The sequence below is a fragment of the Carya illinoinensis genome, chromosome 7 (genome assembly GCF_018687715.1).
Source record: "Carya illinoinensis cultivar Pawnee chromosome 7, C.illinoinensisPawnee_v1, whole genome shotgun sequence".
NCBI lineage: Eukaryota > Viridiplantae > Streptophyta > Magnoliopsida > Fagales > Juglandaceae > Carya > Carya illinoinensis.
In genome coordinates this window covers 1,458,393-1,530,481 of record NC_056758.1, presented here as the reverse complement: position 1 = coordinate 1,530,481, position 72,089 = coordinate 1,458,393, and the positions used below count along the sequence as shown (strand labels likewise).

Genomic DNA, 72,089 nt, shown 5'->3' with positions numbered 1-72,089 from the left:
TGAGAATTATTGTTGCTCTGTTTGGGTTATTCGGATGGTGTTTGATATCCTTGTTGCTCTGATAATCACTGGACAGATTTTTGAGACTTTGGGAGTGTTGTTTCGATTACCATGCCAGAATTTGGGAAGTGCTGATTTCATTTGTGGCTTTCTATGTGGAACATATTTGGTTATGTAGTTGTATAAACTGAAAATTATGTTTGGCAAGCTGAGAAATCTTCCAAAATTTGAGTTAAATTCTACTGAATTTTGTGGTTCTCTGCATCCTATATTGATAGGTGTGGTGTTTGTTATGCCAATAACATGTGCAATATTACCATTAAGTTTCCTTGGTATCTCATTTAGGTGTGAAGTCTGTAGGGATTGATTTTTGGACTTATATATCTGATGGGTTGGGGCCGTGGTTTTCTGGTATTTATTTTTGCACTTATACCTTTCCAATCGGGCTATATCATTAGCAGTTGGAGACCTTAGATATTCTTCTGAGAAAACAGTTACTACTGTCTCAGAAAATTTTTTTAGACTCTCCATTGCGGTGCTTTCACCAATACGTATATATTCATCCATAAAATCTCCAGTAACCCCATACGCCAGCATTCTAAGTGCTGCGGTGATTTTTTGCATACAAGATAAACCGAGTCGGCCGGCATTATCTCTTCTCTGGACGAATTACGAGTCGTAAGACTCTACTTCATTTAGAATACGAAGAAATAGGGGACGACTCATCCGAAATCTCCTTCGAAATAGATTCGAGGGATATACTGGATTTTCAGCAAAATAATCACGAAATAGACGCTCGTGTCCCTGAACATGATCACGTCTTCACGTACTTTCTTCTCGATGACTGACCATCCGCCTCCATGTTTTGAACATCGCTATCATCTTCAGATGATACGTATGTCAATAATTTGCGAAAGAAAGTACGAGCCATATGATGAAAGGAGTAGGAGACGAAAGGATGCAATAGAAGTTTGGTTTGTATAGAGGAAATGAGGCTTGAGTTTGCATATTTATAGAGGAATTACTGCTATCGTTTGACATAGGAGTAAAAATGTTACCGTTTAAGAGAAGACAAAAAAAGTTACCGTTGGAGAAAAGATTAAAAAATTTACCGTTGAAGAAAAAATAAAAAATATTACCGTTGGAGAAAAAACAAAAAATATTACCGTTGGAAAAAAAAATAAAAACAAAAAATATTACCGTTCGTAGTTAAGACAGAAAATATTACCGTTGAAGAAAAGTTGCTGAAATATTACCGTTGCATCCAATTAAAAAATTTTATCATCAATACGTGACTTTCGGTTTTTCATTAGAGATATTGAGTCCGGATCTAATTAAATTTGTCATCACGTTAGAAAATGCACTAATTAATAAAAACATTTTATTTTATTCCTACGAATTTCAATTTAAAAAAAAAAACTGTATTGGATAGTCTTAATCTCTAATAAATATTTAGTAGAAAGTGATATTTAAAAAAAAAAAAAAGATAATAAGACAAAACAGTTAGTAGTTAAGATTGTAAATGGAAGATAGAGAAAAAAGTAATAAAAAAAAATAGAGAAATATTATTTAAAAGAATAGAGATAGGGATGGGAAATGGGATGTAGGAGGTTTTTAGAAGATAAACAAATTTTAGGGATAAATTTGAGAAAATGAGTATTTAAGTTAAATTATAGGAATGGGGAAGTAAAACCGGATGGGGATGCTTAGATGGGTATATATGCCATGCCTTTACAGCTTGACTACTACTTTACATGTGGGATCATGGCATTATACGGGGGGCCAGTCTGTGCTGCTACTATGTCTAAGGGCCAATCTGTACTGTTCTAAATTTTGTGCTTTCTTTTGTATTATTAGCTTAAACATATTCATTAAAAAATAAAAAAACAAAAGAGGATAATTTTCTAACCCCTTGTTGTTGTGTTTTGTCCTTTTCTTATCTTAATCCACTCTCTCACATCTCTCCTTCATTGCACTCTCATTTATTTGTACCTTTTACTCCCTAAAAAAAATTATTCAATGTATAGACTACATGCTAGCTAGCTAGAGATCCATATTGTTCATAGACAACCTCACATTTGTGCTTTGAGATTTCCTGGACTTGGCCCATCAGAGTTGAACTTTAACCAAAAACAGATATATGTGCTTGTAATCAGAACATTCTGTGCATATATAGCGAGTGAGCAAGACATATAGACAAGACTAACAGGCATACAGATTAAGATGGGCACAGTTACAGTCTCTCTTTCTTCCATTTCTTCAGTCTTTGATCATCTTGCCTTTTAGATTTATCCCTCCAATTCGTTTTGCAGTTTTATGTACCAAACCGTCACAATTTCATCAGTTCAAAAATTTTACTCGAAATGCTTGGTTTATATTATCACATTACATTCAGAGGCTCGAGCCCCCAGATGATCCACCCATCTGGTACCTAAAGCCATGAAGAATGGCCCAACAACATTCATGCAATGCCATGTAGCCCAACCATAGCTTTTCAGCTACCAAAAAATACCCACTTCAAATTCCCACAAATCCTCAAAAGCTGGGCCCCAAAGTTTGAATCCTCGAAACAGTCCCCCCCATACCGCCCTTTTCCCTTGATGATAATATAATATATACAGCCATCTCACTCTTCACTTCTCCACCCTGAAAGAATTGACAAAACCCTAACCCTTGAATCACCAATCTCATACTCCTTTCATAACAGCCTCAAGAAACAAAAAATGGCTAAAAAGAAAGTTGCTCCCCAAGCTAAAGACCACGTAGAAGAAGCCCCTCAATCCCTAGACGGAAGCCAAAGCCACAATAACCAAGCCAAACCAATGCATGACTCTGCAGAGAAGCTGCAGAGCCTCAAGGCCCTCAACTCTCTGCTTCTCAAGGAAACTTTTGAGCGGAGACAACAAGTCGAGTCCTTGGAACAAGCCAAGGAGACCTTGCAGGTCGAGTTGGCTCGGTCTGGGGAGGAAAGGAATGTCCTGGAGACCGAGTTGACTCGGGCCAGTGAGGAGGGTTTTGGGTTGGAGTTGGAGAGGAGTGTGATTTGTGCTTTTATGGAGACCCAGATTGGTGAATTGGGCGCTGGGTTTTACGGGTTGGTGAGAGAGAAGGCAGAGATTGATGAAATGAAGCTTGAAAGAGAGGCCGAGATTGGATTTTTGAAGAAAGAGGTCAATGAGCTGAAAGCTAATCTCGAAAATGAGAGAGATGGGCTGAGTCGGGTGTGCTTGGAGAGGGATTTGCTTAAGACGGAGATTGATGACGTTGCTAAGGAGGCTAATGGGTTGAGAGAAAAAGTAGTGGAGATGGAGAGAAAAGAGAGGACAACTTTAGGTGAGATTAAAAAACTGCAAATGGAATGTGAAGGGTTATTGAAGGAAAAGTTGGAGATGGAAAGTGTGGTCAAGGGCTTGAAGAGGGAAAAAGAATCGGTTGAATGGAATTTGGACGAGTCGATAAGGGTTATCGAGAGGTTGAGGAGTGATATTGAGAGGGTTTTGAGGGAGAAGGGTGAGGTTGAGAGGGAGAGAAGTGTGCAAGAACTGAACATTGGTGAATTGGAGAAAAAAGTGAGGGAATTGAATGAGATTGTTATGAATTTGAGGCAGTATGAGGAAGTTTTGCGCTTGAAAGTTTTTGAGTTTGAAAAGAAAATTGCTGAGGCTATGGATAAGGAAAAGGAGATGAATCTGGAGATTAATGTCTTGGTGGAAGAGAAGAGGAAGACGGAACAAAAGATTGAGAATTTGAAAGAAGAAAATGGTTCTGTTCAGATGGTCTTGGATGCTACTACCAAGGAATCAGAGATTAGGCAGCACAGGATTCAGGAACTGATTCGAGAGAGAAATGAGATCGTGGAATTGAAGCTGAAACGAGAAAGTGAGATTGTTGAGCTGAACGAAGAGGATGGCAGACAAAGGAATGTTATATCTACATTGCGAGAGTCCTGTAGACATGAAGAAGAGAAGAACAAGCAATTAATGTCTGAAGTTACTCAATATAGGGATGCTTTTGATCGAGTTACGCTTGAGAGGGACGAGATGCAGAAGGGTTTCTATGAGGAGAACAAGAAAGTGAAAAAAATGGAGGCTTTGGTTTCAGAGAAGGAAAGGGGGATTCAAGAAGCCGTGGAAGAGCTGGGCCGGATGAGGAGGGAAAACGAGAATCTGATGGAGAGAAATAAGGCGATGGAGAACACTCTGGAAGTTTTGGTGAAGGAAAAGGATTTGGTACAGAAGAACCTTGTCGAGGCCCAACGAGGAATTGATGAATTGATGGCTAAAACGGAATCGGCAGGCATTAATACAAATCGGGTGTTGAGCATGGTGAAGAACACTGCGGCATCGGTGTGTCAGTCTCAAGATGATATGGATGGTAAGAAAGAAGTAGTTATCAATGAGCAGAATATAGAGGAAGAGATTCAGGCATATGTGGTGGAGTTGGATGCCATCAAGAGTGCTTTCAGAAACAAGGAGAAGACAGTGGAGGATATGAGGAAACAGCTTGAGTTTCTACAGAACTCCGTGGTTGAGGAACAAAGGAAGAAGAGTTTCTGGACTGTTGTTTCTTCTGCAACAACAATTTTTGCTGCAGCGTCCGTTGCTTACGTTGCTAGAGGTCGCTGAGGTGCTCTTCTGTTATTTGAGCAAGTTGCCTTTCCTTCTAGGATCAATTGATCAAGTTCCAATTGACTAGAAAACTAATTCCGTTTTGCTACTTTGCGGGTGACTTCAGGAAATAATATTTTCTCTCAATGCTACTGAAGCACTCTTTTAATGTGTACAACTATTTTTAGCTATAAAAAAAACTACTGAAATACTATCTCGGTAAGTCTATTTAGCTGCTTTTTTCGTAACGTGTAACAATCTCTATCTGTCCACTCGCTACTTAATTATGATGTTTGCATATGTTCTTGCTATTTTGTTTTCTTTTGAGGTTAGTTTGTTTATTATTCTTAACAGCTCTTATGCTCCTCGATTGTTGAGAAAAATATCCAGAAGAAAAACTGGAGTAGCAAATGCATGCTTTGACTTTGTCCCATGCCAGTGTAAAATATTCCTTCATATGGATTATAGAGGCTATGCATTATCTTATGCCACTGAAATGCCGTGCAATATGTGTCTTTTGAATCAGATTGTTCTTCAAAGCTTCAATGATAAAATTGGTTAGATATCATTTACAATAACCTAAGTATAACGCTATCACAATATAGCAAAGTACATGTACAATTGTTTGCATAACCGTCAATTCTGAATTATGTGACATTGTATGATAGGATGTGAGTATTATATGTTCATAATTTCTGGACTACCTTATAATTACTCATACGTTATGGGGTTTGTCTACCTATGGATGATTGGATTGAACAGAGTTTTTCTTTTTCATTTAGCTAAACTTTTTACCAATTAGATTGGAGTTGGGTAGGTTGTTTCATGTCTGCTTCTGTTGATGTTAGCTTAGAATAGTTCCTGGTAGCCTCTTCATGTTCTTTTGGAGGTTTAGGGCTTTATTAGGATGTCGTGATAATTCAGGAGGTGGCAGCTATTGTAGAACCTGTAGATTACAGCAGCAGAGGTGCATAAGCAGAGCCAGCTTCTGAACATAATTTCAGCAATACCTCTGTTGTAAGATCCGTTGCATATGCATTCATATTGCTAGGTGAGACAAAAGTGGCTGTGCCTTTTTTTGTTGTCATTCAAATGTTAATCTTGGTTCTAAGATTGAGTTAAACTACATGAGGATTAATGGTGCTTCTGATCTTATCAAATCTATGAGGATTATGTATTTTGATTAAGGCTGCAACCATAAAAGTAAATATGATGTTTAAACAGCCTTTTCAATGAACGACTCTCTTATACCCCTCCCTTTTAAGTTGAGAAGAAGGAAGAAGATGAACAGGATGAGAAGAAGATAGATGGCAAGACGACACTTCAATTTGTATCTTTTCGTCTTTCTAGCCTTCTAGGTCTTGGATCATTCTTAAAGTCACAGATTTGTATGAAAAAATTATTTTTTCAATATTGGGCCCTACCGTTTTTTAAAGAAAGTGCGAGAATTTACCCATCTAAAATTGAATCTAGCACTACTCTTAAATCAAAGATTGAAATACAAGAAAAAATTGATGGCATAGGCAGGCCACAGACACATTTAGTATTGACAGCTGTGCAAACAGATCCATCACCAAGAAAGTTGAAATGCAATTAAATCAGAAAATAATGTGTGCTGTATTTTCCATTTAGAAAAATGCAGCTATTGTTCCCCTTACATTTATGTTCCATCCGATTTCTGTTCGGCGTTTCAGGGCTCAAATTCATTACCATAAGATTTTTTTTTTTTTTTTTTTTTTTTTTTAGTAATTTGGAAAGTTACAAGATATAAAGAAATAATGAATGCTATAAATGAAAATGAGGATTGTAAAGCTTGGAATTCTGGATCTCCTATAATTTTTATCCAGACTTAGAGTGAAACAGAAATAGACATATAAAATGGATCCTCTAATATATATTGAACATTTAATATTATTCAAAAAAATTATTCAGAAAGTTATAAATGAGACTTATTTTATGTATTTATCTTTCAGTATAGACTAGATTTCTAAAATTGTTTAAGATGAGTTTAGTTTCAAATGACCAGAAACAACTCGGGTTTGTAAAATTAAAAAATATGTAAAAAAAACTGTACATAATAACACTCATAAAATTTATCTATGTTAATTACAGTAAAGTGAGCATAAACGAACAATAAAAACTTATCCCAAACAAAACAAAATATACGACTCTAAAAGCATACTTCAACCTCCAGGAGCCTTCAAAAGTTCATTAAATAGGGCTGCATGTCTCTTTCAAAAGCTTAGCTGTTCGTTACCAATACACCAATATTCTTCTATCATTGTGAAAGCAAATCCCAAAGACATTAAAAAGAGTTAGTCCTCTCGTGGTCCCTTGGGAACATCCAAATCCCAACCCCCAATTATTTTGTAGTATTTTCCCTTCAAGGCAGAGTCCTCCTACTTTTGTATTTATCTGGCATCACAAGCTCTTAATTACTCATTTTGAAAAGGAATTAAGGAATTAACAATGTTAAATCAATCTGGGTCAGTGCCGAAAATGGACCAGACGAGCTTAGTTTGCATCCAATCATTCATTAGTATAATCAGTAGTGATGTACCCTTTCAGATTCTTTATGAAGGATTTGTACGTGAAGTGAATATTTGAATCCCTGAACACTACAACGTTAGCAATTAGGTGTGATTTGACTTGTTACCAAACAAGTCAAGCTTCAGAAATAGCAGAAACCAAATCAACCAACTTGGGTTGGCGTACGAGGTGATGAAATTTGCAAACCAAGTTCGACAATCCAAGAGGAGATTCTTATGTTTGTAGTAAAACCTACTAGCTCGGGAATTGACATATATATCTGCCACTCAATGCAAAATGAGGAATGAGCCATTTTATTCCAGAAATGTATAGGGAATATTTCAGAAAACTTTGATTAGGATACGTCCCTGAAAAGTAATCTCCAAAACTTGCATCCTACCTGCCAAAACAGTAATCGGAAACACAACCATAAAATCATCCTTCCCGTGCAAAAGAGCTTAGAAGAACCCCCCATACCGGTCTAACATTATCAACCCCATGGCCAAAGTTATTAACTCTCTCAACCTTGCACGCCACCTAGATCTCTCAGCCCCTGCCTCTGAATCTGCAACCCCCTACCATCAGATGACCTACTTCAGCCGTGCAACGCCACTACCACTGAGTCAAGCCTCATCAACCTCATTGGAAACACAACATTGAGTTCCACTCAACGACAGCAGCAAGCAGAGAGCACCTCCTCTCACATGGGAAGGCAACCCTAAATCAGCTGGCCAGTTTGGTTCCCAAATTCATCTTCAACTCATCTAATCTAATCATTACAACTTTCTCAAATTCTAACATAAAATATAATAAATAATTCAACTTTTTCAAATCTCAAAATAATAAAATCATTAAAGAATAATATTCTAACAATATTTTATTCAATTTTTAACTTTCTTCTCAACTCAACTCAACGTTTCTAAAAGCATTCTATTTACAATTGCCAAGTACACTGTCAAACAACAAAACATAGGAGACAACCCTGAAATGAAACGGGGAGAAGAAAATAAAAATTAAAATTAAAAATTAAAAAATTAAAAAAGAAAAAGCAAATAAGCAAACACTCTATATTAAAGCTAGAACACGTGTACGTACATACAGGATTACAATACAATGGACATTTTGCATCCACGTTATAGAATTAGATATATATATATATATATATATTTATATAACACTAACAATGCCTGATCCCGATTGATCAGCCACCAAATGTTACCGCAACACTCTCATCTTCCTCCCTTTCCTTGCTGGAAGGCAGAATGGGTAATCTTAAATTTGATGTCTGCTAAACTAAGTCAGGTGGCTCCTGCCGACATAAAAACTTCTTCAAACCAATTCCACTGTTTTCCAGACAACAGGATTTCCACCACAAAAACAGTTTTGGTCCAGCTACATGCTGAACCATACCTTCTGCACCCAACAATCAAGCCCAGCCACCCTTATACCAAAAAGAGCAACCAGACCCCAAGAAGCAGAATGGTAGCGACGCCATGATGAATAAAACAGTAAGTAGTATTTCTACACAATCTTATATACTGCACGCAACCTCTTAAATACCAACAGGAATGTCAAACAGTTGTTGTGAATAACTGCCTGTAGGTAAAAGTTAAGTCTATTAACAGTCAGAACCCACAAAGTTACTTATCTCATCCATGACAGTATAGAAGTGATTGTTGTTAGGCAACAAGTAAAAGCCAATTGTTGCCTGCTCCAGATATAGAAGTTTCACCTTTTGGCCAGCCTTCTCGAGCCCCTTGACATAAGCCAACTGCCGGTCCTGAATAAGGTCCAAACTAGCCACCACGACAAGGCTCTTGGGGAACTTAATTCCTTCAAGGAAATTACCCTTGGGACCGAATGGGTTACAAGCTGGATGGTCTCTATCTTCCCCTTCAGGTAGGAATGCTCTCCAATACCAGTCTCGGTCTTGGATAGTAACAAAGTATTTTCCATCTAGTCGCTTCTCAGATTCAGTTCTCTCTTGCCCACCAAACATAGGGTTGAGCAGTATATTGCCCAAAACTTCAATGCCTGACTCTACTGCTCTTAAAGCAACATGATGTACAATGTTACCTCCAGAACTATCCCCGGCCAAGTATATATGAACCTTCGAGTCCTTACTTTGAAGCCATGAACTGGAATTAACCCAGTTAAGAGCAGCCCAACCATCATCATAAGCACATGGGTACCTGTTCTCGGGTGCACGGCGATAATTCACAGAGACCACAACAACCTTACAAATGGCCACTAGTCGGCGACATAGCGTGTCATATATAGCACTGTTTGCAGAGGAGTGAGCAAAGCTTCCACCATGAAAAAAGATTATGACCGGGACAACCTCAGCAGTCACAGGCTTTTCAAGATCAGCAATGTTTAATTGAGGCTGTTCCCCATCAGCAGATCGATAGATCCGGCTAAGGAGGCTGGTACTACGGTCAATGATTACATCAAATGAGAAAACTCCCAGAACCGGCTTTGTATTAGCTGGTACTTTCCTATCAAGGAACTCTGCTAAGTGCCGGTCGAATGTACCATCAGGGCGACGAAGAAGATTGTAAGCCAACTTGAAATTGGAGATGAGGACCCATGTGTTCAGAGGTACAACCATCTTTGCACAAAATGAAGTAGAAAAAGGAAAAACAGAATGTCACAATTCAGCATAAGATATTCACATGACAAAAAAAGTAAAGACACCTAACTGAAACATTTCCTTGTCAACTTAATCATTAAAGGGAGGATCCGTCTGCCAAGAGTGGCAGTGGTACGTGCAACAGACTCCTCACCCTCTTTTTCGGAAACTATATGCAATTGATTCTGAAATCAGGAATAACAGGAGTAGGAAAGCCCTAGAAAACACAAAAGCAAGAAACCACTTCCATACATCTTCAAATCAAAATCATATTCCGCAAAAAAATATTGGCTAATGCTCAACTTTCCCGAACAAAGCATAAGCTCAACACCAAAAATAAGCAAGAAATCACCCTGACAACTTGTTCTTCATATTCTCCTGAAAACCCAAAACTCCAAAAAGAAAACTGAATCAACAAAACAAAAAGCTATACTTCTTAAAAATATTATCACAAACCCGTGACAACCATGTAAAAAAGAAAGTACAAATCAAAGTGGAAAAAAAAAATACCTTTTATTTAATATCAAAGCTCCATAAACATTTGTCCCTCAGCAAGACCAAAATCAGGGGGTAAAATCTAACTTTCAAGAGCAAAACCACAACCTCAGAAACCATATCTCCAAGCATCGATAAAAAATAAAAAGTAAAAATAAAATTTCTTATTTCAACTTCCCCAGTCCCAAACTAAAAATAGCAAGCAAAGAGAAAAAATAGACAGAAATAAAAGTTCCGAAAACAACTTCTCTATTCTAGAAGCAAAATACCCACGAGAACCAAAATAAGTAACAAACCCATCAAAAGCTTGCATATTTGAACTCATAGTCATCAAGAAAATGAAAGACAAACAAAAAGTTGAAGCAATCCAGATAATAACCTTGGACTCGTTGAGGTTGACTTCATTACTCGCAGCCATCACAGCCGGTCCTTCAGAGAAAAGTTTCAACAGAAAAACCGCAACGAAACACTCCAACTAAAGATCCTTCCGGAGAAACAGAGAATACCCACTTTCACGAGCCCTCCTCACATGTTCAAAACCAAACACAAGAAGCAAACCACACAAGCCCTTGATCTTATTTCTACCAGCTCTTCCTTGATCTTATTTCTATTTTCTACTACCTCTTCCTGTTTCTACAAATTCATTATGCCAAAGCAAACAGCCCCTAATCTCTGTCCTTTCTCCCCCACTCTTAAGATAATGTTAAATCTCAGTGCAATAAAACAGAGAGAGAGAGGAGAGAGAGAGAGAGAGAGAGAGAAAAGGGAGGGGGGGCGGGGGAGGAGCATTGAATGATAAGAATAGAGGCGCATGTTAGCAAACATGTAAAGACAAATGCTAACGTACGACGTTGGCAATGCGGACGAGAGAGACGACAAAGTAAGCGGCCGAAAGAGAACTGTGGCGCGGGACCCACCTATCTAAACTATATTTTTTTTTTCTGTGATTTCCCCCCCCCCCCATTTTGGGGTTTTTCTATTTATATATGATTTATGACGCAATAAATAGATTTCAGATAAATAAACGTTTTTCTTTTCTTTTTCTCAATGTTTTCGGGAACGGAGGGACAAAACAGGGGCTTTCCGTGCGTGCGGTAGACGACAGAGCACGTGAGGACAAACGGATTCCGTCAGAATCTCGTTGGAGCTATAACAAATGACTTTTATACCCTTGTTTGTAGCTTGAATCTACGAAAGTGCCTTTGAAAGAGAGAGGCAGTTTTGTCTGTACCAATTGTTTTGTAATGTAACTAAGCAAACTTATGCTTTTGGCTCTGGGAATGTCCATAAAAGATCTCAAAATCTGTTCCTATCGCTAACTATTTCTTTTTCTTTTTCTTTTTCTTTTCCTTCTTTCCTTTTTTATATTTTTTTATATTTTTTAACAAATTATAGGGACATAAAACACTTCCAATGGCCTTTTTTAATATTTAATTTTCATGAAAAATTATAACTAAAATTTTAAAAAATATCATTTCTCTTGAAATTTAATTTGAATATGAAAATTCAATAATACTTCTACATCTATAAAGAAATTACATAAAATAATCTTACAAACTGACGTGACTTTATTTAAAATATTATATCTATTTTATAATAAAAATAATTTTACAATCTGACGAACTGTATCAATTTATGAAATTATTTTTATTTAACCTCTTTATTATTAAAGTATTTCTCATTTTCATTTGAGGAAGAACCCATCATTAGGACTTTTGATCCTTAATTTCCATTTGTTATTTTCCTTCAAAATGGTGAATTCCAAATGAACTTTAATGGTCAAAATTGATAATAAAAAAAAATAAAAATGTTCGATATGTGTTGAGTTTATTTGTCTCATCACATGATTCCTTACCTTTGACTTTAACTTTGACAACGGCTATATTGCTTTTGGCATACAAACTTTAAGTGAAACTATAAGGAAAGAATAGTTCTTCCCAAGTTTCATTACATACCCTTTTATTGTTAAATAGAAAACACTCTTCATTGCTTATAACAAAGCAAGAAACAATCTTAGTTGAATGGAACGAGTAAGGTTACTAGGCTTTATGTTCCAACTCTATGATTTAAAATGAAAGGAAATAAACTTCGAGTATTTTAATGAGAATCTAACGTTGTTTTTTAATATTTACACATGTTGAGATAATTTTCAACAACGCCTATAATGTTCACAATAGTCATCTTTAATATTAAAAAATAATCTATGGTAATCTTAGTGGAAGATACATCCGATAGTTAGGTTAAACTAGTTTGGGTGGCGGAGTATTTTCAGCATATTTTACTATTATTTATTATTTTATCATTATTTTTTATCTATTTTTTAATTAGTTTGTACTATTATTTAATATTTCATCATTATTTTTTTACTAATTTTTTTTATTATTTACATAATATCTAATATCACTTCAGTACCTAAACGCAGTCATACCAATACTAATGTATAAATTATCATTATAACTCTGCATTTAAGCATGCTTGGATTGCAGTAATATTGGGATGGATGAACTTCGAATAATATTATATATAATCATTTTTATGTATTTTTTTATACAATTTATTGATATAATTTGTTGTATCAATTTTTTTAATACATAATCAATTACATAAGTTGAATGTATAAAACAATACATAAAAATAACTTCACATAAAATTTTTGAAAAAATTATTGGTGTTACACCCCGCATTGAATAGCAATAATATATACTAAAATAATTTTAGAATCCAGATAATTTAATTTAATTTACTGAATCATAAAATATAAAAATATATATTTTTTTAAACAAAATAAAAAACAAAAAGATAAGAGGAGCAAAAGATGCCAGCCAGCTAATCCTTGGAGCTGGGGCCATTAATATTATATTTTCACCAATATCACTCGCTTTTGTTATTATTACCTAGACGGATCTTAACCACTCAATTATTATCATCCGTACGTGACTTTGTTCGAGAATAAAACTCAATAGATATTTGATCTAACTCATAGTTTTTGCATTTATATATTAGTAAGAGAAATGATATTTGTAATCGTAGTTAAGTAAGTGTTGTGTAGTTTAAAAAATAATAACAATTAATACGAAATTTAAGTGAAAAAAATAACTTTTTAATCTTGAATTTTACTATTTTTTAAAACGATTACGGGACGTTTGTATATTTCATAATTGTATATAGCATTACTTTTTAGTTTATATGTAGAGAGCAATTATGTTAATTTGATTTTTATTTGAAACTATAAGGCCTTATTTGAATAGTAAAAATATTTTATCTTATCATTATAATTTTTTTAAATTTTCGCACAAAATATAATAACTAGTTTAACTTTTTTAAATTTTAAAATAATATTAATATTAAAAAATAATATTTTAATAATATTTTCTTCAACTAAAATTAAAATTATCTCATCTCATCTCACTATATATCTAAATTGCAACTAAATTTGCATAGATTGATCGAGTTATGGGTAGACAAGTTTGGTTCAATTACACTGAAAATAAACTTTAGTTCAACTCAAAATATCCAAACTTGTGTCGAGTGCTCCGTTGTTTTTTTTTTTCTTTATATAATTTTAAATAAGTATAGATACTTATAAAATTAACATTTAGGTTGTATTTAATTGTTAAATCAAACTCAACTCATTTCAAACTAATTATTGATAGAATCTACTATTTTTTCAAATTCATGTAAAAAAGTTACATTCATCTCAACAGTTTGCATTATATATTTCAACCTATAAAATTAAATTTATTCCAACTTAAAAAAGTTAAACTCATTTTAATGGGATTTACAAAATACTGTTATTCACAATTTAACTCAACTCAACATCCAAACATAGCCTTATACTTAAGATGGTTATATAAAAAGTTTGAACTGGTATAATATGTGATTTGTTTTTATAATAAATCATATGTATGTACTTTGTTTTATAGTAAACCTTATACATGTATAATATAACACATCTTTTATCTATCAATAATATATATTATCTTAGGCAAATGAGTTGCATACCAATAATTATCATTTAACAATCGCATTTAATTTTGTATTCACAAACGGCCTATTTGATAATTAAATTGAACAAAATTCGAGCTTAACCAAATTGATTTTAACCTACCTACAGCCCTAGTTTTCATGAAGTGAGGACATGCTTTTTGGTTATTTTGTTTGAAATTGGTGTGGTGAAAAGAGCTTGATTTACTCTCCTTTGTTATTGAACTTATTCTCAAACGTTTACCAATTTATTCTTGTCTAGTTTCACTTGTTAGGGGGCACCTCCTTGCATAGGTGGGTCCTACCTATATCTCTTTCTACTAAAGTTACCCTTACCATTGCTCAACTACTATTAGCAAAGCATTCCAATATTTGGATATGTATATATGTGCATAAATGATTCAATTGTAGCCTAAACTTCATTAACTAGACGGCTAAAATCTTCTATTCCTCGTATGGGTGTCAAATTATGTTAACGAGTCATACTCATATCGTATTAAAGTATATATATTATATTGTATAATTCAATCTTAACCTAACTCGTTAAACTTATCGTGTCAAAATTTTAAACTCTAACACGACCCATTAACATAACGGATTGTATTGTGTTAATCCGTTTTGACCTATTAGTAAATATTATGAAATAGGTTAACACGACACAATACGATCCGTTTCAAATTGTTTATGTAAATAGGTTGAATAGGCTAAAAATTAACCTGTTCACCTAATTAAATTTAGTATAATTTTATATAAATGTTAAAATCACAACATTTATAAAAATTATAAAACTAACTACAATTCTAAAACTATAATTCAAATAATAAAAAAATCAAAATTGAAATTTTAACAATTTTACTTTTAGGTATAAAGGTATAATTGTAACTTTAACTTTCTTAACGTATCATAATAGATTGATCCGTTATCAACCCCTTAAGTAATCGTGTCTTAATAGATCAACCCGTTTTGATCCGAATACGTTAAGACGAAACCCTAACCCGTTATTATCGTGTCATATTCACGTTGAGTTAACAGATCGTGTAACATATTGCCATCCTAATTCCTCATGACAGTTAGGTTAGTTTTGGATAGTGAATTGAGATAAAAGTTAAAAGTTAAAAAGTTAAATAAAATATTATTATAATATTATTTTTTAATATTATTATTATTTTAAGATTTAAAAAAATTAAATTATTTATTATATTTTATACAAAAATTTACTATAATTTTTGCATCGAATTTTTTAATATAATTTTATTTTTTATATAAACTGATATAGTGAATTTTTATGTCAGCAATAATTTGTTGCGAAAATAGCTGTATTTTGGAGATAATGATATTTGAAGAGGGAGGGAGAGGAGGTTTTGTAATGATGACACGTGTTTAAAAAATAAGGTTCCTGATCCGACAGAAAGTGGTCCCCAATGATTCCATAAGAGCACAGGGCTTACGAATTATGATCATTGGCGAACTGTCTTCAAACTCACACAATGCCATAAGAGCTGAATCAGTGGGACCCACCAATACGAAATGGTCTTGCTTATTGCCACGTTTTTCACTTGTCCGCCCCATATCTTCATCCTCACGGGTGCATATATAGCAGGTAGCCATGTACGATGGCTCGCGCCCCTTTTTAAGAGATATTTTTTAATATATTTAAATATTTTTAAAAAATATAAAAAAAATTATTAATATATTAAAAATTACTTTCTTAATTATTAAATAAATAAATAAAATTTACCGAGCCAGTCAAATGAAACGGCAACAAATGGACAATATAGTAACTTTTTTCTGTTTTTAAATACAAGATATAAAACCAAAATTAGAAAATCATACCCGATGCTATATTTGGAAATGCTCATATTTACTAGAGAAGTCTCTTTCTTGCTTCTTTTTTTTTTTTTTTTTTGGCATTTGCATTCCTAAAAATATGATTATTGGGAATCTATACTTTTGAGAATGTGACTAAACTTACGTTGAAAAATTATTGAGAATATAATTATATTTTAAGGGTTTTACTCACCTTTAGCTTGCTAGGGCTTGCAAATGATTTAGACTCATTAAATTCATAAGCAATTAAAGTGGAAGAGAACTTATAGAACCATTGGTGAGGGGATTGCTTTAAGCTATATAAAGACTTGAGCAACTTACATACTCGAGAATCTCCAGATCTAGAAAAATTATGTGACAATTTCATGTAAACTTCTTCATCTAGATTCTCATGAAGAAAAGCATTATTTATATCTAATTAATGTAATTCTCAATTGTAAATGGCAGCCAAAGCAAAAATACAACAAAAATAATAATAAGCTTTGCAACAGGAGAAGAAGTGTCAAAATAATCAATACCCTTATGTTGAGTGTAACCCTTTGCAACCAATTGAACCTTATATCTCTCTAAAGTGCTTTTAAATTTCAACTTGCAATTGTAAATCCATTTACAACCAATAGGCTACTTGCCAAGAGATAAGTTAGTTAAAACCCAAGTTTTATTATTTTCAATAGCACTAATTTTAGTTGACGTTGCATCCCTCCAATGAGGATGTTTGATAACTTGATGGAAAAATTTAGATTCATAGAGAGAATCAACAGGAGAACATACATGTTTGTAGGAGGGATAAAATTTGGAATATGAGAAATATGAAAGAGATAGGATAAAGTATACTTGGACTGGAAGAACAATCAACCATATGAGAAGTAGGAGTAACTTTATTATTTGAAAGGAAGGAATAATGACAATGCTGCAAGCAATCAGGTGGCCACTATTTCTTGTAGACTTTCGAGTAGGAATAGGATCGATGACATTTTTTTGATGTAGCATGATTATGAGATAATGATGATGAAATATGTGATGGAGAATTAATGGCAACATCTGAGAGCAGGGTTGGTAAGACAAGATTTGGTTGAGAGGATAAAGAAGGGGGAAGTTTAGATGGAGAATGTACAAAAGTAGATTCTATTTTGTAGGAAAAATGGTCTCATGACAACTAACATATCGAAAATGATGATTTTATAAGTATGGATATTATATAGTTTATACCCTTTTATACCAGCTAGATAGCCTAGAAATATATAAGCTTGGGCTCGAGCAGAAAATTTGGTAGCTGCATTACCAAGAGTGGATGCATAACAAAGACAACTAAAAATCTTAAGATGATTATATTGAGATTTAACAGAAAATAATATCTCATATGGTGATTTATTTGAAAGAATAGGTGTTGATATTTTGTGAAATAAACAGTAGTTAAAATGCAATCACTCTAAAAATTTAAAAGAATATAGGATTGGAATTGAAGAGCTCGAGCAACATTTAATATGTGTTGATATTTCTTTTTAACAGTGGCATTCTGTTGAGGAGTATATACATAACTATGTTGATGTATAACTCCTTTGTTGGCAAAGAAAGATTTCATGTCAAATTTCAAAGTATTATCAGTACAAAGAGTTTTTATTTTGGAATTAAACTGAGTCTCAACCAAAAAGAAGAAATATTGTATATAAAAACGTATTTAAGATTTAGATTTAAGTAAATATATACAAGTACATTTACTAAAATCATCTACTATTGCTAAAAAATATTTAAAGCCATTATAAGAGGGTATAGAGAAATGACCCCATGCATCACAATGAACAAGTTCAAACACAAATTTTGAAATGGATGTGCTCAAGGAAAAAGGAAGTTGTTTTTGTTTGGTAAGAGGACAAATATCGCAATGATTGTTATACTGATATGTGAAGTAAGACAAGTCTGAAGCTATATCAAGCAATCAAGAAGCAGAAATATGTCTAAAGCGACAATGCCATATGTGAGAATTGTTTATAATAGAATTACAATAAGGAAATGAATCGAATGAAACAAATTTACACAAACCAGAAGTGGTGCTTGGCACTTGTAGTAAATGATATAATCATTGTGATTGCTTAGCTACTCCAATCGTCCTTCAATTAGAGAGGTCTTGAATATAACATAAATCATGTAAGAATAACAGAAAACATGAGAACTATGAAATTAATTTGTTAATTGAAATTAGATTGAATGTAAAAGTTGAAACATACAAAACATTAGTTAGAACAGAGGAATCAAAGCATTTAATCGTGCCCATATGTGTGACTTGAATATATAACCCATTAGGTAATTTCATAGAAATGTTGACAGAGGATTTTATAGAAGGGAAAAGAGATAAGAACCAATCATGTGATCGATTGCTCCATAACCAAGGATCCAAGATTGGGGTTGAACAATATTTCTATTAATTTTAGAAAAAATGGAAGAAAGAGTAATAGAAATACATGAAAATGAAGGGGCAGATGAAGTAGATGGTACATATGAATTAGATTATGCATAAATTGTACCAGCTTGATTCACAGAAGAAACATTAGGTTGATTTTGAAGAAATGTAATGAGCTGTTGACATTGCTCTTGAGAAAATGAAGTTTTGAGTTAAAACTAAATCAGAAACAAATTTGTTAGCAGTGACCTGATTGACAGTAGGGTTTCGAGACTTTGGTTTGTATCTAGGTGGATATTCATGAATTTTATAACATTATCAATAGTATGACTTGATAAGCCACAGTGTGAACAGTAGGATCGATCTTTCCGAGTAACATAAGGCTTGCCATTTCTTGATCCATTAGATCCAGTAGAACCATGATTATAAAGGATAGCAACAAATTCATTAGAAGACAAAGAGTCATAAACTATTTTTCTTCATCTTTCTTCTTAAAGAATGAGAGAAAAAACCTTATTAATTGGGGGAAACAGGTCAGAAAGCAAGATTTGACTCCGTAAATGAGCATACGTCTTATTGAGACCCATAAAAAACCGTAAGACATGATCTTCCCAACCATTTTTTTTATAGCTCCACATGAACATGGAGGCAAAGGATGGAAAAGAGTTTTGCTACATACAAGCACGGTCGCGTACTAATCTGTGTACTAATACTGATTTATTCATACTTAAAACTTAAATTAATACTGTTTTCAATAAAATCTACTTTTTAACCAATCACATCACATTGGTGCACAAATTAGTGCACAATTGTGCTTGCAACTATATTTTTCCGAATGGAAATGAACCATCTCTTCCCAGCAACTTTTGAAACGTGTAAAATAAGAACTTATATATGAGTTTTCTTGAGTCAAAGAGGCAATATTCTTTTGGATCTGAAAAATACGAGGCCGGTTGCTTTGAGCAAACCTCTCATTCAGATCATTCCACATCTACTCAGCAGAGTCAATGTAAATGATTAAAGCAACAATCTCCTTCAACATGGTGTTGAGCAACCATGACAAAACGACCATTTTACACCCGATCCATGCATTGTGCCTTGGATTAGTAGAGGGTGGTGGTGGCAAAGCACCATTAACAAAACAAAGTTTATTCTTGGCAATAAGTGACATAGACATGGATAGATTCCATGTAAGATAGTTGTCTCCATTGAGTGGTTGAGAGATAAGAATCGCTCCTGCATGATCACCGTTTTGGAGATAGAATGGATTAGAATAATCCTCAAAGGTATGGCGATGGATTGCAGAAGAAGAAGAAGGCAAAGCATCGAAGGCGTGAGCCATGAGAAACAGTGCTTAGGGTTAGGGTTACTTTACTTTTGATACCATGATAAGAGAGAGAATGCTAGATGATGTGGGAGAATCTAGAACTTGTATATTGTATTCCTTCAAAAAGTAAGAGCCAGTAAAATAATCTTTATACACTAATAGATTGGCCTTCGAGCGATTCGTCCATGGTCCAAATTTTCACCATTTGATGCACGATGAGAGAGAGGATTCAAGATATTTGGGGGAAACAATGTGGGAGAGAGAGAGAGAGAGAGAGAGAGAGAGAGAGAGAGAGAGAGAGAGAGAGAGAGAGAGAGAGAGAGAGAGAGAGAGAGAGAGAGAGGGCAACTATGGCCATGGGGAAGGTTGAAGATTCTTAACCTAAAACAAAACAATATTGTTTCGAAGAGTTTTTAACTTCAAAAAAAGATGTCATTTTGTTAGTTTGTTTTAAATATATATGATAAATTCTACGTAAAATATTACACCACATACCTCTATCTAATTAATATGTGATTTGTTATTTTTACTATTTTATCTTAATGCTTAAATATATGTATTTAAATAAAAAATAAAAATGACAAATTATATATTAATTAGGTAGATATGTGTGGTATAAAATTTCCTTGTAACATTTATATATATATATATATATATAAATATTAGGCTAGGCAGACGGGTGAAACCCAACCGACCCCAACATTTTCCATGGGAAGACGCCTATCGTATGCGAGCATGGCAGGCGGATGCTGTTGACATGGGCTTGGCGGGCGGCTATAGCCCCAATGATTTTTATTACAATATGACATTCCTATATTCGGTTTGAGAAAATATATTTGTAACTATGAATTATGTAATCGTCGCATAATCATTTTGAAAAAAAGTGAATAAAACATAGGACTCATATTAAAAAAATATTTTTTAATAGTGGATCTCACTTTATTTCAAAATAATTACGCGACGTTTACACACTTCACAGTTATATGTAGAATTACTTATTTGATTTAAACCTAATAATCTTAGAGGAATAATTTGTTCTAAACTATATAATGTATTTTTGAGATATTTTTTTATATTCTTTATTTCAACAAGTAAAAATAAAATAAAAAGTCAATTACTAATGTAAATTTGTTGATCAAATATCAGCATAAAAGTTCATTAAGGCTCAGTTTGGATTAAAAGTTGATCTCAATTCATTTAATCATTATAATTTTTTTAAATTTTTACATAAAATATAATAAATAATTTATCTTTTTTTAAATTCTAAAATAATAATATTATTAAAAAAAATAATATTTTATTCAATTATCAATTTTGATATCAACTCATCTCCCTCAACTCACTATTCAAACCTCGCCTAAACTAAATGACGTTCAACAAATACCAACATCCAAACGAAATTCCAAAAAAGTTTATGAAAAATATTAAAAAACCATCCACTAAAGACCAATATCATCTATAATATAATAATATATAGTGGACTCATCCGTGCATCTATTAGAACTTGAATCACATAGTTATATTTGTACTCATATATAAGCCTTACATATATATAAATAATTATGACATGTCAAATAAGAAAATGACACACATACAATCATTTTATAACCATTTATATAATTATGTTTTAAATCAGGTGTATTTATGTAAAATAAATTGTAAAAATAATATCGTTCTACAAAAATACATTTAATTTAAAATATAATTATAAAAATATTGTATGTATATTGTTGCTCTATCTCCTTTAAATGTGAGTTAGAATGGGATTCGAATTCCCATAAACGCATGGATTTTCTCGTAAATTCAGATTTTCTCTTAACATGAGAATTACAAAAAATTATCATATATATATATGTGTATATATATTTTGATCTTATAAACTTCACTTTATAGCCTGAGATCTACGAAGAGGAGCATTTATTTAGAAGGATGCATGTATTGCTAGGAGTAGATATCATTTCTTTCTATCGTGGCATGAGAAAACAACGACATCATGATATACATGTCCACTGGATAACAAATAATAATAATAATAAATGAAAGTAGAAAGCTAGGAAACAAAATTGACATAGGAATACTGCTTACTTTACGAAGATTTTCATCTTATCTCATGTTATATTTTTTTAAATATCATTCAAATATTATTATTTTTAAACTAATTATTATAATTTTTTTAAAAATAATATTTTCAAGATAGTGATAACGTAACAACACATTCACAATTGATAGACAACTTTAAATATAATAATATTTTTTATTATATTTATACACATCAAATAAAAATAATATTTAAAATAATATTATTTTATTACAAACTTATATACCAATTATTATTTTGCAGTAATTTTATTATTTTAATTCTCATAAGATCTAACTCTCCAAACTTATTTTATTTCAGCGGCAGTGACTGCACCCTCGTCATCTATGTTGTCTCATAAAAAAGTGGCCATGTTTGTGCCACGCTATCCACCTCTTTTTGAGAATTCTTTTTCACTCCAAAAGGAAATTTCCCATGCACTTCCAAAGGTAATTCCATCTTATCCTTAAAAAAGATTTCATAAATTCAATAATCATCTTTTGAACAAAAGCTAAATTTATAAATTAGGAAAATAAAATTTATAAAATAATTTATAAAAACAATATAGTTTTAGAAAAAAAAAATCCTAAATTTAAATTAGATTTATATATAAAAAAATATACTTAAATCATGATTAATAAATTTTTACCGATTGTCAGAATGAAGCAGGCCAATTAAAAAGTGTAATATTTTTTGTCTGAAAGAAAATGAGGGTGCAGAGTACGGGTAATGAAGGAAAGCAGCAGTAGGCATCTTGTTCTCGGGTCACTGTCAATGAACATCAGTGTCAAAGGGCTAAGTTTGGGGGAACTTGACTTTAATATTAATATTATTGCAGCACACAGAGAGAGTGGGGCTTTGGAAGCAACGCAGTGGCGTTATGTCAACAAGTAGGAACAGTTTTTGGATTCTTCATGCGCATGTATGAAAATGATCCACTCTCCTTAGTCCTTACAACTAAAGAAACAAAAAAACTCTAGAAAACTTCCTTAATTGTGTTGTATGGACCAGATTTCAACACCTCCTCATCCTTTCCCCTTTGGCTTTCTTTTCCTTTTGGCTTCTTCTGCAGCTTTGGCTCTACCTTCCCCCCCACCCCCCCCCCGGTCCTTGGGTCGACATAGCTGCATGCATGGCCTCCTACTCCTAGTTAATTTCACATTCCTGGTCTGTATTTTCTTATTTAGGGTCAAAACGTGGGTGATTTTGAGTTGTAATTCTCTTTCACTTTTGATTAGGAACTTTTGAGCTTCTTGTTCCCAAGCTGTCACGTTTATGTTATATTCTTAATTGTCCTTTTGATCTAAAACTTGAAAGAGCTCTCCACAAAATCTCCATGGCTGAATCAAAACCTAATATATAGCCACTTTGCATCTATGGGTCAAGAGTTCAAGATCTTATTCCAAAAATAATTTTCTTTGAACCATGTCTAAGGTTCGTGTGATGAAAGATTTACATAATTTCCAAAGGACCGACAGGCAAAAGAAGTCCTCAATATCACTGTCAAGAGAATTAAAAGGAAAAAAAAAAAAAAAGTAAGTTAAATAATTGTCTTCCCCACCTTTCTTGATGGCTTACCTAAAAGCATATATGGATTATTGATAATTAAAAAAAATTGAATTTTTCAAATTATTAAAACATGGAATATTGCATGTGTTCTAGAATCATGATTAATGATCAGGGAACCAATTATTAAAAGTATTTTATATTTGCTGCAGAGTAATCATAGATCCTCTAATCTGACCAATAAAGATGTTGCTGACAATATGGCTTGGATTTTTAATAATAAATTAATATGTAAAGATTTTATATGCTGTCGCTTTACGTATTTATTATATATTTTATTAATGTGATTGATTGTATCATTTTTTTAATAAAAAATAATTAATTTAACCAATCACATCAGTGTAATATATAAATAGTATGTAAAAGTGACTGTATATAATAGAACTAAATTATATATTTTATAACAAAAAAAAATGATTTTTTGAAAATAATTATGTTCAATGACAGCAACATGATCATATGGAAACACTGCCATCAAATGTGGGATACACTTTTTACATAAGCTACTTATGTTAATTAAATAATTATGTCATCCATCATTATATATGGTTCAGTTTTGTTAGAAAAAAAATAGCACATTGTAATTTAGGGTGAGCAAAAACTTCATTAAGAGGGCCCAACCTCCCATTTTCCAACAAAAGATCCTAATGAGAATGTTGTTGACAATAGATTGAAAGAGAACAGAAACTGGGAAATTGGAATCTTGTTTGATGGGCTCTTTTTATTTTTATTTTTTTAAAAGCTTTAGTTATATAATCTACTAAGTGCATAGTTGCTGGATATCACTACAGAAAGCTAGAGGAGTTTTGGAATAGCTTGATTGATTTGACAGAGGAACCCAAGCTTTCCAGTGTCTTCTACATGGGCCCAATGTATGGCCCATTATTATTACCATTATTAGTTTCTGTTATGGTTTGAAGTAGGGATGGAGAAATAGCACCAGGTTTCAGTTCAGCCATTCTTATCTTTTGCTCTTTATATATATATATATATATATAATTTGTTTTCATTCATCTGCTGTTAAGTCCCATAACACCCCCCCTCCATACAAAATAAAAGAAAAGAAAAGAAAAGAAAAGAAAAGGTAAATACGCGCAATATCGAAATAAATTTATAAATTAAAGCGGTTTTATATTATACGCCAGATTTATTTTATAATAAAATTTTTTTACACCATTCAACTTACCATTTTACCTAAAATCCCAGTGGTAAAAAAAAATGTATTGGTTTTTTGGAGATATGCTCAGAGTGTCCTATTTTTCAAGAGCTGTGTTGGGGCAATGAGTTGTGGGTACCAACGGTATGCCGAATAAATGGAACTCAACCTATTCATGAGGTGGTGGAGCTTGGGGCCTTGTTTAGGGTAAGGCAGGCTCCTGGATCATGGTCTTTATTTATGATATCCAGAAATTTTGGGCCATAGCTTTGGGCCATCCTTGAAGCCCTCAATTGGCTTTTTTTTTTTTTTTTTGTTTACCATATGTTCAAACTCATTTATTAAAACTAAAAAATAAAAAATCTAAGAACCTATGTCCAAATTGTTTTTTTTTGTTAATAATTATCAAGTCTCATATTAGTTGAGTGAATTATAAAATAATTATAAATCTAACATAAATATTCATGTGATTTTATAAATCACAATAATTTATTCTAAATTGTTCATTGATAATCAATAACTCTATGGGTTAAAACTAAAAGGATTGTTTTATATTACATACAGCTCCTTTATTGCCCACTAAATTATTATTTTTTGCATTTATTTTTAATTCCTTCAAGTGTTAAATAATTTTTTTTAATAATAATGATCAATATATTTGATATCTATAAAAAAATGGCCAAAAAAGAAAAAAAAAACCAAGGATATCACTTGACTAGTACCGACGTCGTTTTAACACTACTGACTGATTCGAAACAAGCCGCGAAAACGAAAAAAACAAAAGTAAAAGTGATTAAAAAAAAAGAGCGGGCGCCACGTCTGCAATCCGCGTGAACGCACTCTCCACCAATAAGCTCTTACTCTCACCGCCTATATAAGCACAACCTCCATTTCTACAAGCAAGCCTTTCCTGCCATCCACCAACAAAGAGAAGAAATCGCAAAGGCGCTAGGGTTAGGGTTTTCAGTGGCATATCTCTTTTACCAATTCGTCCGGTTTTCGATTATCCACCGGTGAGATGAGTTCGACGGGAGCTGGTGGTGGTGCGTCTACAAAGGGAGGTAGGGGCAAGCCGAAGGCCTCGAAGTCTGTGTCCAGGTCGCATAAGGCTGGTCTTCAGTTCCCGGTGGGGAGGATCGCTAGATTTCTCAAGGCTGGCAAGTACGCCGAGCGTGTTGGTGCCGGAGCTCCCGTCTACCTCTCGGCTGTGCTCGAGTACCTCGCTGCTGAGGTTTGTTTATTTGGGTTTAAGTTTGGTTTGATTTTGAATGATGGACCGAAATTGCGGTTTTTTTATTTTAGAACTGTGTGGTTGGTTTCTTACGCACAATATCTAAGGGCTTTGTTTGGTTTGGTTCTGATTTATATAGTTCTGATTTGATGGGCTTCTTGGTGATCGGATTTTGTAATTCTGGCATAGGAATTGAATTTTTATTTTGATTAATTAGGTTTATCATCGACGGTTGTTCATTGGATCAGATTTCGATCAGTTTAGAAAAAATATTTACTTTTTGTTTGTTGGTCATTGATATTGATATGGCTTCTTTCATTTTATGTCATCTGTGGAATCAGATTTGTAAAATGACAAGCTTCCTGTTTTAATTTTTCGGACTGTCATCTCATTTCCATCTTTTTCATATGGAATTATTTTATTTTTGGTTTGAAATTTGACGGGACTATTATTCTGTCATGTTTGGATAAGCAGGTTTTGGAGCTTGCTGGGAACGCAGCAAGAGACAACAAGAAGAACCGTATTGTGCCGAGGCACATCCAGCTTGCTGTGAGGAATGACGAGGAGCTGAGCAAGCTATTGGGGTCTGTGACCATTGCCAACGGAGGTGTTTTACCCAACATCCACCAGACTCTTCTGCCGAAGAAGGTTGGCAAAGGCAAGGGTGATATTGGATCTGCTTCTCAAGAGTTCTAAGGACTTTCAATTCTCTTTCGTTTCATAGTGTGTAATATATACCTGCTTTGCAATTTTGTACCCGAGCTATTGGGAAATTTTCTTCTTGTTAATGAAATCAATCAAATTAGCTTTTTGATTCTCTGCGTTTGAGGCATTCTAAATATTTTTTGGATCGTTTCTTCTTTTCTCGTCCTTGTCAACTAAAGATTGTATTTGAGAGAGTTAAAAACATAAATGACATTCCACTTAGATTACAGATCCAATTTAGTGTGAGACTATTTCAGAGCATAGATATGAGTAACTTCTCCAAATCTCAATGTACGGTATATTTCAAGCTTTAGTATATGTGGGACTATATCTCAGCTTAACGGCATGGATATGCCTGCAGTTCAGCCTTCGACAATCCTTAAACTTGGAGCTTAATCCAACTATTCAAAAGGGTTCAGAAAATGGAAATTGGCATCTGCTGGATATCACAATGGGAACTAACTCATATGGAGCATGAAGGCCGATGAACATGCCCTCCCCCATCAAAGATTCAAAAGTATGTCATTGATTAATGCTTAAGCAAAGTTTTTGGCTTTTACACTCGTAATTATTTGCTTATGAATTGAGTAAGTGCGGGACTTGGATAGGCAAATGTTCATCAATAAAATGAATAGAAATCTCACCCCATCACTTTCTCGAAAGGGTTTTTTCTTTAGATAGGTTTATTGTTGCACTTGCGTGCATGGAATTACAAATTATGAAGTAAGGAACAAAAAGCTGATAGATTTTTGAATTGCGGCCGAAATGGCTCAAACAAATAAATCGAGTTCTTTTCAGACGCTGTTAATCTCTGTTTTGAATCCCGCAAATTTATCTATGGATTTAACTAGATGATTAAAAGAATTCGAGCAGACAAAAATTCAGGAAAATTGGACATGTTCAGCCCCCATGATATCTTATACCCTGCTGAGTAACTAATTAGATCACGAAGAACAACATGGCAACTAGGAATTGCAAGTTAGTAATTGGCATTTTTTCTTGAACCGCCCTCATGTTCACTCTCTTCGGGGCTCGGCGGTGACTGTTTTGAAGCCTGACCATTTACCCATCCTTCGACAGACCTAAAAGTAACAACTATGTTAGATGCCAGATGGTATGATTGGATCAATGGTCAAACAATAAAGAAGAAAGATCTAAATGCATGAACTGTGGCATTTTGCTGAAACAATGAACAGCTCTTGACTTAACGTTGCTCTCGAAAACATCGAGTCCCTTTATTTGTGCATTGAGCCCCTGGCAACTTGTATTTTTCCGGACTCTCAACAGATTCTCATACATTGCACTAGGAGGTGTGGCAAGTGATCGGTATCTTTTTACACACGGAATAGCTGAGGGAGGCCTTGCTGACAATGAAGCCATGACATAGTTTTTGTGTGCAAAGAGAGGAAGAGAACCATGCCACTATACATGTTATTTACTGAATTTCTCTGTCAATCGTAGAACAGTTAGAAATGGTACACTTGTTTCACGCAGAAGAAAATGGATTTCTCAAGTTTGATTTTCTGTACTGAATTAGCAAAAGCTGTACTTGCAGAAACCATGTCCATAGAAAAATCAGTAAGGTCATGCATTGGCATTATTGAGCACACCATAGATGTTTCAGACATCCAACAGCAACAACAGTGTTATTAATGTGGATACTCAGGAATTCAAGCTCCATTAACATTTTTCTGATTTTCATCTTGGATTGTGAAAAATTGTTATACAGAAGAACTCAGAAGGCAGAAATTCGATACTAAAATCTTTGAAAAATTTTGGGGATTCTATGTTGTGAATGATCGTGCGTCCACCTATGTTGTACTGAGAGTTATATTCTAATTCTGCCTATAAAAAAAAAAAGAAAAAGTTATATTCTAATTCTGTTAGCAATAAAATGTGGCTTTAGGACCATCATGTTATAGAAGTTGTTGCAGTTTCAGACTACTGAATTATCTTATTATGGGATAATAATAATCCTTCCATAGCATCATTTGTTCAAATATTTGTATTTTTTAGCCCTATATTTTCTAGGTATGGAAATTTTAACACTTGTTTTTAGCAGAAGGAGCCACTGAGCCCGTGCCCAACCTTTTTTCCTCTGGATTAAGGGATGAGCTTAGTTTGAAATATGATAAGACATGGATGTTTGCCCCCCAAAACACATCTAATATTACTACATATTACCACATAAATTTAGAAGCATGACGCTTGTTTTTGTGAGAAGATAACAAAGAAACAACCTAATAAAGAGAGGGTTAGATATAAAGCTTTATTCCTACTTTGCTCTGAGGGCCTCATCAGATTATTAAAAGAAGCTGATTGTAATCATTCTGTGATTGGAATTATAATCTATAAATGGCCCCTAGAATAAATCATTTCTTTTTGCAGATGGCAGTGCTTCTGTGTGATTTTTCTCCTTTTATATGCCCCTGGCCGTGCTGCTTGTGCCCATTTTCAGAGGATTTTTGCTGCACTTTCTCACTTGAGTGAGGCCACATGCGATCGTGCCTTGCAGTCCCGCGTGCGTGATTTCGCTGCCTAGCGTGAGGCCGCGATTTCCAAATGCTGCTGTATGCTTGAGGCCAGCTCCTGCGCCATCTTGAGGCCACAATTTCCAGGGATCCTTGCTCTGGTTCGTGCCTTGCCATTTCCACAATCTGTCAGGGCTGGTCACTAGGATGTGCGCCCACTACAGAAAGACTGAACCCTTTAGTGTGCAAATCCCTTTCAGCCCTCAATCTCGTTGTCCTATCTGTTGGCCATGTCCAGTTCAATTGCCCCACAATAATTAAGATTTCAGCACTATAAGGGTAGAATTGGAAGGTTAACTCTGATTTGTTTTAATTAGTGTGAGTGTGCTTGTTACCACCAGTTGCGTTACAAACTTTTTAATTGCAAAATATCAAGATTTCTCAATTGACTCTAGTACTATAATCAACTGCATAATCAAATACTTAATTCATTTATGGATAAATAATTTATTCACTTTAGCAACATCGTGCATTTTTGACACTTTATCACATCTCCCAATTAACTTTTCGCTAGTCTCTAGCAAATAATGTGATTAAAGAATGAAGGATCTAAGAGTGAACCACTGAACTTAAAAATCTTTACAAAAGATCAAATCATATTTGAAGTCTTAGGCATAGAATGTAATCAGGTAAGATTATAGCTCAACACAATGGCTTATAAAATTCTCAAGAACTCAAACAAGGGAAATGTATTTAAGCTGCAAATCTTTGAGTGCATCAAGTGTGTGAGCAGATTGGCATTTGTTGGTTTCAAGATTTCTCACAATAGTTTCAGCTTATCAACTTTTTCAAGAAAAACCAAAAGGTCTTTACTCTAATTCAAAACCATTACATTGGTGGCTTTCACTCTATCATACTTTGAAAGAGACCCCCCTTTTTTTCCTTAAAAAGAATTCCGGTGATAGGCAGACTTTTCCAATGTACTTGCACCAATTGTTTTCCTTGATCTCTGGCCTGTCCCTTTTCTCAAGTATTTTTACCTCCAGTTGTTCATCTTTTTATTTATTTATTTTATTTTCATTTTAGGTGGAGTATCTCTTTCACTTTTCCTAGGCCATTAAGATATGGTTCATGATAATTCTTGTTAGTTTCTTAGATGAAAACCATTGATTGACATCAAACAAACAACAAAATATCTGCTTGTGTTTATTAATGTCATCAATCAATAGCTTTGAAATACATTGCCTAAGTTTGAGTTACTATGACTATCATAAGATCCCATGTTGAACTTAAATCTATTCCAGTGGGAATTAGTGTAGCCCAAGACTGCAACTATCTGATTTTAGGTAGAGAAGTGTGAAAACAGTAACTTGGCAGCAGGAAAAAAAAAAGATCCCACAATTATAAATCCTGAGAGACTAAGTGATGAAAAACTCTCTTTACCCCCAACTAAAAATGGGCAGTGTCCTCACTGCAAAACATGAATAAACAAGGCATGAAAGAGAATAGGGTTGAAGGAAATATCTGAGATGGTTGAAGGGATCATGAAAGTAAAAGTGAAACCAGAAAAGAAAAGAAGAAGAAGAAACAAACAGTGCTAAACTCGAAAAGATAGAATGAAGAAAAAGAAAAGAGAAGAAAAAGAAAAGAAGAAGAAGGAAGGAACAGAACATAGAAGTGTAATAAAGAACAAAAAAAAAAAAGAAAAGAAAAAAAAAGAAAAGAAATTAAAGCAAAACAGAAATGAACTAATGATCATTAGAATAAGTAGGATCTTGCAAAGGAATGGAATTATCCTCAGGTAAAAGTTTTGCCAAAAAAGGTTTAAGTCGTTGGCTGTCTTTTCTAAGACGTGCTTAAGCTCCCTATTAGCTAATTTAGCTTGCCCATTTGTTTGAGGGTGATATGAAGTGGAAACCTTATAGTGTATACCATATTTTTTCATGAGGGTAGCAAAGGGTTTGTTGCAAAAATGGGTTCCATTATCACTAATGATAGCTCTAGGCATGCAAATTTAGCAAAAAACTTTTTTTTTAAGAACTTAAGCACTACCTTATGATCATTTGTTTTACATGGAACGAATTCAACCCACTTAGAAACATAATCAACAGCCACTAGGATATATAAATAACCAAAAGAAGATGGAAATGGCCCCATAAAATCGATCCCCCACCAATCAAAAATCTCAATGACCAAAATGGGTTGTAAAGACATCATATTTCTCTTAGTGATTGTGCCTAATTTTTGACATAGCTCACAAGTCTTGCAAAAATTATATGCATCTTTAAAGATATGAGGCCAATAAATCCACTTTGTAAAATTTTTGCAACATTTTATGTGTAGAAAAATGTCCCCCACATGCCTTAGTATGACAAGAGGAAAGAACAGCTTGTATTTCATGATCATGCACACACTTCCCTATGATTTGGTTAGAACAATATTTAAAAAAGTAGGAATCATCAAAGAAGAATGACTTTACCTCATGCATGAATTTTCGTAAGTCACGAGCACTCCAATGAGGTGGGGTTTGTCTTGTCACCAAGAAATTAACAATATCAGTAAATCACGGCAAATTTTCAACTAACATTAACTACTCATCAGGAAAAGAGTTAAGGATAAGAACAATGTGCTCATTTTTAGCAAATGTAAGTCGAGACAAGTGCTTGGCAACTACGTTTTTAGCATACTTTTTGTCTTTGTTTATAAGGCCGAATTCTTGGAGAAGAAGAATCCATCGGATCAGTCGTGGTTTAGCATTCTTCTTCAACAATAGGTATTTTAACGCTGCATGGTTAGTGAAAATAACCATAGGAGAATCAATAATATAAGTTCAAAACTTGTCTAATGCAAAAACTACAACAAATAATTCTTTTTATGTGGAAGAATAATTTATTTGAGCTTCATTAAGAGTTCTACTTGCATAAGAAATGACATGTGGGAATTTATTTCTACGCTATCCAAGTACAACTCTTATGGCTACATCGCTATCATCACACATTATCTCAACGGGAATAGACCAAACAGAGGGCTGCATGATAGGGGCTATGGTAAGCAAGATTCCCAGCTCATCAAAAGCATTTTGACAAGCAGGGGTCCATTCAAAAGCATGCATAAGTAACTCATAGAAGGGCTGAGAGATAGAACTAAAATTTGAATGAACCTGCTATAGAATCCAGCATGCCCAAGAAATGATATGATTTCCTTTACTGTTTTGGGTATGGGAAGCTTGGAGATAAGCTCAATCTTAGCTTTATCAACCTCAATACCTCAGGATGAGACTATGTGACCAATAACTATGCCTTGTTGGATCATGAAGTGACACTTTTTCCAATTGAGACGCAAATGCTTCTCTTTACACTTGGCTAAAACAACTTGTAAGTTAGTCAAACATGCATCAAAAGAACTACAAATACTGAAAAATAATCCATGAATACTTCCAAAATGTTTTCAATCATGTCATTGAAAATACTAAGCATACATCTTTGAAAAGTAGTTGCTGCATTACATAGTCCAAAAGGCATTCTCTTCTAAATGCAAAAGTTCCAAACGGGCAAGTAAAATTGGTTTTCTCTTCATCCTCAGGTGCTTTTTCTATTTGGTAGTAACCAAAAAATCCATCAAGAAAATAATAAAAATCATGGCTAGCAACATTTTCTAAAACTTGATCAAGAAAGGGCAAAGGAAAATGGTCTTCCCTAATGGCGGCATTCAACTTTATATAATTTATGCACATGCGCCAGCTAGTAGAAATCCTAGTAGGGATCAATACATTTTGCTCATTTTTCATAATGGTAGGCCTAGATCTTTTTGGAACTACATGAATGTGGCTTACCCACTTGTAGTCTACAATAGGGTTGATAATTCCTACATCAAATAGTTTCAAAACTTCTATTTTTACTACCTCCTTCATTGTAGTCTCATTTGCTTGACCTTGCATAAACTGCTGCAAGGTGTTTGTCGTTTGCTGCACCATATCCTCAAGTCCATTTTTTTGCATTGGAGGTGCATGAATTGTGAGTTGAGAGGGTCCCGGAGCCAAGGTTACGGGAGCTACATGATGGTCACTCCTCCAACTGAAATTTGGGTGGCTCCTCCATCCTGAATTGTAAGAATTAGAGTAAGGACCAGAATATAGTTTATGTATCATGTTTATAGCATTAGATTGGTCCAACAATACTTTTTTGAAAGCAGGGATCGTGGGACATTCATTAGTTGAATACCCATGATCCTCACATATGCTACAGTTCTCAGGAATTTTAGGGACAAAATGCACTTCATTTACTTTTTTCAATTCCATGACTTCTATATTTCTGAACAACAAGGTTAACTTAGCACGCAAATCATCATCTTCCTTTGAAGTATATTTTCCATGAGCAGACTAAACTTGCCTAGACTTATTATGCACATCAGCTATGTCTCATGATTGAGCATTTTCAGCAAGGTAATCAAAATATTCGAATGATTCCTTAGGCTCTTTGTAAAAAAATTCTCCATTACACATGGTTTGTACAAGTTGACACATTTTAGGTGTCAAACTTTAATAAAAAAAAACTTGTCATTCCCCAATTTTTATAACTATGATGAGGACAAGCATTTAAAAGATCCTTAAACCTTTCACAGCTTTGATAAAAAGTTTCAGGATCTTTTTGGAAAAAGTTCATGATTTGCCTTTTAAGTGCATTTTTCCTATGTATTGAAAAGAATTTGTTCAAGAATTCAGTTTATATTTCCTACCATGTGCCTATGGTTCTAGGTCTTAATGAATTTAGCCACGTTTTAGCTTCATCTTTCAAGAAAAATGGAAACAACTTTAGTCTAATAACCTCTTTAGTATAGGTCCGGTCCATAAATGTAGAACAAACCTCTTCAAACTCTTTGATATGTAGGTAATCTCGGATTCCATTCCATGAAAATATGGAATCAATGGGATCATTCTAGGTTTGAAATTAAAGTTGTTTGCATTCAAAGGTTGGATTATGCATGAGGGTGTGCTAGTTCTGACAGGTTGTAAATAATCTCTAAGTGTCCTATTCTGATTTGCCATTTCTCTATCGTGATTCTCATTTTCACCCATGGTGCTATGAGTGTCAGAAGAAAATTTAAGAGAAAGGGATGTAGAGTTAAAAGATGATAGTGATTCTGTCCTAACCAATCGAGAAGTTTGGTCTTTAGTCCAACCAGTCGTACAAACAAGAGCAGCAAATAAAAGAAAATGAAAACAAATAGAAAAAAAGTCACCCGAGCCGTGAAGAGGTTCACAGCACTACAAACGTCCTTTCGGCAGTAAGGGAATGCTCTAATAAACACTAATTGTCCTCGGCAATGACGCCAAAAATTTGATGGCCTTTTAAATCTATCTTCCAAGTGCAAAAACTATCAAAGTAATACATGGATGAGTTCCATGGTCATTTCCACAGGGACAACAATATTCATGTTGAGCAAGTACGTAATGTGATGCGTTTGTGTGAGGAACTTGTTTGTGAAAGTGCTATTTACACAACTAATAAGAGAAACAAGAAAAGTATGTTTATGTACTGATATGGAGTGTGTTAATGAAAAATGGTTAAAGCTCTTTTCTCTTTTTTCAAAAGAACGAATTTTTGGATGCTTGTAAATTAAAAGAAATGAGAAAAAAATGAATGCTAGGAAAACGGGTGCAAGGAAATTAAAAATTGCAGAAAAATTAACACCTAAAAGACAATACATTAACACCTAAAAGACAATACATCAAACACTTGAGCTGCAAATAGGGCCTCTTTTTGATCCAACCTTTAGTTAATTTTGGGGGTACTAAATCTCAATCACCAATCCAGTCAAGGAATCGATTCTTGGAAAATGAAAAGTTGATGTTCGGACATGCACGATTTCTCTAAAAGTCTTCACCATATCACCAACCAAAATTACAATAGCATCTGATCGAAGGAAACCTTGATAAATTCAAGCCTCTGGTGTGCCTTTATGCCTACAACAAAGCAAGAGCAAGAGAGTCCTTTGATTCTCAAATCAAAATCTGATTTGCAACAAAGTAAAGAAAAGTTTACACCAACAGAAAATTCATTAACCCAAAACCCAAATCAAACTGAGACTCTTTCCATAACTCAAGCTACGAAGTTAGCCTAACATCATCTTTTCAGAAAATAAAAATTAAAACAAATAAACTAAACCTCATAGAAGGGTTGCTAGCGCAAAAGCAAGGCTACGGTGAAAAGAAATAGTCCCAAGAAAAACTAACCCCCTTTCAGTGTGATTTTTCTTCTTTTATATGCCCTTGGCAGTGCTGCTTGTGCCAATTTTCAGAACATTTCTGCTGCACTTCTACACTTGAGGCCACATGCGATCGTGCCTTGCAGTCTCGCGTGCGTGAGTCTGCTGCCCAGTTTGAGGCCATGATGTCTAGATGTTGCAGTACGCTTGAGGCCAGCTCCTACGCCATCTTGAGGCCACGATTTCTAGGGATCCTTGCTTTGGTTCTTGCATTGCAGTTTCCACAATCTATCAGGGCTGGTCACTAGGATGTGCTCCCACCATAGAAAGAGGGAACCCTTTAGTGTACAAATCCCTTTCAGCCCTCAATCTCGTGGTTCTCTCTGTTGGCCATGTCCAGTTTAATTGCCCTACAATAATTAAGATTTCAGCACTATAAGGGTACAATTGGAAGATCAACTCCGATTTGTTTTAATTAGTTTGAGTGTGCTTGTTACAACCAGTTGCATTACAAATTTTTTAAGTGCAAAATATCAAGATTTCTCAATTGACTAGTATTATAATCTACTGCATAATTAAGTGTTTAATTCATTTTTGGTTAAATAATTTATTCACTTTAACAACTTAATCATGCAGTTTTGACACTTTATCACACCCCCAACTAGCTTTTTGCTAGTCTCTCACAAATAATGTGATTAAAGAATAAAGGATCCAAGAGCGAACCACTAAACCCAAAAATCTCTACAAAAGATCAAATCATGTTGAAGTCTTGGGCATTAGAATGTAATTTTATGATGATTCATGTAATAGTTTGGAAGTACGTCGATGCCATCTATACTACTAAACTGCCTAGTAATTTTATGATGGTTCATATAAATTAAATAAAACGTATCACATCTATCTAACATGATATGTATAACATTCTTTTTTGTAATATTTTATAGGTGTAGCATTTATGCTTTAGTACCGCTCAATTAACAACTTGGGCCCACCAAGTATCATCAACAATATGTGCATAATATATTCTTTCAATATTTCTAATCATACATACAGTTCCATTCTTTTCTTTTTTGAGGTGAAAGTGTGAAAAAATTCTTTGATAATATTCATCACTAAATTACTTTGTAAGCTTATGACGAAGGACGACTATCTATTTTGGATAAAAAAAAGTGTCGCAACCATCCTTGATACTTATCCAAACTTTGAAGTAATTGATTCCTCCTCCATCCAGCCATTCTTTGCAAAAGTCATAGGTGGAAAATGTAGATTTGACATTCTTCCTCTGTTAATTGGGTAGAGACATTTTGCAAATGCATGATCAGCTTTCAATTAAAACTAAAAAAAAAAGAAGCTCTATCAACATGCTGGGCTAGAAAAAATTAAAAAAAAATAGTAAATAAAAAATGAAACTAGGAAAATGAGAGAACAACTAATCCGCAAAGGGAGAGAAAGAAGAGAAAAAAGGAGAATGACAAAGTATAATGTGGGTGGGCCTAGGCTGGATTGGGGTATAATGGGGGTGGGGCGGGGTGTAATGCAGGTTGGGTGTCGAAGGGCAGTGCCCTGTCGCCCAACCCTATCATTTTGGATAATGACTCAAATTTGGTTAGACCTTCCCTTGTGGCGTTACACATAGTATCGGAGTTTATCCTGACCATATGTATTGTGAATTTAATGGGAGAAAATTGTAATATCTCATACTGACTAATAAGTGTAGGTGGTGTTCAGGATCTCACAATATTACTTGGGAGGGAGTAGTTCTTGCTCTTTATAATAATTTCAATGTAGCTCCAATTGTACCATTAACTTGGAGTTTCTTTTAGAATTTGCTCGGAGGTAGCTTAGCCTTATCGTGAGAATTACATTTTAACTATCAATATCAATTTAGCCAATTGGAAAGCAATACTCATATTTCTAATCCTCCAATTTATCAACAAAAGAACTATATATTTTTTAACTACTCCAAAATGAAAAAAAGGAAGGATGATTATTGGATTTTTTACTGATCTGGGTCTAGTATGATAGACCCTATATTTTCTGTTTCTTCGATGGGAGGGAAAAGTGTCAAATATTGATAGACTTTATAAATTATTACTATATAATAACTTTGATATATTATAACATGTCAGATAAATTTGTAAAATTTTAATAATAATTTTTTTAGGTATCTAGCATTTTTCTTTTGAGAATTTAATTATTTGTAGCGAGAGGCCGGTAATGTCTAGATGTTGGCTACCAATGTTTTATATTTTAAGGCCTCCACTTTACAATTTGTGCATGCAAAGTATCATTGACACATGCATATCACATACCATCGTATAGTTCTATTCTTTTCTTCCATGAGATGAAAGAGTGAACAAAAAGCTCTAAGAATGGTTTGGGTAATGAGATGAGTTGGGAATTATATAAATAGTAATGAAATAATTTGTGAATAGTAATTAAGATGTTTTATTAGATTTTGAGAAAGGAGAAAAAATTGAATAAAAATATTATGAAATTAAAATATTGTTAGAATATAATTTTTTAATATAATGTTTTTTGAATTTGAAAAAGTTGAATTGTTTTGTTTGGAATTTTGGAAAAATTGTAATGATTAATTAATGATTAGATGTAAAAGTTGAAGATTGAAAATTAAAAAATATTTGTGTTTGTAATGATTAGATAATGATTAAATGAAAAAGTTGAAGATCTGAAATTGAAAAGTGTTTGTATTTGTGTGATATTTGAAAAGAAATTATGAGAAATTTTGAAATAAGATGAGATGAGATCATCTCACTTCTCAATTGTACAACTCCATTCTTTTCTTCGATGAGAAAAAAGAGTGAAAAAAGCTTTACTCCAAGAATCTTTTAGTGCTTTGGTTAATCCCATCGAAAGGAAAGTACTAAAAAAAGGCAGATCTAATACATACTTTTTTATTATATAAAACATTTTCTAAATGTTTGGATTTTTATTTGTATAGTACTTTACGTGGCCAATAAGACAATAAATGATGCTCGTGAAGTCTTCTTTATATTATATATATATATCATGATTCATTTTAATCATTACAAACTTTTATTTTACAAATCATATGGATGAAAGCTAAAGTGGGGCTGATTACTCTCCCCCAATCTTCCTGTTTATAATGACCAGCTGTTTGTTCATTTGTTTTTTTTTTTGTCTTTTTATTTATTAGGAATGCATTTTAGCAGAAGGGAAGACAACAAGAGCTAGTTTAGAATATGATTACTAGAAAACAAACTAGCCATCCATTGGATCTATAGTTTTTGGAAAGAGTTGATCAGAGGTCCATCGAATCTGAAAATCTGATCCCAAATTTCAGGTAAGAATAATTTAGACATGGGTATACCAACATCGTGCATTTATATATATATGTAATAGGTTTGCAAACTTGCAGTCATTATTAATTTAAATAATTTATCTCTCCTTTTCAAAATATTTATTATTAGTTATGTGTGAAATATAGAGAGGCCAGGGAGCAATGGAGATTCAACATTTCAGCCACCATCATCCATTGACGTTAACCCCCATCATCCAAGGTGGTTATGGTCTCTGTCAAATATGCTCCAACATATTTGTAACCAATTCTTATTGTTACGAATGCAAAGAGTGCAGTTTCTACATACATAAATCATGTGTTGAATATCCCTGTGAGTTGCAGCACCCCTTACATCCCAAACATCTTCTTCTCCTCGAACTACATACTATGGAACCATGCGCTAATTGCAAGTCCCAGAAGTTTGGCTTTAAATATAAGTGTCCTCCTTGTCATGAGTTTTATCTTTGTCCTAAATGTGCATTTCTACCACTCACCAAAAACGCTGAAAATCATGACCACCCATTGAACCTTTTGCAGAAATTATTGCCATTCACGTGTGATCATTGTTTGAAGAAAGGCAATAGCATGCCTTACTTTTGTCCCACCTGTTTATTTATGGTCCACCTAGAATGTACATCTTAACCATTGACTACACTACCATCAAGCATACGAGTTGAAACTCATGACCATCGATTGACCCTTGTGCAAAGATTTATGATCTCCCTCACTTGCGATGCTTGTGGGAATGAAATTAAGGTAGGTTTTACTTGTGTGCCACTTGTTCATTTGTGGCCCACGCAGATTGTGTCCTTTTATCATCAATCATCAAAGTAATAAGGCACAAGCACCCTCTCAATCTCATCTCTCTCTTCCTGCTGACCAATCCAAACGTAGAGTGTGCCAACTATGTGCTAAGACGGTGGACACGAATTATTGGGCTTATTGTTGCTCAAGTCAAGATTTTATTGCTCACCTTCATTGTGCTACAAGCAAGGAAGAGAAAGATAAAACATTTGTGCTGAACTCTAAAGATGAAGAATCCATTGGGTCATCAACTACAAGCATGTTGAAACATGAAGAAGATCATCCTTATAAATCTATCGACTTGACAGAAATCAAGCATTTGAGTCACGAGCATTACTTAAAACTTACTGATGAGTTTGGAATTGACAAAAAGTGTGATGCATGCATAAGGTCTGTCTTTCCTCCATTTTATGCACGTGCTCAATGTGGATTTTTTCTTCACAAATTGTGTGCTGAATTACCAAAAAAATTGCAACATTCACTTCATCAACACCTCCTCAAATTGATCTTCTTGAGAGAACAAAAGCCTTTTAGGTGTGATGGTTGTTGGCATCCGTGTAATGGCTTCAATTATCGTTGTGACGAATGCAACTTTGACCTTGATGTCCTGTGCAGTTTAATCCCTGATATCCTTATAGATCCTAGTCCCGAACAACACCAACTAATTCTTGCTAGGTCATCTGAAAACAAAATGTGTAGTTCTTGTGGATCACATAGAAAACACAAATTTAGTTGTGTTGATTGTGAATTCACTCTTGACTTCAAGTGTTTGACACTACCACATATGACAAACTACAAGGAACATGATCATCCATTCATACTTTGTTATACTTCAGAAGATAACTCTGGTGAATATTACTGTGATATTTGTGAAGGCACACGAGATCCAAAGTGTCGGTTTTATTATTGTGCTGATTGTAGTTATCCAGCTCATCCTGAATGTATTCTCGAAAAATATCCAAATCTCAAGTATGAAAGAACTTTCAAATATAATATTCACCAGCATCCTCTTGCTTTGGTTCAGAAGACTTCTCGATGCTTGAAATGTGGTGATCTTGCTGATTTCAAAGATTTAGCTTATGGATGTGCCGAGTGTAATTTCATTGTTCACCCATGGTGCGTATAGTGAAATTGAGAGAAAGACATATTTGACATTTACATGTAATAGAAATTACTTGGAGAATTATTGTAAGGATCACTTCATGTGTATCCACTAATTTCTTGTTGAACAGAAATTAAACTTGATTTTAATATATGGTTACTTGTTTTGTTTAATAAATATTTCGTGGTTATTAAAAGAAGAAAAGAAGTGTAGGTGGTTGAATTAAAATTAATTATATATTTATGATGAGTGAAGATGTAATTACATTGAATTAACAGGATTGATTAGGCCATATATACTCTTGTAAGTACGTACATACGTCAATAATCTCATATAAATATAAATATAAATATATATTTTTATGTTCCTAATTAACATCACCATCCATCCAGCTACATATAATTTGTGTATATATAGACATTAATTGATCATATTAGTAGGTAGCTACTATTTTATGGGTTACTACAAAATACTTAACAACATGTTAGCAACCCCTTTTCCATATAAATGATAAGTAGATTAGATGTTTATGCAAATTCATTGAGGCTGAAGTTAATTGGAGATCCATAATCAACTGATAACATATATAAAATTAATTAAGGAAATCACCACCACATTTAACATGAAAATTAATTTGCACATAGCAATTTTGCTAAGATATTCAAGAACTCATGACTTTTGTATCCAACTTACTTTGCTATTTATTACCCATTACTTAAGTTATGGATGATCAATAATCCCGACCCTAATTACAAAATCACCTGAATTTAATTGAAGAAGTCACTCCCTGCCATTTTTCCATGTTTAACTTAATTCCAACATCTACACCTATTTACTTGAATTAAACCCATAACACTACCCATTAAAATATTGTGGTGATCATATGCATGAGTACTTCTACGTGAGTGTGGCGTTGATGGGAGTTAGGCTAGTTATGTACATCTTTGTAGAATCGTCACTATTTACAATTAGCAGAGTTAATATTAGAAGTCCAGAGTTATTCTGAACATTTTTCGAACCATGTCATGTTTCTTAATTTTGTTGCCAATGGTTCAAGAACTTATAATGCTTGTTATTAATTTCCCAATTTAATGAGGAGTGAACATACTGCTTTTTTCCCTTGTAAGCGTGAAATTGTTGTAGGAAATGAGTGGTGAACATTCTTATGTTGTGTCCAGAGGACTAAGGGTCACACTCCATGTGACAGATGCTGCTCTTATGCTAGCCTATCCTTTGAATGTGTCAAGTGTGATTTCAATATTGATGAGTGGTGCCTACCTGAAATGGCAAAATGACATAGCAGGTGGCCACCATGTGACAATGCTCATCTCTCTAATTAATTGAAAAATTTTGAGGTTCTAATGAATATTTGGATGTATACAGGGATTTCTCATCATAGTGCTCTGAATCAGATCCAGATGACTAATCAGGCTGTAAACCACCAGCATGTTCAGCATTTTCAATCATCATGTAATGCATTGGTGTCAATTGAGAAGTCCAGCTCCTTTAAGCTAGATACTCAGACTCGCTCCAGATCCATTAAACAAGAGAGTTTCTCGATTCTACTAGGTGTTTCCTTGTAACTACTTTGCTTACACCACTACTTTAGTCGGCTCTGTTTTTGCATAACATGTTGCCGATGAAAGTTTCTAAGATGAAGAACTACCCTCCATCTAGGACACGTGGTAATTCTTGCAATAACTTGGACTTTGAATGCGCCTTGTTCCTTATCGTTGAGTCAAATGAGCAGTTAATTTGTACTGGCTTCTTTAGATTCTCGTAACTTTAATAATGTATTCAAACCTCACCCTATTAGTGGTCTTGACTTCTTGTTCCTTTGTTTGGTGTAACTAGTTTTTACAACATCCTTGTAAGGGCAAAATGATTAACTAGACAGACATTTTTCCTTTTCAGTTGAACATGATTTTTAAGGATCTATTTAAGAAATTACCTTCTTTTTATTTTTCTTTTATCAATCCCAAAAAGTTATATTTCAGATTGTTGTTCATACCTCACAAACCACTTTTACAGGTTGTCAAATCTATTGAAGTTTGATTTCAAAGCTAGAATCTTTTCCACTTGTCGCTAACAATTGGCAAGTGTTCATTTTCCACGTTCAATGTCGAATACATCTTAGTGGAATGACTTCAACTTCAAACAAAAACGCTTCAAATTTTGCCCAAATTTTTTTTTATTGACTTAGTATATGATAATTTCAAGATATAGATTTGTTGTCAATTTTCTTATTGACAGACTTGGGATCTCTTTAATAAAAATAAAATATTTTGCGATGGATTGTTATAATTATAGCTGCTTGGATAATTTAAACTTTCGTCAATCTTCATGAATTATTTTTCAAAATTCCTTGGAAAGGAGCAAGATTTGATAAAAATAATCTAAAATCATTGTAAAGTAAAATTGCACAAATAATTACAAGTTCAACAATTTCAATTCAATTGCACTGTGCCCTCGAGTTTTCGCAATCCTTCTATGTGCCATCAGCTCTCTAGCTAGCTTGCTTCTTGCCATTTACCAACCCTAGCATATATATTGGAAAGGAGAACATAAACTCCGCTACCTCGACGTTCCATCTCTGTTATACGGCTTCTCAGTTGATCAGCTAGATTCACATTTCCATAAATGTCACAACCATTTTGGTTGTGATTTTGTTGGGTTGGCATTTTCTTCACTCCCCTCTTTGCCTCTTCAAAGTAGCTTGCTCGGATCAAGAGATCAACCACTACTGTTGGCTCTATGTTGTAATCATCTGCTATTGAAGTGAAGTGTCTTTGACCTTTTTCTACCAACCTAAGATGGCTACATGTAGATAGAACCCCAATGTATATGATCTCGTTTGGGATTACATTAGGATCCTCTTGCATTCTCTTGAAAGTACTTAGAGCTTCCTTCGCATACCCGTGCATACCTAAACCTCATCCATGCAATCGCATCTTTCTGTTGCAATGCAAAAAAGATCTTATACGAACTTCTTGCATCTCTAACTTTGGCATACACGTCTACCAAGGTAGTTCCAACTGTAATATCCTTGACAATGTTGGTCTTCAATACAAATGAATGAATATTTTATCCCAATGCCAAAGTCCAGAATTGAGCACAGACACCTATGACACTAAAAAATGTAGTTGCGTTTGGCTGAAAACCCATCAATCATCATGTCACAAAACAGACATAGTGCCTCCTCAACCCTGCCATACTGATTATAAGCACCAACCAAGGTTTTTTGAGGCATTTTGTTGAACAATTTCCTTGCGTATCCCAAGCTACCACATTTTGCATCCATATCCATAATGGCAGTTGCAAGTATCATGTTGAAATTCTACTCTGATTCAAAGAGATCATATCCCAGTTGGTAGACACGACTTTGTACCCATTTTCCAGAATCTATATCTCTACTATGAGAGCATGCAACTAATACATTAACCAAGGTTATTTCATTAGGCTCTACATCCCAAAACTCCATGTCATTGTCTTTATAAACCTCTATTGCCTTCCTTGGCCAACCGTTATTAACATATCCAAAAACCAAACTAGTCCAAGCTACGACATTCCACTTAGGAATAGCATCAAACACTTTCAATCTTGCAACCATATTTGCACAGGATACATACATAGTTAGTAAACTATAGGACGTATACACATCTAATTCAAACCTAGTTTTCAAAATTTGACAATGAATGCATTTCCCGTGATGTGGATTTGTAACTACTGAACATGTTTTGAGCACAAAAGGGAACGTAAAATGGTCCGGCAAGTAACCTCTTCACTGCATTTCTTTATAAATATACATGGCCTCATCTAGGTTGTTGCTATTTGAGTAAGCTTTGATAATAGAGTTCCAAATGTATGCACTAGGCACTTCAATTTGGCTAAAAATAGACTCCACAAAATTGAAGTCTCCAGCTTTGTTATTTGCACAAAAATCAATAAGCCTGCTCAAGGATATCACATATTTTATCACTGATGTATTGTTCATCAGCCCATGTACTTGTCTAAACTTAGTCATCATTTTGCCTTTGTCTAACAAAGGTAGGATGGCATTGTAGTGTTTCATCATGGGCTCTTTTGTTTCAACTCAACCACCACAAATGGCAATAGGATATGTAGAAATGGGATTATTTGTTTAGAAAACCTGTAACATACGACAACCATTGTTTGATTCCCTCTCTTCTTTGGTACCATGACTGAATTGTTGGCTTATGGCAGCCATTGTTTGACTCCAAATTGAACACGTCGAACATCCGCTCCCTTCTATATATCTTCTATACCTCTGTAATTTTGAAACACAACAACCAACTCTCACAGCACTGTAGCCTTTCCTTCCTCAAACCGAGACATCACAGATTTTCAAGCCAAGCCACCTTGTCAGCAGACACCCAAAAACAGCCAGCCATTCACTCTCTTCACCGTCGCACGATTCCGATAAGCTCAAGCTAAAATCACTCTCATTTCCCCTTTGCCGTTGTGTTTCTCTGTTAACGGTACCGAAATCCCTCTCTCACTCCAGTGTTCCACCATAACGCACAGAGGATGTTCGTTAGTCCTCACAGTAGCTTAGACACCCCATATCCGTGGCATCTTCTCTCTCGGTAAGTCTCTATTGCACAATCTTGCACCTCCAATGATTTTCATTTCTCTTCTCTGTCAACCTTATGCCTAACAAGTCTGAAATTCTTTTCACTCTTCCTCCCTTGAAGCTTTCATCGCCGTCGATTTTGGCCAGCCACCACACCGCTTCCGCCACCCTCTACCCCTCTCTTGGTAAGGCTCTCTCTCTCTCTCTCTCTCTCTCTCTCTCTCTCTCTCTCTCTCTCTCTCTCCCCTATCTTTCTTTACAGTTGCCTGATCCAAGCCCTCAAGCTAGAGCAGCACTTTGAATTGTCTCTCAATTTCTCTTTCTCTTTCTCTCATTTTTCTCTCTCACAGTCACGTTAGCTGTTCCTCTCTCTTCATTCTCTCGACACCGACCTCTACGTAACTGTTTCTTGGTCCCTTTTGCTTTCTCCAGGCATATTATTCATTTCAAAGTGATACTAGGCCTTTAGGCCATTAACTCATTTAGTCAAGTGTACAAGACCATTACTCAAAATGCCCTCTAATATTTAATTTGGGCTTGGACTCATTTTACGTTGGACTTGCCTTAAGTTGGCCATATTCATTGTGGGCCTTGTTCTTACTCTCAGAAAATTATATTTGCTTAGATAATATTTTTTTATTACTAAGTATTATTTTTTTCTGAAGGATGAGTGAATATTAGTATATTACAGGTGATTTCCTATATTCTTTTGACTCTTCACATGCAAGGTTGTAAGAGATCAAGCCATTATTCTACGTTCTCACCATTAAAAGTTTTGAAAATCAATAACATTTTGGCCCAGCTTCTCTTATTTACCCAAAAAGGAAAATAATAACCTTAAAAAAGAGAAGAGAGAACAAGAAGAGGAGGAAGAGAAGCACTGTCTTGGTTCCCCTCAACCAAAATTAGTATAGAGTTGTTGTGAGTATTGATCTCTGCTTATATGTTATTTGTCTATAATTTATTTTATTGTTTTTCTACAAAATAACTATTGATAGTTATATATCTTTCCATATACTTAGCCTCTAGAAAATCAGCAATCACTTTAATTCTAGGCATTAGTCTAATTAGTCCACTTACCATATGTACATGTTTCTATACTTAGTCTCTTGTAAGTCTATTTATTTGTAAAGATGTAAACAAATCATTATATAGATAAAATAACATTCTTATTCTTCTTCTCAGTTTTTAACATAGTATCAATTTTTAACATGATATTAGCCTAATCGATCCCTACCCTCTGCTCATATGGCCAATCCTTCCATTCCTGTCCTTGGTCTGTCGCCGGAGTTGTACCAAAAACTTCTCTCCTTGCTCACATTGTCGTTCTCATCCCATCCTTCAGCTCACTTAGTCGGTAACATTTCCTCTGCCCTCTCTATTTTTTCCTTCGATTGGCACCACCACTGGGTGGTGGATAGTGGCGCCAACTACCATATGTGCCACCGACAGGAATCGTTTGCTGATTTGAGGAGCCTTGACTCCTAGCAGCTTATTTAGCTACCCATTGGGCAGCATGTTCCCGTCGAAGGGACAGGAATTTGGTCCTCTCCCCTTCCCTCATTTTATCTTAAGTTTATTTTGTTCCCAAATTCTCCTTCAATCTTTTATTTGTTCCCCAACTTACCCTTCAGACCCCTAGTGTTATTTTATTCTCTTCTACCACTTGTTTGTTTTAGGACCCATAATCGATGAGGCTGATTGGAGGGGGTGATCTCTGCATGGGCTCTATGTGAACCGACCTGAATCTTCTATTGCATTAGCTGCACAACCCAATGCTAATAAAACCTTATGGTATTAACGTCTACGTCATTCTTCTAGTTTTACAATTCCTAATCTTTTTAATTCTCCTTGTATTCTCTCTAATTGAGACATTTGTGCTTGTTCTAAGCACACAAGATTGTCTTTTTCTGCTCTTGCTAATAAAAGGGTTTCTCATTTTAATCGTATATTTTGTGATATTTGGAGTGGTTATCATATAACTTTTTTGTGTGAGGCTCATTATTTCCTCACAATTATTAATGATTTTTCACGCACTACTTGGATATATTTTATGCATTTTAAATCTGAAGCATATACTCATTTAACACATTGTTTTGTTCTTATCCAAAATCAATTTAGCACTATTATTAAAATCATTAGAGCTGATAATGGACAAGAATTTTTTGCTCATCAATTTCAAACATACCTCCATAACTACAGTATCATTCATGAACGTACCTGTGTTGAAACTCCTAAACAAAATGGCTTTGTGGAGCGTAAACACAGGCATCTTTTGAATGTTGCTCGCAGTCTTCATTTTCAAGCACACTTACCTTTAAAATTTTGGGGTGATTGTGTTCTTACCGTTGTATATCTCATCAATCGTACTCCTAGTCGCATTCTTTAAAATAAATCACCTGTTAAAACTCTCTTTGATAAAACACCTAGCTACAATCACCTTCGTGTGTTCGGGTGCCTTTGTTATGCTTAAGCTCTTCATGTTCATTGATAAATTTTCTCCTCATGCCACTAAATGTGTTTTTCTTGGCTACCCAAGTACTCATAAAGCATACAAACTATACGATTTTGACACTCAATCCATTTTTTATTCTTGCGAGGTCACTTTCAAGAACAATACTTCCCTTTCTAGTATCTTCCTGATTCTTCTTCTTCTTCTCATCCCTTCATTCCTCTTCTTGTTCCTGAACTTATAGTGTCTTTTCCATCCCATGACTCTCTCGACACCTCTCTCTCACCACCTCCATCTCCACTAGTTCCTCATCCTCGCCGCACCATTACTCGGCCTACCTACCTTCATGACTATATCTGTCCAACCTTACATAAGGAGCCCACGACATCATGGTACTGCTCACACTTTATTTACTTTTCTTTCATATTCCCATTTTTTTTCCCTCTCACCTCACTTATTTAACTGCTCTCACCACTTGCATTGATCCATCATGTTACTATGATGCAATTTGTCATTCTCTTTGGCATGGGGCAGTGCCTGTTAAAATTTGTGCCATAGAGGGTAATTCGACTTAGACCCTTGAGGCACTTCCTTCTAGTAAGAAACTCATTGGCTGTAAATGGGTTTTCAAAACTAAGCTCAAGGCTGACGGTTCCATTGAGAGGTACAAACTCGGTCAGTTGCTAATGGCTACACTTAGGTTGAAAGCCTTGACTATCATGAGACATTTGGTTTGGTTGCCAAAATGACCATTGGCCGCTACTTGTTGGCAGTTGTTGCCACAAAAAATTGAATCATTCATCAACTTGACATCAACAACGCCTTTTTGCACAACGACCTTGATGAAGAAGTCTACATGACTCCACCACCTGGATACTGCATTAAGGGGGAGACCTATGTGATGTGAACCTGTGGGATCGAAATCTCTTGAACCCACAATCAAATTAAAACTTATCCAAGAAAGCCAAGACGGTCTAGACCCATTGAAATATTATTTCAAGAACCTAGATTCGGTAAAAAAGCCACAAGGGTTTGCCTTCAATAAATTCTTAGTTCAATCAAGAACAAGTAGTGAAAACTGAAAATTCTCTATATAGAAAACTTCATTCATGTTCAACTCCTTTCAAAATGTGGCTACAAGTCTTTTTAAAGCTCTCCATGAAACCCTAGGGCCGAATAAGGCCTACATCAATTAAAAGATATAAGCTAAACATCTTCAAGGCCAAAACATCCTAAACTACTTGCATATAGCTAATAAAAGATGTCAACTTAATGATTAAGTAGGACCAAATGCTTACAACCATTGAAACATAAAATAGGCTCACATGCCTATACTTGATAAAATAAAAAGTCTACACTAAACCACTAGGCGATACTGCCTCCCTCTGTAGCTTGTATCACATGGATTAAAGTTGGTTCTTGTTCTTTTAAGTCCATCTTGAATGTTGGGGTCTTACTTGATAAATTGCAAACTCGGCCCAAGTGGATTGTATAAATTTTTACATTACTTCCTTGATCTTCTTAACCCTTGACCTTGTGATTGGCCCATTTGGAACTTGTAAGGGATTTTTAAGACTCGGTCCACCATTGTACCTATCATTCCCCATCTTCTCAAAAGAATTCAACCTTGAATCGTCACCTACATCAAAGGAAGAAAGATAGAAAACATTAAATGTAGTAGAGACGTTATACTCACTTGGAAGATCCACTTTATAAGCATTATCATTAACTTTCTCAAGGATTTGGAAAGATCCATATCCTTGAAAATGCAATTTAGTCCTTCTATAGGCTGGGAATCTTTATTTGCATAGGTGAAGCCAAATCCAATCTCCTGACTCAAAGATGACATGCCTTCACCTTTTATTAGCTTGAGAAATAAACATTTCATTCTTCTGCACAATTTGAAGCCAAAGCCTCTTATGAATTGACTTCACCAATTCGGCCTTCCTGTGTTCATCCAAACTATTCCTTTCATCAATAGGTAAAAGGATTAAATCTAAAGGAGTAAGTGGATTAAAATCATAAACAATTTTAAAAGGAGAATAAGAAGTATTAATATGCATAGTCCTATTATATGCAAACTTTATAAATAACAAACAGTCCTCCTAAGTTTTTAAATTCTTTTGAATGACAGTGCGTAAGAGTTGAGTTAGAGTCATGTTGACTACTTCAGTTTGTCTATCAGTCTGTGGGTGACAAGTAGTGAAAAATAGAAGTTTGGTACTTAATTTTCCCACAAAACCTTCCAAAAGTAGCTAAGGAATTTAGCTTCCCTATCAAAAACAATACTCCAAGGTACACCATGGAGTCGTGCTATTTCCTTGAAAAACAAATTAGCTATATTTATGGCATCATCTGTTTTATGGCATGGAATGAAATGTGCCATTTTAGCAAATCTGTCTACTACCACAAAAATAGAATCTCTTCCATTTTTTTGTCCTAGGCAGCTCTAAAACAAAGATCATAGATATGTCCACCCATAGCTCATTAGGAACGGGTAAGGGTATATACAACCCATGTGGTAAAACCTTAGATTTGGTCTTTCTACATGTAATGCACTTACCACACATTTGAGTGATGCCTGTTCTCATCCTTGGTTAAAAGAAATGTTCATGTAAAATTTTTAAGGTTTTGCTAACACCAAAGAGTCCTATTAATCCCCCACCATATGCCTCACGCACCAATAATTCACGCATTGAACAATTTGGCACACACAATTTGATTTCTTTAAACAAATAACCTCATGCTTGTAAAACTTACCAAATGCCGCTTTATCACACGCCATATACACATAAAAAAAATCAGCGTCATTGGCATACACATCTTTCACATATTAAAATCCAAACATTTTAGCACTCATAGAAGTAAGAAGTACATACATCTGTGATAAAACACCAGCAACAATGTTCTCCCTACTTTGCTTGTAATGGATAATATAAGGAAATGTTTCAATGTATTCCATCCATCTAGCATGCCTTTTATCTAATTTACCTTGACCATTGAAATACTTCAATGATTCAAGATTGATGTGGATCACAAACTCCTTAGGCTAAAGGTAGTGCTGCCATATCTCTAGAGTGCAAACAAGAGTATAAAGTTTTTTGTTATAAATGGGGTAATTCAGGGTCGCCCCACTTAGCTTCTCACTAAAGAAGGCTAAAGGCCACATAGCCTGCATCAAAATAACTCTAGTTCCTATTCCTGAGGCATCACATTCAATTTCAAAAATTTTGCTAAAGTCAGGTAATACTAACATGGGTGCAGAACATAAAATTTCTTTAATAATAGCAAATGCATTCGCTTGAGTTGATCAATCCCCTAATGAAATCGAACATTCATTTTAATTATTTCAGTGAGTGGTGTAGCAATGGTGCTAAAATCCTTAACAAAAAGCCTATAAAGTTAGCTAAACCATGAAAACTTCTTACCTCAATGATGCCTTTAGGCATTGGCCACTCCATGATGGTATTGACTTTCTCTTCATCCACTTCAATACCTTTTGTACTAACAACATAATCAAGAAAATTAACTTTTTCCATACAAAATGCACATTTCTTAAGATTAGCATACAACTTTTCACATCTAAACACATCAAACATAGGTCTCTATTGCTCAATATGTTTATCTAAGTTCTTGGTGTACACTAAGATATCATCAAAGTACACGACTACAAATTTGCCTATGAATACACGTAATACATGGTTCATTAATCTCATGAAAGTACTAGGTGCATTTGTAAGTCCAAATAGAATAACTAACCATTCATAAAGTCTATATTTAGTCTTAAAAGTAATTTTCCATTCATCTCCCCCTTTCATTTTAATTTGATGGTATCCACTTTTAAGATCTATTTTATTGAAAATACACGAGCCATGCAATTCATCAAGCATGTCATCTAATTTAGAAATGAGATGATGATACTTTATCATAATATTGTTGATCGCTCTGCAATCAACGCACATCCTCTAAGTCCCATCATTCTTCGGCACTAGTAACATCGGTACTACATATGGGCTCATGCTCTTTCTCACGTATCCCTTGCTCATCAAATTATCAACTTGCCTTTTAAGCTCATTTTTCTCATCCGGATTACTCCTATAGGCTGGTTGGTTTGGAATAATGACTCTAGGTATGAAATCAATTTGATACTCGATACCTCTAATGGGCGACAATCCACTCAGCATCTCTTCTGGAAATACATCCTCGAATTCCTACAACAAAACAACTGGCAAACTAAGAAGAGATTGGTTAGTTTCATCAAGATTAAGATAAATTGTTTGTAAATAAGAAAAATCATCGACTGATATGCTAAGAAGGCCCTCTTAACCTCACTCTATTTTGCATAAAAACTCATCTTTGTCTTTCATTTTCTCTCCGTAGGTTCTCTTTCTTTTTTCTCTCGTGACTTTATTCTCTTTTCTTTATTTTCAGCCATCTCTCTATTTTTTTTACTCTATCTTTTTCTTGCGGTTTCGGCCTCATCCTTATTTTTATTTTTTGTCATTTTTCTTTCTTGTGTTTTGGCTTCACCATTTCTTTTTTGATCAATCTCACTTTTCAGTTTCAATTGATCCTTATAGACTTGTTTTAGGGTTAAAAGAGCAAGTTTGATTGTTTTTCCATCATTTACAAAGCTGTACCTGTTCCTAAACCCTTTATGAATCACCATCTTATCATGCCACAATCAGGCCAGCATGCATAGAAACTACATCACAAAGCACCTCATCACTATACATTCTAATGGTAAAAGCCACCAAAACCTGCTTATTGACCTTGACCTCTCCATATTTATTCAACTACTACAACTTATAAGGTCTAGGATGCTTCAGTAAAGGTAAACTCAACTTCTCAACTAGGGTGGTACTAGCTACATTGGTGAAACCTCCCCCGTCTATAATCATACTATATACTTTGTTGTTTACATAACATCTATTATGAAATATATTCTCTCTCTACTGCTCCATATCATCTACCTTAATTTGGATATTGAGAGCACGCCTGTTAATAAGAGACTCACATTTTATGAGATATTCCACTCCATCATCATCACTAGCATCGACCAACTCGGGCTTCTTATTACTATCATTCTCACTCTCAATCATCACATTATCATTGTCACGCATAATCATTACCCGCTTGTTTGTACATTGAGACGCGATGTGCCTTGAACTCGAACATTTAATATCTCTATTCCTTGAAGATTGGGAATCTGCCTTGGGTTTGTTCTTGCTAGTTCCCTAATCTTTTCCCTTAGGTGGTTCGACCTTCCCCTTTACTATAGCTTGATCATTTCTATCCCACTTTGGTTTCCATGGAGTGTTAGAAGCTGAAGTATACCTTGCTACCCCCTTTCTCTTTAACTACTTCTCCACCTTCATAGTCATGTGCATAATGTCTTTTACCTCCACATAAGGCTACAACTCAACTACATTGGCTATGTCCCTATCCAAACCACTTAAAAATCTGGCCATTATGGCCTCCCGATCCTCCTCTACATTAGCCCAAATCATAGCTACCTCCATCTCCTTATGATAATTCTCTACACTCGTAGACCCTTGTTTAAGGTTTTGTAATTTTTAGTAAAGGTCTCTATAGTAGTGGCTAGGTACAAATCTCTGTCTCATGAGAGTTTTCAACTTACCCCATGTTTTTACATTTTTCTCATGATTTATTCTCCTATTGGTCACGAATTGATCTCACCAAATAATTACATAATCAGTAAACTCAATTACTGCCAGCTTCACCTTCATCTCCTTTGAATAATAGTGACAAGCAAAAATCAACTATATTTTCTTCTTCCACTCTAAATAGACTTTAGGATCATTCCTACCTTGGAAAGATGGTATTTTAATTTTGATGCTCCCAACATTTTTATCTACCCCATCCTGATCTCATGGATTTCTCCTAGGTCCTCTTCTATGCCTACCTCCTCTAGGTCTGCCTACTCCACCCATTTAAACTTCAAATGCTATGTCTTCCTCATTCTCATCATCTCATTTATTCTCATACCCATTTTCAACTCTAAGCTCATGTCTCCTCCTATCTGACCCACCTTGTAGATTTCTAATTACTACCTCTTACTGATCCATCCTATCTTTCACCTCCCCCAACACCAAATTTAACCTTTCAAATAGTTGTTGCATAGCCTGCAATACAAAGAATGAGTTATTTGCCTCCTCCTTAAGTGTTGAGTCATTCTTATAAGACATTTTAATGCACTACAAAACAAGAATGTTAGTGATAAAACCTCATATACTCCCTCACGTGTTTACACTCAAATATTGTCACTCGACTCGTGTTTTCACTCTTTTGACGTTTTCAATACTATTCTTACCCACTCTTGCCTTTTACCTGATCTATTTTCCCTTTCAAGTTCTTTAAAAACTAGTTAAACTAAATTAAGACACAGCCTTATATTATTCCAACCAGCAATAAATTTAAGAAATAATAAAAAAATAAAATGACACAAATTTCAAAGAATTTGTACGAGGAAAAAAGCAATTAGGAAACAAGATAATAAAGATGATATATTATACCCTTTTGAAGATAAAGATCAATCAACACTAAATCACTTCAATTTTCGAATTGCAAAGTATATCAAATAGCAATTTTTGAATTTTTCTTTTTTTATTTGAATTTTTTTATACTATGCAGCAACCCTTGAATACGCTATATATATATTTTTTTAAATACATATTCGGTCACAAGCAGCAACAATAATTGCAATTTTTAGAAAAGATTGATCTGATTTAAAAAACAAGAAACATAAATAGAAGGAATCAAAGTAAAGATTACAGATCTAGAAGTTACATACCTATAAATTAAACCAAAGTTTCGTGTAATCAATTAAAGAATTTGCAGATCTGAAGTCTTGAATCAAGTACACGAGTAATCAATTGTAAAAATCATAGATCTGAATTCAAACACACAAAATTAACAAGAATGAAGAAGTAATTGCAGATCAAAATAGAGAATCCTAGAACATACCTAAGACAAAACCCAAATGCAAGAATTAAATGGATAAATTAAATCTGATTTGGAGCCTGATCTATGAATACTAAATGATGTGAATTTGTGGGATCGAAATTCCTTGAACCCATAATCAAATTAAAACTTACCCAAGAAAGCCAAGATGATCTAAACCTATTGAAATCTTGTTTCAAGAACCTAGATTCGATGAGAACGCCACAAATGACATTTAATAAGTTCTTAGTTCAATCAAAGAACAGATAGAGAAAACTGAAAATTCTCTATGAAGAAAACTTCATTCACGTCCAACTCCTTTCAAAATGAGGCTACAAGTCTTTTTAAATCTCTCCATGAAACCCTACGGCTGAATAAGGCCTACATCAATTAAAAGACATGGGTTGAACTTTTTCAAACCCAAAACATCCTAAACTACACGCCTATACCTAATAAAAGAAGTCCACTTAATGAATTAAATAGGCACAAACATTTACACCATAGAAATATAAAATAGGCCCACATGCTTATAATTAATGAAATAAAAAGTCTACACTAAACCACTAGGCTATGACACTCCCCTCTGTAGCTTGTATCACAAGAATTAAAGTTGATTTTTTTCTTTCAAGCCCATCTTGAATGTTGGGGTCTTATTTGATAAATTTGCAAACTCAGCTCAAGTGGATTGTATCAATCCTTGTATTGTTTCCTTATTTTTTTAACTCTTGACCTTGTGATTGGCCCATCTGGAACTTTCAAGGGATCCTTAAGACTCGGTCCACCATGGTGTCCATCACCTTGTTTTTCAGCTCAAAAAATCTCTCTATGGCCTCAAACAAGCCTCTTGCAATTGGTTTTTGAAACTAACCAATGTGCTTCTTGATGTAGGTTGTCATCAGTCTCAGGCTGATCATTCTTTATTCACTCTCATCACTCACACTAGCATCACTCTTGTTCTTGTTTATGTTGATGATATCTTGGTCGCTGGTAATGACATTTCTCAGATTGAGATTTTCAAAATAGTTCTCTCCACTCACTTCAAAACAAAAGACCTTGGTTCTCTAAAATTCGTTCTTGGACTCGAAGTTGCTCGTTCTCCCAAATTTATTTTCCTTAATCAGAGCAAATATGCTCTTGACATCCTTTCTGATGGTGGTCAACTTGGTGCTTGGACTACCTCTTTTCCTATGGAACAACACTTGAAGCTCAAGAATCAAGATGGCGGCCTCCTTCTTGACCCTTGCATGTATCATTGTCTAGTTGGCCGCCTCATCTATCTCACAATCACCCGACCTGACATTGTTTATGTAGTAAATATTCTTAGTTAGTTCATGCATGCTCCTCTCATTCCTCACGTGCTTGCAGCTACGCGTATTCTTTGTTACATCAAAGGCAATCCAGGCCAAGACATTTTCTTCTCTTCCTCTAGCAGTTTAGCATATACTGATTCTGATTGGGCAAGCTGCCCCACCACTCGTTGCTTCATCACAAGATAATTCATTTAGTTAGGTACTAGTCCAATCTCATGGCGTACAAAGAAATAGACTATCGTAGCTCATTCTTCCGCTGAAACTAAATATCGAGCTATGACCATCACCACTTGTGAACTCACCCGGTTGAAGCAGCTTTCACTGACCTTGGCATTCCTCATCCTGAGCCATTCACCTTACATTGTGACAATCAATCTGCTCTCTACATTGCACACAATCCTATGTTTCATGAGCGTACCAAACACATTGAGATTGATTCCCACATTATTCGTGATAAGATTCACTCGGATCTTTTCAAAACTGTTCATACTTGTTCCAATGAATAAGTTGTTGGCATCTTCACCAAAGCCTTAGGTAAGGAACTTTTTCACCATTTTTCATGCAAGTTGGCTATTATGAATCTACATGCACTAACTTGAGGGGGAGTATTGACAGTTATATATCTTTCCATATACTTAGCCTCCAGAAAATTAGCAATCACTTAATTCTAGGCATTAGTCTAATTAGTCCACTTGCCATATGTACATGTTTCTATACTTAATCTCTCGTAGGTTTATTTATTTGTAAAGATGTACACAAATCAATATATAGATGAAATAATATTCTTCTTCTTCTTAGTTTTTAACATGGTATCAGATTTAAAAATAACTATTTTGAAGAAGACTATCCCATTTTGATGCGGGGGAAGTTTGAAGGTTGCCTTATGCGAATGCAAGTGATTAAAAGCAGGTCAAACAAAGTGATAAAGGATTATGAACAATTGGATCTATATTTTTTATTGGAAGGAGACTTGTTTTGTAGATAAGAGAGAATAGTCATGGACTTTTTCAGCCATGAGCATCATTTGGTCTTCAATGAAGAGTTAAAATATAATGGTGAAAAATATTTTTGTTATGGGTGCTGGGAACTATTTTTCGGGTTCTAATTATAGTTATAGAAATTGTCACTTTGTCCTTCACAAATCATGTGTTGAATTACCTCGTCAGTTGTAGCACTCATTGCACCCAGAACATCTTCTTACTCTCATCGTTCCACTCTTCAAGCGCCAAACCAAATGTGCTGGCTACAATGCATACGTGTGGGGTTTCATCTACCATTGTTCTCAATGCAACTTTGATCTTGAACCAAAATGTGCTTCTTTACCACTTACATAAAAGCCAAAAGTCATAATCACCCTCTGACTCTCATTCGAAGATCAATGTCCTTCACTTGTGATGCTTGTGGCAAACAAGGCAAGTGCATATCTTTCTTTTGTGTCACTTGCTCATTCATGGTACACCTGCAATGTGCTCTCTTACCTTTAACTCTAAAAAATATACGTCACAAGCACCATCTTAATCTCGCGTACTCTCTCCAAGCGAATCAATCTGAAAACTATTGAATATGCCTACTTTTTGTTCGAAAGGTGGACACAAATTACAGAGTTTATGATTGCTCAATTTGTAATTTTGTTGCTCACCTTGATTGTGCAGCAAAGGAGGAAGATAGTGTTGAAATATTTGTTCAAGAATTCAAAGATGAGGAGCATGTTGAATCATTAAGTAAGCTGAAATATGAGGATTTGGGGCATGATAAATCCAAGGATTCATTAGCTTATACTGTCATAAACATCAACATAGAAGTGGATAAAAGGGAAAATGTTGTATGAATCAAACATTGCAGTCATGAACATAACTTGAAGCTAATGGATTTACTAGAGTACAATGAAAAATGTGACGAGTGTATTGAAGACATATTCCTTCTATTTTATGGTTGTCTACAATGTAGATTCTTTCTTCACAAATCTTGGATTGAATTACCTAGGGAAAAACAACCCTCACTTCATCGACATCCTCTCATCCTCTTTCCGAAGGCATATTATGTGAGTAGCTCCTTTTGGTGTGATGCTTATGGTCATAGATGTAATGGCTTCACTTACAATTGTAGCAAATGCAACTTTGACCTTGATGTCCAATGTAGCTTAATGCCAAACACCTTTACACATGATGGCCATGACCACCAGCTTTTTTCTCTCCAACATAGCTAATGATGATAAATGTAGCAGTTGTGACTCTAGAGAAAACATTTTTTGTTGTGGTGATTGTAATTTTGCAATCAATTTCAAATGCACAACACTACCAACTAACATAAGATATCGTCACTATAAACAACCTTTCATACTATCATACACTGTTGAAGATGACTTTAATGAATATTATTGTGATATTTGTAAAGAAAAAAGAGATCCAAAGCATTGGTTTTACTATTGCGAAGATCTCAAATTACCCGCTCACGCTAGCTACATTCTTGGGGATTATCCATATATTAAATTTGGGAGAACTGACACAATGGACATCCACCCACTTCCCCCAACTTTGTTTAGAGGACCAAGGATCACTCTCCATGTAACATATGTGGTCAGTCTAGGGGTGAATTCGCCTTTGAGTGAGTCAAGTGAAATTTCAGTCTTGATTGGTGGTGCATCTTGAAGTAATGAAAGAATGACATAGTTGGAATCTACCTTGTTGTGACAGTGCTGAAATTTTCAATGACATGAGTAAGATCGAGATTCCAATAAATGATTTTACTGATTTGAGGATTTCTTGTCGTTATGTTGCGATTCAAATATAAATTATTCAGTACTAGGCTATAAAAGAAAAACATGTTCAACATTCCAATGTTAAAAAGTGTACTGGGCAGATATTCCAAATACTTCTCCAGTAAAGATAAAGATGCACACTCACTCCAAGAATGTTGGTAGATCAAATAAAGCTCACGTATGATAATTAATCATTCTAATCTTTAGTTTTTTATAGTTAAGGTTATCTACATTTGGTTTAAGCACATATCCTCCATTATCACAATCATATAAGAAGCTATAAAAATCACGAAGAAGATTAATATTGCAAAGCCAACAAAACTAGAAAATACTCATTTGTCTGTATATTTTAATCTTATACATGGCTTCCAACAGTTGTTCTTCTACCTCCCAAATTGAGAGGTCTAACTCTATCTTTTGTCTCTGAGACTCTGACCAATTTGACAATTATATGTAAAAGGAACATGCTGTTGGTTGGTTATATCAATTATCATATTTTCTACGTCTAGTCTTATCCCCTTTTGTATCATTATCAAAGCATTAAATTGTAAATATTCACAAAATAATTAAAAATATTACTTCAATGGTCAAAAAAGAAAGTCCCAAACAACCTGTAACATGTGTTAAAAAAGTAAAATTGAGTAACAGTTGGGGGTTCGTGTTTAGCTGTTATCTTTCTCTTAATTGTGAAGCATTAATAGTGACCGGCCATTTCAATCGTATTTTTTGAAAAAGAAATATTTAGTTCACAAAGAATTTTATAAAATTAAATTTACAAATTCATGTAGTTTGGTGTAGTATAATAGATGGTAAAACTCTTTCTTATATAAAATAGATCTAATACATCTCATTTAACCACGTCAATTTATGAGTTCTACTTTTGTAAAACATGGTTGTGAATCTAGTATTCCTATTCTAAAATTAATCCAAGTTGAAGAGAGTGCCTCTCCAATAATCTAAATAACTTGGATATTATAATTTTCAATTGGTCAAATCAATTAGTCATATGATATTTTCTGTATCAGCTCTATCATTTGCATCCCCCATTTCATCATCATATGGCAATTTATAATAATTGTTTTAGAGTGCCTTTTAGTCTTTTTTATTTCTTTAACTTGTCCTTAGGTTAAATTTATAAGATTTGTCACATTTTAAAGTAGTTTTTCACCTTTTTTTCTATTAAATTTATTCACGTAATTAAAATGCTAACATGACACTCAATGGTCACGCCGGAACTAGCTAATTAAAAACACAATTAGCTTTAATAAGCTAAAAATGAATGTCAACATGTTACTTTAACAAAAAATAAAAAAATATTAAAATAAAAGAGAAAAGGTAAAATCAACTAACATTTAAAAAATCAACCAAAATTTGAAAAGCACAATTTTTTTAAAGAAAACTATTAAATAATAACTTAAAATTAAAAAATAAAATGAAATTAGAAAATAGGCTAAAATACTATTTTTGCACTGTTTAAACTACCAAAACAACTAATTTGTAGTGCTATAAACTATTCTCAAGATTGATGAAACATTGGATATGAAGTGAAATCTAAAATCTGAATATTACAAATTAAGTTATGTTATGTGAATGGTGTGTAATGCAAAGGCTTTCAAATAGAATGACTATATATATATATATTAATTACCAAAGCATAAAGATTTCTTGGAGTAAGCCAGGTTTGAAGCAAAGAATTTTGTCACGTTTTCAACTCAGGGAAGAAAAGAAGCCATTGATTCAATTCGATGTTGGCTTTACTTGAAGAATGATTTTTCAAGTGTTTTGGTTAATTCCATCTAATTAAAGAAAATGATTAAAAACTAGAACATATTTCTTGTTTACAACAACTTTACCAAATGTCGATCTGGATTTTTATTCCTACACAAATGATGCTTCTTGGATCCCCTATTACTGCGTATATATATATATATATATATATATATAATTTTGGATCAAACACGTAGAAGTAGTTGAATGCTATATATAAAAATAGTTAGAAAAAAAATTAGAAGATTATTATTGTCCCTTTTTATTGGGATTGCCTAGCACATAATCATTATACTTGTACTATACTAATGTCTAACTTAATCCTATTATAGACTTGTACTTAAGTGTACAATGCAATGCAATGTAGGTCTTGATTGTGCCTGGCAGGCTGGCACGCACAATGCCATGCACAGTGTGCATAACGGGTGCATGTTATTGTGCACCTGGGAGGCTTGTAGTAGCGGTCCGCGAGCAATTCATGCTGGTTATGTGTCTCTCTTTGGGTGGTTCTTCGGCATGTTGATAATGATGGTTTTCGTTTGTCATGGGGAAGACGTAGGTTGTTGGGTTCGATGATGGTGGTTGGCTTGGCTTTGATGTACTAGTGCAGGCTCACAATGGTTTTGCAAAGTTAGGCTTCGTTGTTAGGTTGGCGAATGTGGGAGGAGCATGCCATTTTTAACACTCTAATGGAAGGCCCAAACCACATAACCTATACTCCAAAAGAACTAGTCGATGATACAATTAGAACCCCATTGGAATCTTATAAAAAACAAAAACTTCTCATTTCCAAACAATGTGAGATCTCATACATCACCTACCCTTATCGTTATCTTGTGGGATATCACAATCCATTTGCAACGCCCCAATGAAAGGCCAAAATCACATTGTCTATAATCTAAAATGACTAGTAAATGATACAATTGGAGCTCCATTGGATTCTTATAAAGAGCAAAAATTTCTCATTCATATACAATGTGAGATCTCATAAACTACCTACCGTTATCCTTATCATATGTGGTATCACAATTTACCCCTTTTAAATTCCCAGTGTCCTTGTCAGGCCAGTCCATCGTAGGTGGCACGACTCAAGTCTCATATTTTTTGTTAGGATAGGCTCTGATACCATTTTGATGTAACACCCAGGCCTAGTGCCCAAGCCCGAGAATTGGCCCAGGCCCATGAGGAGCCCAGCCATGGGGCCACACGATGTCGTTCTGGGTGAGTACCCTTTCTCCTTTTCAGTTTCTTCTTCTCGAAACTCCTTCCTTCCCATTACCCCTTTTCCCCAATTCACACTTCCCATTCCTCTACCAATTACTTCAATCGGTTTCTCCCCTCCCCTCAAAGATTAATTACTCAACACATTTCCTCTTATATTTTTTAACTCCCTCGCTATGCTCATCTTCCCCCAGGTACACCTCTCTCTCTCTCTCTCTCTCTCTCTCTCTCTCTCTCTCTCTCTCTCTCTCCCCCCCCCCCCCCTTGTGATTCCTTTGTCAGCATCACTTAACAGACAATGCTATTTCTGTTTGTGAATCCCATCGCCGACAAACTCCACCATAGCACATTGTAGTCTCCACCTAGAAGTACCCCATCATGGCTTCTTCCTTTCCATCGCTGCCCAAAGCCACCTTGCTCTACCGCTTCCCCAAATCACATAGCTTATATTCCAAAAAGTCTAGTCAATAATATAATTGGAACATTATAAAGAGCAAGAACTTCTCATTCTCAAGCAATGTGAGATCTCATACACCACCTACCCTTATACTTATTATATGTGGTATCACAACTTGGCTTCTCTCAACAAGTAGGACAAGTCATTTGGCTGCTTGACCTCTCTCAACAAGCAGTGACAAGTCACTTAGCTACCTAAAGTCTCTCAGCAGGTAGGATAAGTAATTTGGCTGCTTGACCTCCCTCAACAAGCAAAACAAGTCATTTGGCTGCCCGACCTTTCTCAACAAGCTGCACAAGTTGCTTGGCCACCCAACCTTTCTCAATAGGCAGTGACAAGTCCTTGGTTGCCCAACCTCTTTCAACAGGCAGGACAAGCCACTTGGTTGGCCAACCTTTCTCGTGCACTTGGACAACAACACTAGCACAACATGTTCTCCAGCAAATGCCGAGTGAATGCACTTACGCTACAACCGCTGCCAGTGGACTACCTCCTAGAATGATCATTTGAACGATTCCCTGGCCACTTAGAGCGGGTTACTACACACAAACTCTAGTATCAATACCAAAATAAAGATACCAACAACAATTCAGATCAAGGGGCAAAAATCCGCTAATGCCATCGAAAACAAAAAATGATCAAAAGAATATACACTCTTACTAACAATAAATAGTTTCAAACAACCTATCAGGCAAACATTCATACAAGCAAACCCAAAGTCGACTTCCTTGACTTGCGGCGAACAACGACGGTGACAGTCCCTTGACTATAGCAAAGTCTATTGACTCGCGGCAAACAATGGTGATGACAGTCCCTTGATTGCTTTGACCCTCACCCATAGGTTCAAGTTAATTATTTCATAATTAAAAAAAAAAAACCCAACATTAAACATCAATATTTTCATAATTAAATATTTTTTTTTATAAATTAGAAATTTTTTATCAAGACAAGTAACAAGTAAAGCCAAGTAGACAGAATGTATATAAATATTGAACTAAGTTACAAATCAGGAACTAGAAAATGAAATAACAAAATCATAGACACTAGTTTTATTAAAGACAATAACCGAAGCTCATTGAAATAAGGTATAAGGAAAAAAAAAAAAACGTTTCATAGTTTATCCACCGAGCGTCCTTGACGTGTGAGTTGAGATTCGAGAAGTCAACAGTAAAAGGACAGACACTTGCGACTTCCACGAACAAAAAACCCAACACCAAAACCAGAGGATCAAGCCTTTGGTCCCTGTGAAACATCTCGTTAATCTTCCTTCGAGTTCAGTGAGCGTTTCTTTTTTCCAAAATTTTGAATTTTTACATTAATCGTCTCAGAGATGGCGGTGCAGTGGGTTCTGGTCTGCCACGGCCTGGTGACGCTGTTAGTGGTGATATCCTTTCTCTGCGGTCAGTGGCCTATCTTTCAGGGGACTTTCATCGAACGCATCCACTACTTCCTCACCTTCGGCGCCTACGATTACTTCCTGTACTCCCTCCCTCCCTCCCTCTCAGTCTTCTTCGCGATCTGCTTCGTCGCTATGCCCTAATTTGTCACTTCTTTGCTTTTGCATGTTGTAGGCGGTTCGTTGGGGTTGTGTTTGGCTCCAAGGGGACCAAAGCGATGCTCTCCGTGGAGTATTTCTGCTGCGACCGACCCAATCCTATACTACAGGTTTGGTAAACGAAATTCTATTAGTTCTGTGGCCACTATATGAGAGCTTGCCGAGGGCATGTGCGCCCCGGGATTAGTCGGGATGCTGTCCGGACACCCGGTGCCAATAAAGAAAAAAAACTATATGAGAGTTCATCGTCTTTTATTTCTTGGGATTAGAGTGATTATAAATTTCTTTTTGGGAGAGTGACGGGAAAGAATTGGCTTTTGATGGAAATTGAATGATGGTCGGGGAAGTGAGATTATTTTTTCTCGTCAAAATGTTTAGGCGTTTGGACGATGAATCATGGAAATGGGAAGAAAATTCCTTTTATTTTATTCTTTAATTTTGTGAACAGTCGTATCAAAAATTTGATTTTTATAAAGGGGTTTTGATGATGGAGGGAGGTTCCATTTCGACACCTCAAGAGAAGGCCAATGGCTGGAATGGGCTTGGTAGTTGGTATAGAATGGGGTGGGCGGGTAGTCTTATGAAGGGACGAACTTAAAAGAATATGTATATAGATGTGCACTCACCGAAGCTCAATTGTTATATCATGTCACTTGCGGATTTGTAAAAATTTTTGCTTACTAATGATCCAGTCTAGAAAACATTGTTCCTTTTCTTTCCCGATTAGAATTAATCTTTCGGTTATTTTTACTGCTTTGTTGCAGATCATTTATCTCGCAATAATTGGAGGAACCTATTACTTTATTGCAACGTCTTCCTTTGAATATATTCCTGGCTATTATCTAAGTGGAGTTCACAGGTATATGTTAAGGAGTCTGTAACTTAGTCTCTGGCTCTTTTATTTTAGGTTCTTTTAGTACAATTCCATATTGAGTTTTCTTATTCATGGCATGTCCTTGCAGGTACACAAGCTTGTTGGCTGTTGGTGTCGGTGTTCTGCTCTTTCTATTGACTAGCTTTTCTGATCCAGGAACTGTGAAGGCGGATAATGTTGCAAAATATATCTCTGTCTATCCATATGACGATATTATTTATTCTGAGAAAGAATGTTCAACGTGCAAAATTCCCAAGTGAGTTTATCACCCTTTTCTTGTTGGTGATGAAGTTTCTCTGGAATTCAACATGCACTTACCATTTCATTTTTTCTATTTCTTTGGCTCAGACCTGCCAGGTCCAAGCACTGTAGCGTTTGTGATCGCTGTGTTGCTCGCTTTGATCATCATTGTGGATGGATGGTTGAATTCTCAAATCTTTTCTCTTGTATAACTTGATGTTCTATGTGGTGTTACTAAAAATATTTCAATTGTTACAGAATAACTGTATAGGGGAGAGAAACACTCGCTACTTTATGGCTTTTCTTTTGTGGTGAGTACTGCATGATTTTGTGTCATTTAAGTATTTGGTTTTGTAATTTATTCTAAATCAATGAATGAGCAGTGTCTTTTGATAGTTTCAACATTATTGGATACGTGTATCAGTATACTGTTTCTGTTTGTTCTTACTTTGTTTATTTAACTTTTTGTGATCTATTTATGTAATCTATTTTTTAGTGATTTTGCAGGCATTTTCTTCTCTGCATATATGGCACAGTTGCCATTGGGTTGGTTCTTGCCGGACAATTAAAAGAATTAAGAGTTACTTATATTTTAACTGGTAAATTGATATTTGTTTGAGACATCGTCTAGTTAATGGTTTAGTTACATTTGAGGCCAAATGTAATATCCATTCCTCTATTTCTTGTTGCAGTCTATTATGGCATTGACAATTCTTTTCGTAGTTTAGCTCCCCATGTTGTACAGGTGACTGCTTTCTTTATTTTCCTTCTGTCACCCAAAGATTTCTTTTTGTCCATTTTTTTGTGTGGCAACTTAAGAATAAGTCTTGAAGTTTATCACTTTCTGATTTATTTTCTATTAATAGGCGAATAATTTGTTCTTTTGAATGTCAAAGTCCCATAGTTGAACCATTTATGTTAGATTGCACATTTCTAATTCTGTGGGGAGTATGGGCTATAACAAATGTCTATTTACCTACTCTCTTGAATTTGCTTAGTAGTTTTCTTGTGTGATGCAGTGGTTGTTGGCCTCCTACAATACTCAAATACTTCTGATGGTGTTTCTGGCAATAGTTTCACTGCTATTGGCAGGTTTCTTTGGCTACCATGCCAACCTATGCCTCACAAATACCACGACGAATGAGGTATATTTTCCCTTCTATGACTTTGCTGAAACAATTTTTTGTCTTTTCTCTTCATAATCTACACTCTACAGTGAGGAAAAGATGTTTGGGAAAGCTCATTACATTGCATTGCTGCATCAGGATGACTTTCTGAATTTTTCTCCTTTTAATTTTGTTGGTTTCTTTTGGTGGGAGAAGAGGGGTTGGTTTATGGTATCAGTGCTTTCAAATGGCTGCAGGCTTGCAGCTTTTATGGCACATGTAATTCTCTAAATGCTGATGATACAGTGAAAACAACTGCTTGATCTCTGAAGTACAGCACGTCACATTTCTGATAACGAGATTTCTATAAAAACAATATTAGCTGGCAACTGGGATGCTTGAAATATGCGTCATTCTGTTAAATTTAATGAGTATCACCTTGCTCATGGAAGTAACTTAGAAAGAAAGATTCTTTGAACAATTGGCTTCCACTGAAATCAAGGTTGCCTTTGCTGAGTGCTATCTTTCTCTCAAAACCTAGATGTACTGGGTTCCTTTTGCTTTCGACCATTATCTTGTGAGAATATTGAGTCCGTATCTATTTTGTGAAGTCAGAGGAGCTTCCCTCATAAAAAATTATTTAGTCCTTTTCCTCATTCGCCATCTGCAGTTTCTCTAGAATTTCTAGGTTCTAATGGCCAATGGTCCTGTGCTATTATGCGTGTGGTGATTCATACTGTATCTCATTTTTCTTTTATGAAACTAATATATTATCATTTAGCTGCATTGCAACCGTACTGCTTTGGGTTCATTACTAGAACCCTGAAAATTAATGTGCTATGTGGATTTTTCATACAGACTTTTAAGTGGCAAGATTACTTAAGCTGGCAGAGGAAGCTAAATGAAGCAAAGGCAAGTGCTGCTGCCCTCAAAGCTGGTGTCAGTGGGATGAGAAGTGAAGGAAATCCTCCGAAGAGCAAATGGAGAGCCTTTTTTCGAAAATCACCGCTGGAAGATATGCAGGTTGTTAAAAATAACATATACGATAAAGGATTCTTCCAAAACCTTCTGGAGATCGTCTTTCCCCCATCGATGAGATCCTCACTTTTGCAAACAAAATCAAAGTCTGGCTGAAATTTCCATTCAAACCCTGTTTTTTTTTAATAACATCAAAGGGAGCCTGTTGTTTGATAACATGTTCCTGCAATTTTTGGTCCTTAGATGACCAGCCAGGGTGCTTGGGAAAGGATTGTGTGAATCAGATCAGAACATTTTACCTTTACCATAATTGCTGTAATTTGAGGCTATGGCACATGATGCTGGGGCAATAGATTGCTCTGGATGAGGTGAAATATTATTAAACAGGGCACACCTCATTCTGTAAAAGTTACATTTGGATAATTTACTGAAATAGGTCTTTCTTTCTCTTCCTTTCCTTTTTGAGAACCCATCTCAACCCATTCCATGGCATTTCATCTCATTTCAGTCTCAAATATCTAGGGGTGGGCAGCAAGGTCCCGCATCTTGCTACCCCGCCCCGCCCACATATATATATTATATATAAAAATATAAATATTTATATATATTCAAAAGTACAAATATATGTTTATATATATAAATATAAATATATTTTTATATTTTACAAATTGTGTATATAAATATATATATATATATATATTACAATTTGTTAGACTTGTTTACAAAGTATGCATTAACAAATTTAAAAACCATATAGTTTAAAACTAGTACACTACAACTTACATAAAATATGCACTAGCAAATTTAAAAACTACATAATTTTTAAATTATAGTCATATTTATAAAATTTAAATTTACAATTTAGATCTAAAAATATATTTTTAATCACTTTTGGATCTAGAAATAATTTTTAAATATAAAAAAAAAAGTAGTAATTTTTGAAGGAAAAATGAGGGGCGGGTATTCGCTCCACACCCCGCCTAGCGGGGCGGGGGACGGATGGGAAAATCCCACCCCCGCACCATGCAGGGCAGGATGCGGGGAGGGGGCTACCCCGCACCATATGGTGCGGGTAGCACCCCTACAAATATCACTTAAACACAAATACATTTTAATTTTCAATCTTTAATTTGTTTTCATTTAATTATTCTAACTTTTTTAAACTTTCAAACAAAATATAAAAAATAATTCAATTTTTTAAAATTTCCAAATAAAAGTTATATTCTAATAATATTTTAATTTTATAATATTTTTATTAAACTTTTTCTCTTATTTTCTCTTGAAAAAGTTTGGATTCAGTCGGCTGGGGTAAGCGCAGCTGATGTGGCAAAAAAATTAGAACGCACCGTTTTGTACATGAAGAATGCGAACTATCCTTCCCTCCCTCAGTTTCCATCTTCCTCTCTGTCGAGTTTCCATACCTCCCTCTCTCGAAGCCCAAGTCCACTCGAAGCGCCTCCCTCCCTTGAAGCCGCCACCCATCCTCCCTCATTGTCGGGATGAGCCCACATGGAGCCGACTTGAAAACTTCCTTCCCTTAGTTTTGTCTCCCATCGAAGCCTCCCTCCCTTCATCTTCATCTTCTTCTTCCCACGAAGCCTCCCTTTTTGGTCACCGTTAACCTTTCCTCAAGTATAGATCTCGAACCCTAACCCTAGCCCTCCCCTTCTCCTTCATCCCGAAATCCTAACCCTAGAAGAAGGTGATCAAGGACTGGCAATTGAAGGCAAGCATTTCTTCAAAGTGAAAAAAAAAAAAAATATGATTTTTCATATATCTTGCATTTCTTTGTTTGGTATTTTATAATTGTAAATAGCTTAATTTAGAATCTATTTTCTTTCAAATGCTTAATTTAGAAGCATTTGGTTGGGTACGTAGTTTCTTGGTTGCTTGAATTGTAATGGAAAACTACGGAGTGATCGTAGAATCAATTACAGAGAAAACAAATCAGAACATACAGGTTCTGCATTCAGCAAGGCTTCCTTCTAAGCCTTCACCCCCAAAAGACCAAGGTAACTAGATGAAATAAATTTCATTCTATCTAGGTTTGTTGAGAGAGATATTGTATAAAGTATTATCAATTGATGTTACTTGGTGGAACTTCATTGATTGAAGGTACTAACATTTGCATATTAAAGCAAAAAGGGAACTGTGATGGACCGATGGTTAGGGACATGTTTACACAGATTCTGTAAACATGTTTATGTAAACATAGAAATATGTTTATAAACAATTTCAATTATTTTACTTTACACAGATTTAAATTTCTGTGATGGTTAGGGACACTATACGGTTGACTTTGGATTGCACATAAAATGGTACTGCTGATATATTCCTAACACCGAGCTCTTCATGCTTAAGTGTTTGCTATTATTAACCATTGTAAGCCAGTCTCTCATTGGCATTCTTAGTTTTAATTTGCTAGATTCAGTTTAATGTGTTGATTTTTTGTACCTCTTGGAGAGGCTATGCCAAAGTTTGTGAAGATGCAAAGGTTACATTTTCTTTCCTTTTTATTTTGAATCTAACAAATCACTGATCTTTCTTACTTTTTTGAAGAAACCAAGTAGGATCATATAGTGTTACCTCAATCATCTTACTACTGCAGAGAAGATGGACAGTGAGTATGGGAAGCCTCTATTTGAGAAAGCAAACCAAGAAAGACAATCTTTTTGTTTTTGCACAAACTTTCTGTTCATTTATTCCAATTTTATTTGGGATAGACCTTTTCATTTATAATTCTTATATTGCATACATATGCATGATAGTGTGGTGCCTATACATATTAAATCTTTAAATTGATATTGTATTTTTGTATTATTGTGATTTATCCCTTAAATATATTTAGGTGAAAAAACATTGTACTTTGAACTTGAAGTTGGCAGTATCTATATTTGGAATTGAATATTCTCGTTTGATAACTGATTGATTGTTGGTTGGTTTGTCTCAGGAGATACATTCATGTGGAAGAGAAGAGCAGATTGTGAGCTTGTCACAGGTTCTAGAAGGAAGAACCAAGAAAGAAAGTGCAAGAATGTAAATGATTTCAGACTAGTGTTAGAAGTTAGTTGCTATTTGTGTCTAAGTTGTTTGATATATGTTGGTGATGTTACAACTTAGTCTGAACGTGTAGTTTAAGTTGGTCAGAATTTTTGGCATGTTAATGGAACAAATTCGGACATATGTGCCACTAGTGGTTAAAGCAATTGCTTTAGCCGTTAATGTAAGATTATTATTATGGCATATCATGTGTTGTTTAATTTAAGTTAAACCTCCTATTTGCAATGGTAGTTTTGACCCGTCTCTTGCAAATAATTGCTCAACAAAGTGGCTATTCCATGCTCCAGCACGTCCACAATACACCCTATTGCAATCACAAAGCATTCAGATAAAATACCAAAAGTCAAAAAATGGCATTTTCATTACTTAGACCTGTATTCCAACTTAAGGATAAGAGTACCACTCAGAGTTCTTCAAGAAAAAAATAACGGATACAAAACCTGGGGACTAACTCCAGCATAACTAAATGTACCTATCTGTTTTGATCATACAAAACCACATGACTCTAACATTTTATCTTAGTGCCAAACGACACAAACTATAATAAGATATACTAATTAACAGTACATGGGTTTTCTTCCCCTTTTCCCATGCTAACAAACTACATCCCAATAAATTGTACAACAACCATTTTTATATGGTTTAATAAATGTTACAAAGATAAGCACACATCAGGTATAAACACACTAGGATTACAAAGATAAGCTTACATAATATGATCCTTCTCTAATTCTAAAATGGATGAAATTAAAAGAGTAAGCTCCAACTCATTTAGTATGTATCTGCATAAAGAAACCAAAAGTTAGTGAGCTGTCGAGCAGATTGAGATCCAAATGGGTGCTAAATGAATGGGAAAAAACCTCTATTTTTAGGGGCCAAAACCTAGCTAAGTTGCAAGAAATTGACAATTTTAAATTCTTGAAAGAAAGAACACCCAGCAATGATTACTCTAAAGGTTTCTTCCCACAAATAATTAGCCAAAACGGGTGTTGCCATGATTTCTTCTTCCAAGCATTCAACAAACTGGGTTTGAAGGGGTTGGGCATGATCATTTGCATATATAAAGAATAGTATCTACAGATTTTTCTTTTGTTTTTCTCGGGCAAACATTGAATCTATATTCATGCATTCAATATTCAACATGTACAATGCTTCAAAAGAAGCAAAGCACGGTTTTGGGTTCAAAATAATGGTTAGTCCCAACAATAAAGAATCATCCATGAAGCATGAAATTTTATGCATGCTGAAGCCAAAAACATGATTTAAGATTTCAGTTTACATATGTATATATGTATATATATAGGTCATTTGTGTAAAGTATGAGTTGATGATCACTAGATTATATATGCATGTTTATTGAGTATATATGAACTAGCTATATAGCTTGTCATGGTTAACCAAATTAATTGGATACTTCTATATATTCTGTAATTTTACTGGGTTTGAAGGGGCCGGGCACGATCATTTGAATAAAGAATAATATTTACAGATTTTTCTTTTGTTTTTCTAGGGCAAACATTGAATCTATATTCATGCATTTAATATTCAACATGCACAATGCTTCAAGCCTTCCCCAGTTTAAACAATACCTCACAACTTGAGAACAACACAAACATTCATCAAAAAACAATTGTGAGAAACCGAAACCCATTTTTAGACATGTTGGAATTTGCATTTGCTTGTGTTGCTAAGACTTAGGAATTTCTTTAACCATTCGTGCAGGCTGAACTCAGTGGCATGTGGAGAGCTTCAAAAATAGCTTGAAAACAGAGCTTCAAAACATAGCTTCAAGCATCCAATACATTCAAAACACAATCCAAACGGTGATTTCTTACCACACGGTGAAGAAGACACACGATAAAGATGAAGACCCACACGGTAACGTACTGTGAAGAAGAATATGAAGACACACACGGTGATTTCTTACCAGTTTGCTTCCAGATGACGACGTCGTAGACTGCAATGCAAAGATCTAGTTTTTTCCACTTTGTTTCAACAATCAAAGCACAATGTGAAGTAAGAAGAAATAAAATCCAGTTTTTTTCACTTTTCCACACAGCTCGTAATGGTATTTTGTTTCTTCGTGAAGTAGAAACTTGAAGAAGAAGCTAATGGCCTAATATTTCATCTTTCCCGCATTTCTGCCGAGTTTTTTTTTTTTTAAATTCATTTTTATAACGGCTGACATGGCAGTCATCCGATTGCCCAACGTTTGCAAGTGCCGACTGCCCCTAGCAGAATTGTTTTCTCTTTCATCTTATCTTGTTCTCCCAAAGAGACCTAAGTCCTTTATTTTACAAAATTTATGTTTCATAAA

At 34.8% G+C, this 72,089-nt stretch overlaps 6 protein-coding genes, 1 non-coding gene and 1 pseudogene across 7 annotated transcripts; 6 read left to right on the top strand and 2 right to left on the bottom strand.

Annotated features, from left to right (window-relative positions):
• The first annotated feature begins 2,723 nt into the window (after positions 1–2,723).
• Positions 2,724–4,625, top strand: LOC122315417 (paramyosin-like). Its single transcript, XM_043131291.1, has 2 exons — positions 2,724–3,707; positions 3,774–4,625. Exons 1-2 carry the CDS (start codon positions 2,724–2,726, stop codon positions 4,623–4,625), a joined length of 1,836 nt encoding a protein of 611 aa, XP_042987225.1.
• Positions 4,626–8,189: 3,564 nt separating this feature from the next.
• Positions 8,190–11,032, bottom strand: LOC122316466 (gibberellin receptor GID1C-like). Its single transcript, XM_043132996.1, has 2 exons — positions 10,643–11,032; positions 8,190–9,747 (listed from the first exon to the last, which is right to left on the bottom strand). The coding sequence occupies exons 1-2, from the start codon at positions 10,679–10,681 to the stop codon at positions 8,755–8,757; spliced, it is 1,032 nt and encodes a 343-aa protein (XP_042988930.1). The 5' UTR covers positions 10,682–11,032; the 3' UTR covers positions 8,190–8,754.
• Positions 11,033–25,491: 14,459 nt separating this feature from the next.
• Positions 25,492–26,646, top strand: LOC122317371 (histone H2AX). The gene is made up of 2 exons (XM_043134435.1): positions 25,492–25,829; positions 26,304–26,646. The coding sequence occupies exons 1-2, from the start codon at positions 25,617–25,619 to the stop codon at positions 26,523–26,525; spliced, it is 435 nt and encodes a 144-aa protein (XP_042990369.1). The 5' UTR covers positions 25,492–25,616; the 3' UTR covers positions 26,526–26,646.
• A 6,931-nt stretch (positions 26,647–33,577) lies between these two features.
• LOC122317604 lies at positions 33,578–33,684 on the top strand. Its single transcript, XR_006244532.1, has one exon. It is a non-coding gene; the product is annotated as a small nucleolar RNA R71 (small nucleolar RNA).
• A 5,492-nt stretch (positions 33,685–39,176) lies between these two features.
• On the top strand, positions 39,177–40,510 carry LOC122317145. Its single transcript, XM_043134081.1, has one exon. The coding sequence runs from the start codon at positions 39,595–39,597 to the stop codon at positions 40,459–40,461; it is 867 nt and encodes a 288-aa protein (XP_042990015.1). The 5' UTR covers positions 39,177–39,594; the 3' UTR covers positions 40,462–40,510.
• A 2,357-nt stretch (positions 40,511–42,867) lies between these two features.
• On the bottom strand, positions 42,868–44,512 carry LOC122315414 (annotated as a pseudogene).
• An 8,128-nt stretch (positions 44,513–52,640) lies between these two features.
• LOC122315410 (uncharacterized mitochondrial protein AtMg00810-like) lies at positions 52,641–57,584 on the top strand. Its single transcript, XM_043131286.1, has 3 exons — positions 52,641–52,701; positions 55,335–55,769; positions 57,409–57,584. The coding sequence occupies exons 1-3, from the start codon at positions 52,641–52,643 to the stop codon at positions 57,582–57,584; spliced, it is 672 nt and encodes a 223-aa protein (XP_042987220.1).
• Positions 57,585–63,078: 5,494 nt separating this feature from the next.
• LOC122316942 (probable protein S-acyltransferase 17) lies at positions 63,079–67,164 on the top strand. Its single transcript, XM_043133810.1, has 10 exons — positions 63,079–63,438; positions 63,531–63,624; positions 64,279–64,373; positions 64,477–64,644; positions 64,737–64,809; positions 64,887–64,939; positions 65,136–65,227; positions 65,321–65,373; positions 65,648–65,773; positions 66,593–67,164. The coding sequence occupies exons 1-10, from the start codon at positions 63,290–63,292 to the stop codon at positions 66,866–66,868; spliced, it is 1,179 nt and encodes a 392-aa protein (XP_042989744.1). The 5' UTR covers positions 63,079–63,289; the 3' UTR covers positions 66,869–67,164.
• The last annotated feature ends 4,925 nt before the right edge of the window (positions 67,165–72,089 follow it).

Coding starts and splice junctions, on each gene's coding strand:
- LOC122315417 (XM_043131291.1), top strand. CDS start 2,724: ATGGCTAAAAAGAAAGTTGCTCCCCAAGCTAAAGACCACGTAGAAGAA. Junction 3,708..3,773: donor ATCTGGAGATTAATGTCTTG/GTGGAAGAGAAG, acceptor GGTTCTGTTCAG/ATGGTCTTGGATGCTACTAC.
- LOC122316466 (XM_043132996.1), bottom strand. CDS start 10,681: ATGGCTGCGAGTAATGAAGTCAACCTCAACGAGTCCAAG. Junction 9,748..10,642: donor TCAACCTCAACGAGTCCAAG/GTTATTATCTGG, acceptor TTTTGTGCAAAG/ATGGTTGTACCTCTGAACAC.
- LOC122317371 (XM_043134435.1), top strand. CDS start 25,617: ATGAGTTCGACGGGAGCTGGTGGTGGTGCGTCTACAAAGGGAGGTAGG. Junction 25,830..26,303: donor TCGAGTACCTCGCTGCTGAG/GTTTGTTTATTT, acceptor TTGGATAAGCAG/GTTTTGGAGCTTGCTGGGAA.
- LOC122317145 (XM_043134081.1), top strand. CDS start 39,595: ATGTTGAAACATGAAGAAGATCATCCTTATAAATCTATCGACTTGACA.
- LOC122315410 (XM_043131286.1), top strand. CDS start 52,641: ATGTGCCTTGAACTCGAACATTTAATATCTCTATTCCTTGAAGATTGG. Junction 52,702..55,334: donor AGATTGGGAATCTGCCTTGG/GTTTGTTCTTGC, acceptor TTCTTGATGTAG/GTTGTCATCAGTCTCAGGCT. Junction 55,770..57,408: donor TTATGTAGTAAATATTCTTA/GTTAGTTCATGC, acceptor TTGATTGTGCAG/CAAAGGAGGAAGATAGTGTT.
- LOC122316942 (XM_043133810.1), top strand. CDS start 63,290: ATGGCGGTGCAGTGGGTTCTGGTCTGCCACGGCCTGGTGACGCTGTTA. Junction 63,439..63,530: donor GGCGCCTACGATTACTTCCT/GTACTCCCTCCC, acceptor TGCATGTTGTAG/GCGGTTCGTTGGGGTTGTGT. Junction 64,645..64,736: donor TCAACGTGCAAAATTCCCAA/GTGAGTTTATCA, acceptor TCTTTGGCTCAG/ACCTGCCAGGTCCAAGCACT.